Raw genomic sequence first — 72,089 nt, forward strand, 5'->3', positions numbered from 1 at the left:
TTCTTTGAAATGTAGCATCTTCTGTTTAGCATGTGGCCATACAAAAACACAGCTCGAGCCCTACACCCTTGCTGCACTGAAAAAAAGGCCATGTTGGATTTACTTGATTCAATAGTGGACATTGGTTGCACACAAATGTTTTGCTTTGGCAGAAACTTAAACAACTGAGTTAAATCAACACAACTTTTTCATATCCAGTAAACCTGTGCATTTTGTGTTCATAAAACGCGATTGAAACATGTTCAGATGAAGTAAGTTGAGCTCTTGGAATATTTTAATCCTTCACAATTTTGTCATTTTATGTCAACACTATTCAATAACTTTTACCCCAATACTACTTGGTCACTTAAATACTACATGCTGTCTTCATATTACATAATGTTCAACAAAGTCTAAATCCTGGTTACCATAAAAATTGAACAGGTCTTCAACAACTACCATCCTTCTATCTTTATCCTGGTTGCAGGAGGGCTGGGAAATAACCCTGAAGTGATAGGTTACAAGGCAGGGTACACCCTGGACAGCTGACCAGTCTATCACATAGAAACAAACAACCATTTACGCTTACATTCACAGGTAATTTAGAATCACCAGTTAACCCTAACTCTAAGAACTGCATGCATCAAACCAGAATACCCAGAGAGAAACCTGCAAACTAGCCAGAATGTGGATTTGAACACAGGACCTTCTTACTGCGAAGCAACAGCACTAACCACCATGCCAACAATCTAGGAAATGTAGGAAAGCTATGATTTCCTGTATTTGATGCAGAATTGCTTTGTTTTTGTAATAATACACAATAAATAGCAATAGCAATAGCATGCACGTGGTGCGTGTGTAGTTGTCTGCCTCTTATAACTCCAGTGATTTTCCTGCAGTTTGAAATCTTGTGCGATCTTGTGAATTTCATGAGTTCAGCAACTAACCACTCTTACTAGATTGTATCATGTCGTCTCAACAAGAACAAATTAAGTTGTTGAATTTCGCACAGATTCTTCATGATTTAATTACGTTCATAGAAACATGAAATTATTGTGTTCAAATTACAAGTTAGACTTTTTTAATGTAACAACCACCCAATTTACTTTTTTTGGTATACTAAAAAAAGTAGAGGTGGCTGCTCGACTTGACTGAGATGGATGCCTTCCTGAAACCACGATCTAAAGAGTGCAAGTCTGAAACCCGTGCAGTGTCGCAAGATTTAACATTGATATATTATTGACTCACTTCACTTGAACATGATATGAACAATTTAATCTAGCCTCTCTGCATATCATGTAGTTTCTACACTATGTAGTTACACTTAACTTTAAAGCATGAGGCGATTGTGTTAAATACACGCAAGATGCTTACGTAAATCCAAGAGCTGGCCAATCTCTTTTTTTCAGTATGGTGATCTGGTAAATGGAGAAGGGCTGGTGCTTTTGGATAAGGTTTAGAGTTAGGACTAGATCAGGTGACCCAAAACCATCCCTTATTTGTGTTGCTATATCAGCTGCCTGGATTATACGGACTGGACTTATATAGCACTTATCTACTTATCTAGTCCTGCAGCACTCAAAGCACTTTATACAACATGCCTCATTCACCCATTCATACAAGCACTTTTTTCTATGCGTTTCTGTCTTTGTAATCCTGCCCTTGTACGTCACAGCAGACGGCTGCTCCTCTCTGATTCTGTGGGAGGTCTTTTCCTGTTTAAAGTGAGTTCTTCCTTCCCACAGCCACCACGTTTTCTCATAGATGACTGGGGCTTGTAGGACCTTAGCTTACAATTAAAAGGTCTTTGAGACAACTGCTGTGGTGAATTGGTGCTAAATAAATGTATTATATTGTAATGTAATGAACTGAAATCACTTAGACAATAGTAGGCAACCCCTGCAGCCTGGACCTGGATAAGTGGATAAGTTGTCGAAGATGGATGGGTAAACAGTTTAACTTAGTTCTAGTAAAACTGTGGTGAGAGGCCATACACATGAGCACAGCAAAGGCCAGCTGACTTTAAGCACAGGCTGCAGATGTATGCGTGTATCTTGTATCTTGAAACACTGCTAATACACATTTACATAAATATTATATTCCTGTCTTCTTTCTCCTTTTTGCAGCTTTTCTAACTGCAACCCTTTCTCTATCAACCATCTCTCCATCCCCCCGTTCCTTTACTCTCTCTCCTCTCCACCCTCACCTAGCTCTTCACTCGTTCCTCTCTGTTATTTTCCTCACCATTCTCCTATTGATTTATCTCCATCGCTCCTACATTACTTTTCTCTCCTCCTTCTGCCTCTTTTCAGCTCGTTCCTCCATCGTCCATCTCTTCATCCCCGCCCCTGTCCACGGGCTGTTTGTTCACCCATGTTACCTCTCCACACCCATCTCTTTCCAATTTTCCTACATTCCCCCCCTTCCCCCCCCCCCCCCCCCCCCCCCCCACACACTGATGAGCTGAGATGCAGCTCTACTCATCAGATTGCCTGTCTCTCCTCCTTGCTTTCTTTAACACTTGTAGAAATGACCTGACACATCCAATCCCAGGTTATTACACAGATGTGCCAAATCTCTCTCTCTCTCTCAAACACACACACACACACACTTAGTGAAAGAAAAAGCACATTCCCTGCGGCCGCTACACAGACACAAACTCACCCTATTACAGCAGTCCAAATGAAAATGAATTATGCATTCTGTCCTGCCACTTGTAACAAGTATATGATGCATCCCCCATTTCCACACAATTGGGCACACAAAAACACGTGCAAAATGGGAACGGACATGCTCATGTAAACACGCAAACACAAAACGTAGTGAAAACAAAAGCATGAATGCGTTATTGATGGAAATATCAGACAAGCGCAAGCTCGTTCTTCACCAACACGTTGCTTCGCACTGGGCTAATGAAACTCTTCACAGCCCTAATGCTGTGATTTCTACTTAAATGGACGCGCACATCACACAAGACCATCATTGTTTTCAGCCCTCGTGTTTACCGCAGTTTTGAATGATACGCCAACCACAACCAACCCCTCCTCCTGCCTTCCAAGTCCATACCAAGGTCGTCGGCCTCCCTCCCGGCTTTAGCATTCCCCTCGTATCCCCCATAATCCTCACTGTTTAAGCCTGAGGTACAAATACATTCTATTCAACCTGCACCAAGGGGGCTGATAATACCCAGCACAGTGTGTTTGTGTATACGTGTGCATGCTTAAGTGAGAAATGTGTGCCCATATACACCTCTGTGTGTGTATGCACACGGGTGTCTGTACAGGGCTTTGTGTTAAACACCCATAGGTGCTTAGTATTCTCTGCGCCACGCGTCCTTGCATCCCCACTCTTATTTTTTCCGTCTCTGTTCTCCTCTCTCAGATGAGACTCCCAATGGCTGATGGAGAGTGGAAAGAAAGAGGGTTGGGGGGGAAAGGGGGAAGATGGAGGTGGAGGTATGAGCAACAAAATGCAGGTGGATAAAGTTTACACAGCGTGACTGTGGATTCTAAACATACCTTGCTTTCTTTATAACAGACAGTTAAAGCATTGCTAATGCTGAACAGGACATTATCCGCTGAGTGTCGATACACAGTAAACGTGTTAAACAGAGAGATGGAGTGCAAGGTACACCCACCTGCACTCAGTTTATCCACCTTTAATAAGACACAGCTGAATATAACCCCCTTTAATGCTCAGGTCTACCTAATATCACAGTAAATTGAGACAAGTTATATAATCCATACTTGTGTCACACATACACACGCCTTTAGCCTGCGGCGTGCTTAGTAATCACAGGTGATTAGCTATATCCCAACAGAGAGAAAATGGAAGCTTGTAGCACGAACAGCAGTTTACTCCAAACAAAATCTAATTTGGCGTCTTCTCAGGCTGCTGCCGAAATGTGTCCACGCCAGATGGTGAGGCTTGCGTGTCGTGGTGGGATCAGACATGCCTTACAACGTCCTCAAAGCAAAAAGTACAGACAGGAGTTTTAGGAAAACTAGTAAAACAAAATGTTCAGACCAAATTCCTTCATGTAACTTTGTAGACAGCTGTACTTGAAACTATTGCAGCAATTGGTCAAGAAGATTGTGCAACAGATGTGATAACCAGAAGTGGTAGAGACTGAAATAATTAGTGGAGGGAAAAACGGCTAGAGGTCTGGACTCAGTGGAACTCGTTGGGAAACAGTTTGCAATGCATATGTTTCCCGACGAAACATATGCATTGCATTCCTGTGCAGTTCCTTTATAAAGGAATGCTGCAGAAGTTCTGATCACAGGCCAAAAACAAAAAAGCCTTTTGTCTTTTGGAAGTCAAAGCAGTGATCTGTCAACTTGATTTTCACTTTTGAGAACTACACAAAGTTGTAGGGAGGCAAAGTTGACCATTTCCATAATCTAGAGGAGGTATTAGTAGCAGTAAAACTATTAGAAAGAAAATGCTCATTGGGTTTTTCCACAGTAGGGACGCTGGTTGCCCCAAGCTATGTTGTGAATAGCTGCTAGCACTTGAGCCACACTGACACATTTTAAGTGTTTTTCCACTACAATGCAAGATATGGTTGATTAAGTAACAGAGGTGTGCTGTATCTGTTTGTGCTATTGCATTACACAGGTCTAATTTGATTATTCTAATATAGATTTCACCTGGGTGAATAAGCATACACTAAATTCATTACATTTCCTTTAAGGTTCTCATAATAATAACATCCCAAAGAAAGACGTGGCAAGTAAATATCTAAAGCAATGGTTAGCAATGAATCTCTACAGTTGGGCTGATTAAACTGACTCACCATTGTTACTGATTTTACGGATCATTTGCTCATACCAGGTACTTTTTAGCTAACAAAGACATTTACAATCATAATCTGACAACATGTGATAAACATAACGCGCAGTGTGCTTACTTTTAGATTTCTTTTTTTTTAAATTGAACAGCTTGTGGTAACTACAGGTCAGCTATACTCTCAGAAACAGATACTGCAAATGTTCTATCCCTGTAACTAAAATATAAACAAGTTGATCAGCAAAGGCTAATTTTGGATCTCAGGATAACTGCATATCTTTTTCAAGGGTCAAAAATATATATATTTGCATTGTCTGGTCTAAATTTTAAGGAACAATATCAGGAGACAATTTGTTTACTAGCTATATAGATATTATTTAAAATATTCTTCTTATTATTAGTCAATTTTAAGGTTTTATCTTTATTTTCCTTGTTTCTGGTGAGTTGCTCTGGTTTCCTCCCACATGAATGGTGACTTTAGGTGCGGGGACAGATACAACTTTGAGCTGTCAATAACAAAGAAGTACTTTAAAAGTACTTTACAGAAATTATTCCAAAGCAGGCATAATACTAAACCAATACAGAATCAATGCTTGACATCATAACCATCTAACACTGTATTCAATAACTAGCTTAAAAAATGAACATCCTATTAGTTTACTATGAATCTTTTACAAAAATAAATCATAATTTGAATCACAACATGCTTTTGTGTTTATTTGCTGGTATGCCAGTGTAAACATAATGTAAATTAGGTTGGCTTTGCATCAGCTCTAACTTAGCACAGCTCTGATACAGTAGATTAAAGCTGATGTCTGCTAGTACCAAAAGAAGCAAAACTTTAGGCCACAAGTGTCCTTTCCACTTTACGCTGGCCAGTTGAGGTTGTTGGATTCAACACTTATCACAAGCGCTGCACAGGTACATTGGCATAGTTATAGGTTATATTATAGCATTAGCTGATAACTTACACTATGTTCTCTTGTCCAAATATGGATGAGCTAATGCTAGAAAGCTTGCTAACTAAACTTGCTAGCAAATCCAGATATAACTTCTGACTCCAAACAAAACCAACATGGTACCAGTCAAATTGCCAAAACCAATGAGTGGCATCACTATGGCTATGTAAAATATATATGTATGCATTATATGCAAAAATTCTGTTTAATCTCATTGCTGACATAGTGAAAGGAAGCTGGTAGTTTTGACAGACAGAATGACAGGATTGGAACGATATTTAGCAGCATTCAAACACTTGAGCCCTGTGCAAAGATATCACCCAGCACAGAAGATATTGTGACATCAAATTGGCTTAGAGAAGTAATCTTCCTCACTGGGCTGTCAGTCAGTCTTCATTATGAAGCTCAAACAGTGCACATATTCAATTTGACAGTTTTTGTGTGAAATTTTGAGTGTGCCAAATTACATTTCATTAGACGCACAAATTACAGGCATGAGGAAAAAAAGCCCTGTGCCCAGGTTTCTGCAATCATGGAGGATACTTGACCTTAAGAACTGTTTAAGTGGATAGAAATATGAATAAAACATGAGAAATGGCCATCAGATACAAAGAATCAAAAATAATTATATGGTTGCATAGGTGTTTTGCAATTACATCGCTTGCTGAGAAGAAATGAAGTACTGCTAATGCCAAGTGACAGCCGCAATTTCCAAGTGGGAAAACATTCCTATGGTATAATTTTTGCAGACTTAATTTTGAGGGGATTGGAAGAGAGGGCAAAAAGTAATAAAAGAAAATAAAGGCAGTTTCAATAATAGGTGGGAACATCTAGTTACATTTTAAGTCTATGTGCAAATTTAGAATTTAGAAAAAGAGATTTTAGATCTAATTAATCTGTAACTGACAGACGAAAAAGACTCTGGAGATCAGCTAAAACTCGAAAGTCTGTTCTTAAGACACAAATATCTGTGCATTATAACTGCAGTATGCATAAAATACAGTTATAGTTTGTTATAACAAGGTCAACACCAGAGCGGACTTTACACCTTTACTTCACCACACTGCACGAACCGTAAACTGCATCTTGGACTGCTGGATGTAAATCATGTCTTGCAGAGACACTCAATACAAACATAATTCCAAGGCAGACTGCTCACACAGAAAGAATTCTTGTACAAGAACCACAAATATCGGTGGCATTTGTTCATGATAGTTTAAAGAACTCATGTTTTATATTTTGCTTTGTCAGAGCCAGCCGTCGATTACAGTCTGCTCTTTTTGTCTTACAAGTTGGAAATCGTTAAAAGAGTTAAAAGCATTTGAAATGATTGTTTATTTTCAATAACTTTGCTTTGCAAGACCAACAAGTTATTATTTGTTTTCTTTGTTAACATTCACCTGGTACCTTTGAACTGGTGTGAAGCTGTAAATCAAATCCTGGTATTGACTATATACACTATACTGCCAAAAGTATTCACACATATATGAACTTGAGTCACATCCCATTCTTAATTCATAGGGTTTAATATGATCTCAGCCCTTTGGAGCTATAACAGCTTCAACTCTGAGGAGACTCCACAAGGTTTGGAAGTGTGTTTATTGGAATTTTCATTCTTCCAGAAGAGTATCTGTGAGGTCAGACAGTGATGATGGATGAGAAGGCGTAGGTTGTAGTCTTTGCTGTAATTCATCCCAAGGCTGCTTTGTCAAGTTGATGTCAGGACTCTGTGCAGGCCAGTCAAGTTCTTCCACACCAAACTCGCTCGTCCATGTTTTTAGTATGCTGGAGCATTAAGAGTTCTTTTCATTTGAACTAAGACCAACTTCTGAAAAACAACCACACACCATAATCCCTACATCCACCAAACTTTAAACTTGGCACAGTGCATTCAGACAAGTACCGTTCTCCTGGCAACTGCCAAACCCAGACTTGTCTGTCAGATTGCCAGACAGAGAAGCCTGATCTGTCACTTCACAGTGGGTGTGTGTGAAATTTTACGCCACTTTGTGGCAGAGTTGCTGCCACGCCCATTCACTTCAACTTTGTAATAATGCCACTAACAGTAGAAGCTTTGTGGAATATTTAGTAGTGAGGAAATGTAACAACAGTTGCATGGGTGGCATCCTATCGCAGTACCACGCTGGAATTCACTGAGCTCCTGAGAGCGACCAGTTCTTTCACACATGTTTGTAGAAGTAGTCTGCATGACTAGCTGCTTGATTTTATAGATCTGTGGGATGTGATTAGAACACCAGAATTCAATGACTTTGATGGATGAGTGAATACTTTTGGCAATATAGTGTATCCAGCCAATTCCAGGCTGACTGTCGTATTATTTATGGTGGCAAAACTAAAAGAAACATTCTCATGGTGTGAGTACATATGCAGAGTAAAGCTTCACACAGGCCTAGAGACAAGTCAGAATCCATGTTGCAAACAAATGTATATTCACCAAACAGTTGCAAGTGATTGCTGGCAGTCGCTGGGGAATCTATAAACCCCCATTCACACAACATAAGCTATAAACGCACATTTTTTTCAGATAGGTCACTGACTGGGCTCTAGGCCTTGGTCACTGAGGCATAAGTAATTTTAATCTGCTGTGTCATGGTGTCAAAATTAGAATATGATGACAATAAACAAGCTACTTATGAGTCCATATCTATGCAGAGAAATGTTCATACAGTATGTGGTTGAGTTCATCTTGTGCACGTAATCAAAGAAATTTGCTCCTGTTTTAATGTTTACAACATAAAACACATTTGCATTAATTGTGTTACAGTGTTGTGGAAGCCAAATTAATTATTAATGACCCAAGCTACAGATGTGGAAGCACCTTTATACTAATATGCAGTCCTAACAACTGGCTATAAGAACTCTGAAGTCACTCCCCTGTGGATTAGGATAATAAAATCTCCAATCTCTCAACATACAAAGGACAGCTCTCCACACAGCAAGTAAGCTTTGACTAAATTAAAGTTAATGGAAGTTATTTGCCATTGCCTGGTCCCACATATCACCATTTACTAATCCTACTGTAAATGCAAAAATTACATTTACAATATCTGCAGCACATAGCAGACTTTATTTGGGGAACTGAGGGAGCTAATTTCTTGGAGTACAAAAGAGGAGAATGTAATTAATGTCTACTTTGTTAAGATCTGTGCAAAATATGTAACTCGACCTCTTTTAATTGTATTGTCAAATGAAAGCAATTTTGACAGTCCATCCCTACCATCTGGACCTGTTTTAGGTTGCCTGTGGCTCAGGAGTTAGAGCAGGTCATCCACTAATCTGAAAGTTGGTGGTTTAAACTTGGCTGTCCTTGAGTAGAAAAGCGCTATATAATAAAAACTACATTCACCATTTATTTGGGGGCCATCTGCATTGACTGTATGTAAAAGATGGATTTAGGCACTGGCACCTCAACTTTGGCTCTGTTGTTCTTTTGGAGGCAGAAGTAACTGCATTTAGATGAAAGGAGGCTGAGATATCAGCAGAGGTTAGATAGAGGGCATTTCAGAGCTGATTTCATTTTTCAACGCTCCATGTGGTCACTGGCCATCTGCAGTGGTTGTTAGCTAAAGGTTTCCCTGTGGAAGATGCAAACTGGCGAGGGTAATTGATGTCTTATGCTGTCATTCGTCCCCACCACCTGACAATGCAACATTAAAACATTTTTAAAGGATTTCATGTGGTATAAAACTCGCCTGTCTATGAGTGCATACAAACTAATGTTCAATATAGTAAACCGACAGTTCAATGATAACTTGTTGTGCACTTATCAGTTATGTTCTGCAAAAATATGGGGACCGCAGGTCTAGCAGCACCTCTGAGGTAAGGTGGCCAAAGTCAGGAGGAGCATTAAAGGCATTTGCTTATATCTGTTGCAGTAATGGCTTAGGATGAACCGCATAACTGCAGTATTTACCACTATATCAGATCTGAATGTCAGTGTGGTGTGCGTGTCATCATGGTTACAGCCTCTATGGAGCATGTTATGAGCCACGTAAGTGGTTGGACGGAGCTGCGCTCGCAGCTGATTGATGCTGGGCGGACCGGCTCTAATGCTGTCTGGCTTGCAGCATACAGAATGTGACACTGGTTTGGTTTGGAGAATATTGATCTCGAATGGTTCTTGCCGAGCGTAGATATGGGGGCCTGTATTGATGTTCACTATGGCTCTCATTTCAGGCTCATCTCACCCTGCCTCTGTGTTTGTGTGAGGGCGTGTGCGTATGTATGTGTGTGTGTGTGTGGGGCAGCAGCAGTGCCGGAGGCTACTCAAGTGTGAAATCGCGTGACGTTTTCTCCATTGCGCTTCATTTAGCCACACATCGCCCATCTCTCATTCCTGACAAGTTTCTTAACTGCTCCAAAATGTGAGCGCCTCAGGGCGGGGAGGCCGTGTAGCCCCGTCAGTGTACAATGAAGTGTGTGTGTGTGTGTGTGTGTGAGAGAGAAAGTGGGTGTGTGTTTGTGGGGGCTGAAGCGAGAGTCTAATAAAGCTAGCAGCTGCCATGGAAACCAGGGCAGAGGCTAACTCATCCTCTGTGTCTAGGGACCCATCAGGGCCTCGGCCATGGTGCAAACACATGCATGCACACAGAGATACACATATAGACACAGACACACAATCAGGTACCAAAAGCATGGTAAATGACTCTTACTGGGAGGTCTCTCATACACGCTCTCATATAAACAGCAGACGAAGAGCCGTGAAATAAGCTATGGCACCGCAAGAAATGGGAAAGCAAGCTGCCTGTTCAAGAGCCCCTGTGACTCTACTTCGTCTGTCTCACACACACACACACACACACACACACACACACACACACACACACACACACACACACACACACACACACACACACACTGGTACAGAATGACATGAGAGTCAGGATGGCTTAAGATGCTCAATATCCAGCTGTAATCCTCTCCCCTTTCTTATCAAAAGTGTGTGTGTGTGTGTGTGTGTGTGTGTGTGTGTGTGTGTGTGTGTGTGTGTGTGTGTGTGTGTGTGTGTGTGTGTGTGTGTGTGTGTGAAATAGGTAGATACGAATGACAGAAAACTCAGGTTTTGACGACATGACAGCAGCATTCTCCATGTGGCAGGTTTATTGCATTTTTAATCTCTACTTACATAAACCCTCAAACCCTCAACATCCGACACACGGACACGCGCACGCACACACACATATATATACAGACATTAGGCACACACTTCATCATCTCTCCCTTCACTGTCGCTCACACAATGAAAAGGGCAGCGGAAGCCAATCAAAATGATCTCTAATAAGAATATTACCCATCATGCTATTTGTGTGTGTGTGTGTGTGTGTGGGTGGATGGCTTGCCAGGCTTCATCTGACATTTATAAAATGAATTGCAGTTCACATGCTGAGGAAATGGCGCACATCTACGCGTTATGCGATGCAGGTTCTCCCCCGGGCTCGTGCTTGACAAATCTCATATCCTCGCCGTGGACTGAAATCCCAGCACAGAATTAGGCAATTGCAATTGAAAGTGTGATTGAAAGGTGGATGTTGGTGTAGGCGACTCCGAGTGCCACTCTGGGTGTCACTGAGGTGTCACGAGATAAGGAAAGATGACAGCAGTTAAGGCAGGCGACTGACTTGTTTCCTTAGCTGGGCTGCAGATTCTGTTAGGTCAGACGAGTTCAGGCTCAAACGACCCTGGTGGGGAATATCAGCTCGACGTGTCAGGAGAGACGCAGAGAAGATAACTGTAAGACAAATAGTGAGCAGAGAAGATGATTATAAAGAAGAAAAAAAGCTAGCCGTGCTTCTTGTGTCATGTTTCAGTAAACAGGCGATAAACTTATTAAAAGTGCTTTTCAAAGTTTTCTCTGGTCCCCTCCCCAATCAGACCAGGAGTGACATGTTTAGCCACATGTTCTCCTTAAATTGCTGGCTGTCTGAGTGGTGTCCCAGAAACGATGTGGGCTTCATAGATAATTGGCAAACCTTCTGGAGGAAACCTGGTCTTGTTAGGAGAGACGGCATCCATCCCACTTTGGATGGAGCAGCTCTCATTTCTAGAAATATGGACAAATTTATTAAACCCCCCAAAATATGACTATCCAGAGTTGGGACCAGGAAGCAGAGTTGCAGTCTTAAACGCCTCTCTGCAGCTTCTCTCCTCCTGCTACCCCCCCAAAAACCCATCTCCATAGAGACTGTGTCAGCTTCCAAAAAGACAAAAAACAAACTAAAAACCAGCAACAAACAACTTAAACATAAACAATTACAAAGAAAGAACAATACAGTATCCACATCTGAACCAAAGAGTAAAACAGTGAAATGTGGATTATTAAACATTAGGTCTCTCTCCTCCAAGTCTCTGTTAGTACATGACTTAATAATTGATCAACAAATCGATTTACTCTGCCTTACAGAAACCTGGTTGCAGCAGGATGATTATGTTAGTTTAAATGAATCAACACCCCCGAGTCATTCTAACTACCAGAAACCTCGAAGCACAGGCCGAGGGGGCGGTGTGGCAGCAATTTTTCACACCAGCCTATTAATTAATGAAAGACCAAGACAGACTTTTAATTCATTTGAAAGCCTGATGCTTAACATTGTCCACCCCAGCTGTGAAACTCAGAAACCAGTCTTACTTGTTATCATCTATCGTCCACCTGGGCCTTACACAGAGTTTCTGTCTGATTTCTCAGACTTTATATCTAATTTAGTTCTGAGCTCAGATAAAATAATTATTGTGGGTGATTTTAACATCCATGTAGATGCTAAAAATGACAGCCTCAACATGGCATTTAATCTGTTATTAGACTCAATTGGTTTCTCTCAAAATGTAAAAGAACCCACCCACCACTTTAATCACACTCTAGATCTTGTTTTAACATATGGCATCGAACCTGAACATTTAACAGTGTTTCCTGAAAACCCTCTCCTGTCTGATCATTTCCTGATAACATTTACTTTTACAATAATTGATTACACAGCGGTGAAGAGTAGACTTTATCAAAGTAGATGTCTTTCTGAAAGCACTGTAACTAAGTTTAAGAATATAATCCACCCACTGTTATCATCTCCAATGCCCTGTACCAACACAGAGCAAAGCAGCTATCTGAACGCTACCCCAACAGAGGTCGATTATCTTGTTAATAATTTCACCTCCTCACTACGTACGACTCTGGATACTGTAGCTCCTGTGAAAACTAAGGCCTCAAATCAGAAGTACCTGACTCCGTGGTATAATTCTGAAACACGTACCCTAAAGCAGATGACTCGTAATCTGGAGAGGAAATGGCGTGTCACAAATCTAGAGGATCATCATTTAGCCTGGAGAAATAGTTTGCTGCTTTATAAGAAAGCCCTCCGCAAAGCCAGAACATCTTACTATTCATCACTGATTGAAGAAAATAAGAACAACCCCAGGTTTCTCTTCAGCACTGTAGCCAGGCTGACAAAAAGTCAGAGCTCTTTTGAGCCAACCATCCCTTTAACGTTAACTAGTAATGACTTCATGAACTTCTTCACAAATAAAATTTTTATCATTAGAGAAAAAATTACCAATAATCATCCCACAGATGTAATATTATCTACAGTTACTCTTAGTACCATTGATGTTAAGTTAGACTCTTTTTCTCCAATTGATCTTTCTGAGTTAACTTCAATAATTACTTCCTCCAAACCTTCAACGTGTCTTTTAGACCCCATTCCTACAAAACTGCTCAAAGAAGTCCTGCCATTAATTAATTCTTCGATCTTAAATATGATCAACCTATCTCTAATGATCGGCTATGTACCACAGGCCTTCAAGCTGGCTGTAGTTAAACCTTTACTCAAAAAGCCATCTCTAGACCCAGCAGTCTTAGCTAATTATAGGCCAATCTCCAACCTTCCTTTCATATCAAAAATCCTTGAAAGAGTAGTTGTCAAACAGCTAACAGATCATCTGCAGAGGAATGGTTTATTTGAAGAGTTTCAGTCAGGTTTCAGAGCTCAGCACAGCACAGAAACCGCTTTAGTGAAGGTTACAAATGATCTTCTTATGGCCTCTGACAGTGGACTCATCTCTGTGCTTGTCCTGCTAGACCTCAGTGCAGCGTTCGATACTGTTGATCATAATATCCTATTAGAGCGATTAGAACATGCTGTAGGTATTACAGGTACTGTGCTGCAGTGGTTTGTATCATATCTATCTAATAGACTCCAGTTTGTGCATGTAAATGGAGAGTCCTCTTCACACACTGAGGTTAATTATGGAGTTCCACAGGGTTCAGTGCTAGGACCAATTCTGTTTACATTATACATGCTTCCCTTAGGCAGCATCATTAGAAGACATAGCATACATTTTCACTGCTATGCAGATGACACCCAGCTCTATCTGTCCATGAAGCCAGATAACACACACCAATTAGTTAAACTGTAGGAATGTCTTAAAGACATAAAGACCTGGATGGCCGCTAACTTTCTGCTTCTTAATTCAGATAAAACTGAGGTTATTGTACTCGGCCCTGAAAATCTTAGAAATATGGTATCTAATCAGATTCTTACTCTGGATGGCATTACCTTGGCCTCCAGTAACGCGGTGAGGAACCTTGGAGTCATTTTTGACCAGGACATGTCCTTCAACGCACATATTAAACAAATATGTAAGACTGCTTTCTTCCATTTGCGCAACATCTCTAAAATTAGAAATATCCTGTCTCAGAGTGACGCTGAAAAACTAGTTCATGCATTTATTACTTCCAGGCTGGACTACTGTAATTCATTATTATCAGGATGTCCAAAAAACTCACTGAAAAGCCTTCAGCTAATCCAAAATGCTGCAGCAAGAGTCCTGACAGGGACTAGAAAGAGAGAGCATATTTCTCCTGTTTTGGCTTCCCTTCATTGGCTTCCTGTTAAATCCAGAATTGAATTCAAAATCCTGCTCCTCACATACAAGGTCTTAAATAATCAGGCCCCATCTTATCTTAATGACCTTGTAGTACCATATCACCCTATTAGAGCGCTCCGCTCTCGCTCTGCAGGCCTACTTGTTGTTCCTAGAGTATTTAAAAGTAAAATGGGAGGCAGAGCCTTCAGTTTTCAGGCCCCTCTTCTGTGGAACCAGCTTCCAGTTTGGATTCGGGAGACAGACACTATCTCTACTTTTAAGATTAGGCTTAAAACTTTCCTTTTTTCTAAAGCATATAGTTAGGGCTGGACCAGGTGACCCTGAATCCTCCCTTTGTTATGCTGCAATAGATGTAGGCTGCCGGGGGATTCCCATGATGCATTGAGTTTTTCCTTTCCAGTCACCTTTCTCACTCACTATGTATTAATAGACCTCTCTGCATTGAATCATATCTGTTATTAACCTCTGTCTCTCTTCCACAGCATGTCTTTATCCTGTCTTCCTTCTCTCACCCCAACCGGTCGCAGCAGATGGCCCCGCCCCTCCCTGAGCCTGGTTCTGCCGGAGGTTTCTTCCTGTTAAAAGGGAGTTTTTCCTTCCCACTGTCGCCAAAGTGCTTGCTCATAGGGGGTCATATGATTGTTGGGTTTTTCTCTGTATCTATGAAGCGCCTTGAGGCGACTTTTGTTGTGATTTGGCGCTATATAAATAAAATTGAATTGAAAATTGAATTGAAAAGGCCTTCCACTATGATCTGCCAAAAAACTAAAAGCTTCAGAAATGAAAAACTGAGGCATATTTGTGAAGCTCCTACTAACTGCTATAATCTCAGGGGGGGTTGATAAAGCCTACGTAATAAATGACTAACTGAAAATGGCATCCCATAGACTTGAACCCAGCGCGAGAACAAAGTAAGCCACCCACCACGCCTTATTAAGAAAAGAAGAAAGAGAAGCTTCCAGGGCAGCATTTCACAGAGAGTGAGTCCAAGTTTAAAAACACTGGGCACATATTGTTCTTTGATCACAGAATGTGATGCAGTGTTGATCAGCCTCCGTGGAGACAAATATGAGATGATTTTCTACAGCAACGCTTTAGGATATTAAATGAGGCAGGTATTCATACCACACTTTTCTCCCATCCCAACAGTGAGAGCATCAGTGGACGATTCCTATAACAGACAGAGGGTGAAAATAATTACATAATATAATGGCGTAAAACCAGATTCATGCTCCAAAGAGGATGAACTCGATGTCTGTCTCTACTGTCACCCATGCCTCTCTTCACACAGTGCAGGGTTTTAGCTTCACTCTTTAGAGCTGCTAAATTATGGTCTGTATTCTGTTCAGTGGGAACAGAGCACAGTGCACTGCTCCAACAATGGTAGTAGTAATTAGCATTTTCATGTAAAATGGTTGAAGGCATACTGGGAATACTTTTATAATGATTAAATGTTAACACTTTCACACTCTAACACCTGTAACAATAAATGTTAGAAGAGAATGTGCCATTCAGAAGGTTAGCTTGTTGGACACGATTCTATTATGTTTAAAGGCAGTTATTGTAGCTCTCACGCTGAAAAGAAAGATGGATGTATTTTATTCTATTAAAACTTTTCTGATTATTCCTTTAAAAATTGAGAGTTACAGATTTGCACTGGTTACTTTGTTTCTATATATTTCTGCTAATGTACATTTCTGTATAAGTAATTGCATTCAGTTTTATTTGCAGCAAGAGCTGCAAATAAAACTGTACTACTTACTTTACTTCTTATAATTATAGTAAATTATTGTATAGTTTCTACCTTATTGTAAATAATTATTGTAAATATTGAAAAACAAAAGCTGTATTACAGACCTTAGATAGACATGCCTCAGAACAGTTACCTGACTCTACTATGGACTGCATCTAAAAGACTTACAAAGACTCCATATTCTGCTTTAAGTAACTAAGAGCAATTTTAAATGGGTTTAAATGGGTTCTGAAAACAAACAGCTGAATGGGATTAGAAATGGACTTGACACTAATCTTCAGTAAATATCTAATCACCTGTCTGCTGCTCTGCCTTGGTCAGTTTCAGTGGATGTGTTTCAAACTGGCAGAAATATTTAGGCAAAAGTAATCAAGTAAATAAGTCGGGTGAAAGGAATGGATGAGAGGTTCCAATGTTGAGCTTTTCCTTTCCGAGTGCAGATGTACAAATGCAAAGTGCATTTCAACTATTGCAAAGAAATCACTTCAGTCAGTATTTTTGTAACTAGGCTCTTATTGGCTGAGGGGTCGCAAGACAAAGGAAGCTTTGAACCAGTAATTCACAGTACACGCGATTTAAAAACCAGTCCATATACCATTTATATGTCCACATATGCATTTCCCTGTGATTTTTCAGTTAGTCTTGTATTTGATTGGGTGTACGTATGATGGGGTCAGGATTGGGTTTTTTTTATGTTTGGTCTTTGGGTTTCTGTTAATACTGGATACTGTCACTCACCAAGCACATCTCATATTCATTCTAAACACAGCCACTGCTCCCACAAACAAATTAAATCCCTTCCTATATGCCACGGTGCTTTTTCCTCTTGGGTAAAGAGAGTGTGGCACTAGAACTACTGCCATATTTGTTGGTTGGAGTCTGATTATTTACTCTTGCACCTGTTCGGTAATTTCGAGGCTCCAAAACAATCCTGCTTGCGCTGAGTTGCTTGGAGTGGCGCAGCTGTGGTTTTACTTTTGTATTTGTTATGAAATTGCACCTCTTACCACGAACACAAGTGCAAACAGGTTTTTTTGTTGCTGTTTTTTCAGATGGCTCATATAAAGCCTTTTGTGTGCTAGTCCTGAGTTGAGATATTTCAGCTTTAGCTTTTAATGTAAGACTACACCTACGGCTGTGGCTTAACATATTCAAGCTTATCACTCATTAATGGACTAAAAGCTGTGAAAAATATACATATTTCAGTGCAATGTTTTGTCTTCTACTTTTTTCTGTGATAAATGGTAAAAACAAAAAAAGCTAAATACATATATTGTGTATACATTGCACACTTTCTGACAGTTTAATAAGAAAATCGTAGCTCTAGCACAGATGTTGAGGGAGAAAGGGATTTTTGTTTCCTTTAACATTTTTTCCAATGGACAGATTTCAAAACATGGGTCAGCCTGTATGAAGCAGGTGTCCAGTCCATTAAGCCTTCACAAAGGAATCTGGGATCTTTAACTAGTCTTTTCCTGACTCATTAATCCCTGGTGTGATCAACAAAGGAATAGATTCCATGGCAATGGGTCCAGTAATGACTCGCTGATAAAACTGAATGTGATTAATCACCCCACTAACAAAATTAAAACAAGTGAATTATCATCACTTATTATCATTATTAATCAAAGCCATTATTTTAAAGTGGTAGCTTCATTTGCAATTTGTTCAGAACAGTGTTTGTTATTGTAATCACAACATTTATGCTTTGGGTATTACACTCAGTAGAAGCAACTTTATTTGTTGGTTATTAATTTAAAGTGGTAGAGCTTTTATAAACTGGGTCCATTTACTATCCACCCATTCCACTTATCCTTGTCAGGGTCGCAGGGGGCTGGAGTCTATCCCAGCCATCATAGGGCGAGAGGCAGGGTACACCCTGGACAGGCCGCCAGTCTGTTGCAGGGTGAACACATAGACAAACGACCATTGGCGCCCACATTTGCACCTATGTAATGTCTATGGGCAATTTAGAATTACCACTTAACCTAACCCCACTAACTGCATGTCTTTGGACTGTGGGAGGGAGCCGGAGTACCCGGAGAGAACCCACGCAATTATGGGGAGAACATGCAAACAAGCCAGGTGGTGGAATCAAACTCAGGACCTTTGTGCTGTGAGGCAACAGTGCTAATCACCACACCACCGTTTTGTATTCTCGGAAACACAAAACCAAATTTTCCTGTGACTTAACTTTGGTTTTTCCAAGGTCATGTTTTAGAGCATGTGTGATTCAGCACTGCTGCCATTTCTAGATCATCCTGTTCTGGCACCTACACTTGTGCGTCTGCATAGCATGCATCTTCTTGAAATGATGCATGTAGAAACAGTTACTCTTCTACTTCATTTTCATTTGCCAGACGTGGACAAAGAAGAGAGACACAAATCTGTCAAGATGATTTAAGATTGTGTTTCTGTGTTTTCACTGTGCTGCATGCTGGAACCAATCCAGTCTCAGTCGCCATGTGCCAGTCGGTGGGGTTTTGTCAAAGCCTCTGGTCTGGTTCATTTTTGCTTGTTGCCTGCATCCTAACCCACTACATTAAGGCATCAGTGAGATGGATTTGTCAGTACCAACCCTTTACTGCTCAGTACCCAGTAGCGGTTTTTGATACGGGCGACACGAGTGGTTGCCCGGGGCGGCATCGTGGTGGCGGGCGGCATCACGGGCATCGGCAAAAAATAAATAAAAATAAAAAATTGCTCGTACTCATGCTGCCCCGACATCAGCCAGCGCATATTGGGAATGGTACAGGCACCGATCGGTTTTCTATCGCCCATTTGCTGGGAGTAAGGGCGCCCTCCGTTTGCGAGGTGCGCCTGCTGCTTGCGGCACAGGGAGGAGAGGGCGGGGCGGCGGGGGAGTCTCTGGCTGGCTGGAGCAGCATCTAATAACCAACTCGCAAAATAAAACAAAATAAAAACAAAACAACAAACACGAAAACACCAGACATTATGATACAGACTTATAATTTGCACCGATGTTTTTTTGAAATTCTATACGCGAACAGTGAGCGCGAGAGCCCTCGGTGCGCCTGCTCGCTGCTGAAGTCAAAGTAAACTTTATTGTCATCTCCGCTACATACAGTCCAGTATATAGAGAGACGAGACGACGAGGCTCCAGTTACAGCAGTGCAAGTAAACAAACAATAAATATAAGAAGAGTAAGAAAATAACAATTTGAAATTTATAATTTACAGTTTGATGATTTAAAGTCTCACACACAGAGGGAGTGTTCGCCCGGGGCGCCGAACAGGCTAGGACCGCCACTGTCAGTACCAAATAGTTTTCAGTCACTTAACCTAACCAAACAAAAGTAGGTGCAAAACACAAAGATGTCAAGAAGACAGACCACGACAAACCTGTGCCTATCCGGTCTAAGTCTGACGTCATTAGTCATTTCCGGGTCCAAACTCCGCTTCAGGTCCCAAAGTCAAACGAACACTGCGGCATCACTGAGAGTTACAAACTATCTAAACTGTTTCATCTTTAATAAAATCATCAGTGTTGCTGCTTCACCAGGTGTAACAATTAAGTTTAACATCCAGGCATCCATGAAAACAGAATTTATTAAATTTAACAGAGTTAGAAGTTAGCAGGAAGTTAACTCACTAGTTTCCACCTAAACATAATATATCATGTTCTGACTGAGGGATTTCTGAAAAAATTAAAACATTCAGCTCTGCTATCACTTCATAAATAAATGAAGACAGAAAACTAAACAGCAGTGACGTTTGTAGGGTTACTGAAGTTTGGCTAGCTAACACAGCAAGCTTACTTGATAAACAGTAAATTCAAGGTTAGGCATATAGGCTTTTGCTACAGCCCACGTAATACAACTTGCCCTAAACTTCAACTCCCTATAAACCTGTAGACTACATCTTCAGCACTGGGCCGACGTGCTCTTCTGTTAACTAAAGCACGGCTTTTGTCGGCTGACATTGGAGCTGTTGGGCACAAAGTGGTCACTAATGGCAGCTTAATCATTCTTACAACATTTAATAGGCACTTAACAAATGCTTTTAGTGTACATTTAACACCTACATTAATTAATTCCACTCATTTAGTGCTTGCCTGCTAGCTATGTAATGTCATTAAAGTAGAGCCATGCAGTAAATTGACTGTTCACAGCGATGTAACATGAGCTTCAAACATAAATAAGTGAAGAGTTGTACCAACCACAGTTTGGTGGTGTGAAAACAGCATTAGTCCTCTTTCCCTGTGTTCAACAACTGAACACCATTTTTAGCTTATTCTGACCTTTAGTAATGTCACGGTGCAGTTACACAGAAACCCTCAGTCATAATTAAACTTGCTGGTTTGTCCATGTTTCTCTTTGTTCCCGCTGGCTCTGTTTATAATCTGCTTTCTTCTTCGTTTCTTAATCTGGCCTCTGCACACAAACACAGCAGATTTAAAATCAAACAGCCAAGGTATGGATTGTAAAGCTTAGAGTGAAGAGGTTCGACAAAATTATTGCATTAATTATTGCAGTTGTTGCATCAAGTAGTTTTATAATCAGGTGAGATCTGTTACAGGACAGCTCGATTTCTAGGGATTCGGTTTAGACAACTGAACAACAAGTTTGTTTTTTTTACAGACTAAACATTTTAGCATTTTAAAGAGAGAGATTAGACATGATATTATGATGAAATTCTATCATTTCCTGTACTTTCCCAGATTACTTCAGTTCAGTATGGTTTATGGAACAGTAGTGATGTATAATACCAAGTAACATTCAGGCAGGTATTGGCAATACTGATCTGATAGTGATACTTTGTATCAGTATGCACTACAATTTCAACAAATGAGACTTTGTCTTTTTAAAGATGCGAAGAATTCCCGTCATTTAAACACAGACACAAAAACCTAGACATAAGTCACTTTCCAAAATTCAGCACCAGTGCTACACGCAGCCAACAGCTCCACATTTCATTTGTACCTGGATAGATAGTGCCTGCCTGCAGCACCAAAGGACTCCGCGAGCTATGTTTGTCTCGCCCCAGCAGCACCTGTCCCTCTCCTCCTCTTTAGTTTGCCTCATCATAAACTCATCATCATATTCTGTGTTATAATTTACTTTTGTTTCTGTTTGACAAGGTTTGCAGTCTTGCTACATTTGTCACAAACCGCGTCTCGGCTGTTAGTGGAGCTGAAATAGCTCCACACATGACTCCACTCATCAACTGAGTGAGCGAGCACAAGTGACCTGTGACGCATTTACACAGCTGTATTTCGCAGATCACTATGACAGGCGGAAGAAGAAGTAGTTCTTACCAATCATTTAGACAATCCCTGTAATACAGCTACTGTGTTCCTGTTACTCATAAAGTACAAATTTACCACAAAGTACCAAAATGTATATTTTTATGAGAATCGATTCTAAAACAGAAATATCTGGTATCGGAGTAATTGATATTTTGTATTATATCTATATTTAGTATTGATCCGCACTCCACTAGTTTATGGCAGTGGCGTTCTTTCAGGGCATGCAAGGCAAGCAGTGCTTGTCTAGTGAAATCAAAAGCAGACATTAATTAAAGCATACCAAATTAAACAATCTTGTTTCACTACACATAGCATTCTGTCATTAAATTTCTCTCATGGCTGTTTGCATTCATGCATTACTGCCATCTTGTGACCACAGATGGTTATTGTTACTAGAAACAGAATTATTTCTGCATGGTAGGAGTATGGAGTAGGCGTTCTCATGAAAGTGTCCATGGCTGGTTGACGATGGCTGGAATTTCTCAAGCTTAGAGCCAGCAGCTTACAGTTCTTTGTTTGTGCTTGTGCACTGGGGATAAACCTCTGGTCTGATGATTAGCATGCAGGGCCAACTGCTGCTGGCTTTGCATCTACTGATCTGAGCTGTGTTTAGTGACAAAACAGAGCTGGAATTGGCAAGTAGATGGAAACTCTATTATCATGATAAAAGATGAGCTTTCTCTTACTAACCACTTTGGTCAACATATCCAACATGTAAGAAAATTTGAATCAATCATTCAGAACATTATAATGAAAACTATGATGATGGCGAGGGGAACTAATGCTCTGTTTGGCTTAATAAAACCACCAGGTGAATAGGTGCAGGTTCCCCCAGCATTTCATTACTTTATGTAGAATTTCAGATTAACTTGTCACTTGGTTTATCAAATTTACAAAGTTCAGCTGGTTTGCTAATACACCACCTTCGCTTTTCATTCAGTTTTTTCCCCACTATAGATATCGACAGCTATGTCACACAGTGCTCAAGCGATGAGCACAATGCGATGCATTACTGTGCACTGAACAGAATATGAATTATTTAAAAGAAGCTCAATGCTCAGCAATAGTAATGCTAGTAATACTGTAGGAATACAGTAACACAGTAAACCATATAACACCAATGTGGAACGTTTTTCTGCAGGAGAAGTACTTTCATTTCATTATCTTACATAATGTTTGCCAGTAATACAGTTCTGAAGTATGTATAGAAGTATGTATATGTAGAGTATGGCATGTGTAGTCAAGTATTTTTATACTATTCTGTTGTTTGTTTTGCTAAAGCATTGCTTACAGTTCTATAGAGTGCAGAGACATGAAGGGGGTTACATCCGCTAATTTTCTGTACATGCTACTGGTTTATGGTATGTAAGTATTTACTTTCAACTTAAGTGGTTAAATGCTGCAATTCGGGCATGTTAAAGCAATGGATAACATATACCACATGGATGCAGCAAGCTTTGGCAGCTGTGATGTTTTTTTGTTTTTTAATTAAATTATGTTATTATGTAGTTTGATTAGCGAGCTGAAGTCATAAAATACATGTAAGCTAAATAGTGCTAACTAACAGACTCATAAAATTATAGAGTTCCACTGTGTAATTTGTATCACAAATCGAGCCATGTTCTTGGTGAGACAGTTTTTATTAGCATGCTTCAAATTGCACCAAACTTGGTGGAGAGGTGAAGTTTAGTGATGATAATGAGCAAATAACTAATTATCATAAGTAGTTGTTTTAGCAGATCATAAACAAGTACTGGTGATGGTTTGATTAAGATTGCGTGCTAATGCTATAAAGTTGGATGTCTATTAGAGGAACGGCAGTTTTTGCACTTTTGCTTTTTTAGTCACCTCTCGCTCTTGTGTGGAAATTATTGGTTTGGAACATTTAGGCAATTTATAAATTTAGCATCACAATACATGTAGCATGTGCAACATTTCCCCAAAATTGTTTTGTCACTGCTTCCCAAAGTGCAAGAATCCAGTATGACAAGATAATGTACTCCACGTTGAATTGTGTCATTTCAGCCTCACAAAACTACCCTGTTAGATATATGAGAAAAACTGATGCGAGCTGTCAAACACAGAGACGCTTAACATCCTGTAAGGGGAAATTCTTGGTGGAAACAGAGAGTTCTGGTCACACTTTTTGCTTCATCTCAACTTGAAAAGTTTTGGCTGACGGCAGTTTGAAACCCGAAATAGACGTGGAGCTCTTAGCTGAAACAGATGCACATGTTGTTTCGGCTACTTCTCGACAAGAAAAAGTGCTTGTAGTTGTACGTACATAGACACACACACACTGAGAAGAGCATTTACTGGAAACAATAGATGTGGAGGGGACACCTGCTTGCCTGATATGCACCCCCCCATCCCCCCCCATCCTCCCTCCCATCCATTAGGATTCAGTTCAGGGCTCGGCTCTGTCTCCGTGAGTAGGTTAGCCATGTGTGTCATGGTGAAATCCAGTGAATGATAATGAACTAACTGTGTGTGTGTGTGTGTGTGTGTGTGTGTGTGTGTGTGTGTGTGTGTGTGTGTGTGTGTGTGTGTGTGTGTGTGTGTGTGTGTGTGTGTGTGTGTGTGTGTGTGGAGAGGAGGAGGAGAGGAGGTGGCATGCTTGCTGAATCACTCCCTCTATCCATCCCTCTATCCACCTATCTATCTAGCCATCCAGCTATTCCTCCTCCTCCACCACCTCCTCCTCCTCGTTGGCGGTGTGTTGGCTAGAAGGACGGCCCCCATGCTCTGACACACACACATGCAGACGCACACCTCCGCGATGTGTCACTACCCATTCCACCTGCCTCTTCTCGTCATTCTCCGCTCACTGTTCCATCTACCTACACTTGCTCTTTTCCACCCTCTAAACCTCAGTTTGTCTTTATTAATATTATTTTTTTTAGTTCTCTCTTAGTCTTGCTCTCCACCCCCCCCCCCCCCCCCACCCCCCCCACTGTTCTCAACTCCCCCCCACGCTGTGTGTCACCACTGCCGGGAAGGAAGAAAAATGCTCCGGCACACGAGAGCGAAAGGAGAAAACGGTGAAAAGAGTCAAAGGGAGAAGACGGTGAAGACTGGAGTGTGCTCGGAGCACAGCGATGCCTCCATCTGCTATGAGCCACACTCTTCTTTGATGGAATATCCCGGACAGCGGAGGGCAGAAGGAGGGAGAAGAAAAAGAAGGAGAAGAAGAAGAATAACAGGACTGAGAAGACGGGACGGCCAGCGCTCGCCTCAGGAGGGTACGGCAACACGAAATGAAAAGAACAAAAAAAACAACCCATGTATGACATGCTTTTGCCAATCATTTCTCTAACAACTTCAGCTCTTCTGTCCCTTTTGGCGTTTTTCATTTTGGGTTTTGATCTCTCTCGCTCTCTCGCTCTCTCTCTTTATTCCCTTCTCTCTGCTGAGTTGTGTCCACAGGCTCTGTTTGGGACTTTGGCTAATTGTGAAACTATTCTCCGGACTCAGGCAAAGACGAGACTTTCTATACCCCTCATTTCTTTTTCATTCTAATTAATCCCCCCTGTGCAGACCCTCAAAGAGCCCATCTCTCTCTCTTGCACTCTCCATAACTCCAGCTCTGCCTCTCTCTACCTCACTCACTGTTTTTTTTCCCCTCACTCTCTCCATCTGTCTGCCTTTGAGAAGCAAATAATTGGATGTGGAGATTGGCTTCTCTGTGGCTGAGCCAGAGGATTGAGGCTGCACGGCACTTCACACACAGACACACACACATGAAAACACGATTACTCACACACACATACACCTGCAGCTCAGGCTGTGTGTGTGTGTGTGTGTGTGTGTGTGTGTGTGTGTGTGTGAGAGAGACAGAGAGAGTTTGAATATGAGCTGCAAAGATCTCCCTCGTTTTTTAAAAAGAGTAGTCTTCATCGTTTCTTTCTTCTTCTTTTTTTTAAAGAATTTGCCAACTTCTGAATGTGCTCTCAAAGCCAAGTATAGACTAAGTAATGTGCCTAAATGACTCTGTGCTTTTTCTTTTTTGAGGGGGGAGAGAGATCCTCTGCTGAGGTTTTTTTGGGATAAGGAAAACATATATATATATATATATATATATATATATATATATATACATATATACATATATACATATACACACACGTAAATATATTTCTCCTCTTCAAGTTATGGATGTGAGCTAATTTCTTTGGGGAAAAAGTATTTATTGTAATAGTATTTTATCAAAAGTATTTTTTTACAGTGCAGAAACTAAAAGAGAGAAAGAGAGAGAGTGAGCTCGAGCGGCTGAGAGACCTTTGAAGAGTTAGTGGCAGAGGTATTTCCCTGCAGAGAGGGAGAGAGAAACAGAGATGAAGAAGATGAAGAGGAGGCTTCTGAGACAACAAGACATGAGAGGTGTTGTGATGCTGGCGAAGTTACAGGCTAGCTGGCTGAGTGGAGGACACACACGCACACACACACACACGTGCGCATGCACACACACACACATCAACACTTAGAAGAGATGTGAAGCTCTTTTCAGCACACTCTCTGCTCTGAGGCAGGGCGCCAAGTCCCCAGGGATGGATAGGAGACCTCTCAGCCGTTACACTCACACACACACACACACACACACAGAGTTAGTTACCTTAACACATTTTACACACTCGCAAAGCCTCAGATGGAACGAGAGGGACTTTGCTTCGGGACAACCTTTTTCACATTTCTTCTTCTTTTTTTAATTGTGTTGTATTTCATTATTCACTCTCTCTCTCACTCTCTCTCCTCTTTACCTTCCCGCCCAACCACACATCTCCCGCCTCCCTTTTCTCCTCCTCCTCCTGCTGCTGCTCAGCTCCATCCAAGCTCATTGTCCTCTCAAACGCGCACACACCTCGCCACTGAGAGTGTTGCGTACACGTGCGTGCATGAGGACGGGGGTGTGTGTGCGGCCGGTCTTTCTACGCAGCAGCGCAGCCCGGCACCAGCTTTCACTCTGAGGTGAGTGTTTGTGCGCCGTCTCCGTATCTCACAAACTCACCTTTTTTCTTTTAAAACACAGTTTTTGTGTGTATTGAAGTTTGTAAAGTGTGTGTATGTCATATTATTTGAACTATTGGTGTTTGTGTGTGTGAGTGAGTGTTTGCGTTAACAGGGGTCAGAGGTTCTGCCGGTGACATTTGGATGGCAGCAGGGTTGGATATGGAGCTGAGATTGTGTCCCAGGCTGCTGGTGTGACTGTGAGTGTTATGAGCGTGTGTGTGTACGTGTATCCGTGCGTGTGCGTTGCCAGAGGGTGAGCTCGGCTCAGTCTGTACGTGCTCTGCTTATGAATTACTGACCACGGCTTGAGTTCTGCTCCCTGCTAGATCACAAGGAGCCTGCAGATAGCCTCTCCTCTGTGCTTTTTTCTTTCTCTTTTCTTTTTTCACACTTTCACATCGCTCCATCTCTTCCTCTGTGTCTCTCTCTTTTCTCAGTCCGTCTCATTTGAGTCGGGCGTCTTAATTGGCATACCTGCTCGTGGCAACCGCACCGCCAAAGCTGTGCGCTCAATGCATATTCTCACACAACCAGTTTATATGTTGAAATAATCTCCTCTGTCACTCCCTCTGTCACACACACACACACACACACACATTCCACGGCAGATTTAAATATTTCCCGGCGGGGTTGGAGGGTGAACAGAAATAGATCTAATTCTAAATCAGGACTAGAGCTCGGCTCAGGCAGCCACACCACCCCCCCCTCCCTCTCTCCCTCTGCTACAGCCAGCAGCTACAACACTTGCACTCCAAAAGAAGAAGAAGAAAAAAAGAAAGTTCAAAGATTTGCTGTGAGTTTTACCAGTGAAATATACTGCGACAGCGTGAGAAGAGCAACTCTTCCCTCGCCAAACCCCGCGCTGTTCATCCACATCAGCCTCAGTGCTGAACACGGGGAGACAAAAAGAGCTTTTTAGTTTCAAAGATGCTGATAATCAGACTTCCTTTATTTTTATTTTTCAGTTTTATTTTGAAGCAATAACATTAATAAAAAGCAGATTTAAAAAAACGGTTCATTTGCTTCACAGAAACTTGACTTTAAAAAGATTTTGGACAGTTTTAAGCTGTATGGATTTTCCCGTTCCGCCTCTTGGCTGCTACAGTAGCTGGCTGCGGGCGGATTAAAACTGGAGTTAAGATACAGATCTGGAGTTGATGAGTTTCTAGCTGCCTGTCTGTCCGCCTACCTGTCTGTCTGTGATGCCGTGTCTGTGTGAGTCGGGCCTGATTCCAGAGCGGTGATAGGATAGGTCACGGCCTGCTGGCTGCCTCCAGCGGCGCAGGAGAGAGAGAGAAGGAGGAAAAGACAGAGATATGGAAAAGAGGAGGACGGCAGGGGGAGCAGGTTGAAGGAGAGGGTGTGTGTGTTCATGTGTCAGGTTGTGTGTTTGTGATGACGGTGTGTGAGATAAGGCAGAATGGGGGGGGATAAGATGTGCTGAAGGCTGGATAAGCTGCACCTGGTTTGAGAGAGAAAATAAAAGATAAGAACACACAAAGAGAGATGTGGGGAAAAGGGGAGGTGGCAGGTCGCAGGAGTGTGTGTGTGTGTGTGTGTGTGTGTGTGTCTGTGTGTGTGTGTGTTAAGCTTCCGATATCTACCTACTGTCTCCTACTTCTCCTCGCCCGCAGTCTCCCTCGCTAACCGCCCTCTTCCTCTTCACTCTCTCCTCTTTCTCTTTTTTGACAATGAGCCGACAGCAAAGAACAAAAGAAGACATAATACATGCAAGCCCTCCTCTCTCTGCAGTCAGGAAGGAGAGGAGGAGGAGGAGGAGACAGGAAAGAGGAGAGAGGTATGAGTAAGGCGCAACATGCAAGGCAATTGTCGTAATCAAATTATATAAAATAAAAAAGGAATAAATAAAAATAAGCTGTGTGGTTGCTCCAGAAATGTCAAACTTATGAAAGGAAGGTGAATCAGTGGGTGAGTTCCTGGATGTGAAATGGTATTAAAAAAAAAAAAAGAGTTTTATTCATGATCACAGACCAAAGTTTTCAAAATGTGCAGACAAACAAGCCTTCTGCTGTTGTTGTCTTACTGACTTTCTGCACTAATAAGACAAGGTGACATTGAAAACAAAAACCCTCAGGTGACTCTGTGCTTCATCTCTTACCAACAACTGTTGAGCCGTCCTGTTTCCAGACTCTCTCTGTTGTCTTTAATCTGGACGCAGCGACCTGGAACTGCACTCGTAACGTATGTTTGGACCATAATTAGTTGGAACCAAGAGCAACGACCGATCACTTCAGAATTTAAAGTGTGCTGTTTAAAGTAATATCTCTTCTACTTAATTTAAAAACAAAAACAAACAGTAGAGATGTTGGCAAACTGCTGCTTTAACCAGTAGCAGCTACATCTAAGTAGAAGTCATTTTAAGTTCATATAGTGAGATATTAGATTAAAGGTTAGTTCTTTACTTAATGAACTTTTAAGTAAAGTTAAGTAAACCTGAGCCTGGTTCTTCCTGTTAAAAGGGAGTTTTTCCTTCCCACTGTCACCAAAGTGCTTGGTCACAGGGGCTCATATGATTCTTAGGTTTTTCTCTGTATGTATTATTGTAGGGTCTACCTTACAATATAAAGCACCTTGAGGCGACTGTTGTTGTGATTTGGAGCTGTATAAATAAAATTGAATTAAATTGAATTAAAAATAAACAACACGGCCACATATGCTAATTTGTCGCATCTTTCAATAGGAGCTTAGGTGGTTTCAGTCGACCAGAATGATTACTTTTATTTTGTTCTTGATTCTCTTTGGGATATAAATTCTTTGGACTGTTCACTGTGATGTCGTTCTGGGTCTGAAACCCAGAACGACAGCGAGTTACCCGCTCCCTCCGCTGCTTCATCTTCAGTTGTATAAACTCCAACATTATCACTCATACAGTGAGTGCTGCAGTGTATTTCCCTGGTTAACAAACTGGTACAAATGTGAGGCTAATGCTCCAGTTTGAGCTGTTTTTAGCTAAAACAGTTGTAGCTGTAGTGGTTTCATATTTGTATTTTGTACGCTGAAAAGTTTGCTCAGCAGAGGGTTGTCCTGTGCTTCCCATTTGGCTATTATTGTCTGAAAGCAGGCTAGCGGCAAAGAATTCAGACACTGGAAAGAACAGACTGGACAAAAACTGTTGAAGTAGTCAGAGGAACCCCAAAGGTTAGCCAGATTGTTTGAGCCAACTTTTTCTTAGCAAATATGTTCACACACAACACTATTAATGTTACCAGCCATGCAGTTCATTCACATAAACAGTCTTTTTTTTTTCAGCTCATTTGGTTTGAATGATGTTGACACAAAGGTGCAGTGGTTAGCACAAAACTTCCTTGTTCGAGACTGGAGGTGGAGTTTGCACGTTCTCCGGGTTCCTCCCACAGTCCATAGACATGCGTCTCAGGTTAACAGGTTGATATGGTCTCTCTCTAAGTGATAGACAGGTGACCTGTTTGGATGTTCACCCCATTATTACACAGATGCTTGTTAAAAATCTAACCTGCAGGAGTCCTGCTGCAGATATAAAGAGGAATGACTTAACCTTCTGAACTCTTTCATGGCATGCATTTTTAATTTCTCTTTGCTATTTGGGCTGATTGGGACCTGATGAATGTAAAAACAAAGTGTTACCAGACATTTTTTTTTAACCTGATTTTTGTTTCTGAGAAAAATGAGATCCACATATGAGGACATTCATTTTAAATGTTGATAGATCAGTGGCACTATAATGTCCTCTTAAGTAGATATCAGGCCCTTGTAGAGCAAAAATAGTATTTTGATCTAGATAACCCAAAATGTGATGTCCACATATGTGGACGCCAGGTCCTAGGAGGTTAAGAAAGCAAAAGTAGTTACGCTTACATACAGATTTAACTGGCTAATTTGTGGATTGTATAGCATCAACAGGATTGCACTGGTTTTCCCTTTGCCTTACTTACACCAGATAATTAATGGTTGCTGATTATTACACAAAATAGGACTCCACACACACACATGCAGTGATCACACCCGGCCAGCGATTTCAGCTGCGGTAATTAAAGAAGCGTTAGCAGTGAGTGAATAAAACATGCATCAATCCCTCTTCCCTTCATTCGAACCCCCTCCTCCATCTTTTTTTCACTGTCTGTTCCTTTCTGTTTCCCCCACCCTGATGTAATTCTCCGGCATCTTCCTTTCCTCCAGTTCATCTGCCCCCCCACCCACTATTATTGCGCTGCTTTCCTCATCTCCTTCCTTGTTCCTGCTCTTGCTCTTTTCTGCCCTCATTTCCTCCTTTATCATAGTCTCCCTCCTCTTACTCTTCGCCTCCTCCCATCAGACTCCAGCCTCTCCTCTCTAGCATTCCCCAGAGATGAACCAATGTGTGCAAGCTGTTGCAGCAGGAGCAGTACAGGTGTAGATAAAGCTATCGTGGTGGGGATGTGCTTGGAAACATGTCGTTTTTTGCACGCGCATACACACACACACACCTTGTAGGCACTGCAGGTGCTGCATCAAGATAAATGAGCCGTCATTAGCCAATCAGGTCAGCCGGTGGGAGGGCGATGGAATACCGAGAAACGAGATCAGCTAGTGGAGGTCAAGCCTCTGACAGGAGGGATGTGTGTATTTATGTGTGTGTGTGCGCTGCATGGTGAAAGTGAGAAGGAGGATTCCCTGATTAGATGTGAGCAAAGTTTTCTTCTCCTCCTGCTTTTTACTGCTCAAACTTCCCCTTCCTTCCTCTGTTACTGTCTCCCCCAACCCTCCCTCTCCCCACCAGCACTGCTCTGGGAAAGTTGAGCGTTGCTGAAGATTGTTGCACTGCAATTTGACGGCCTAATTGGTATCTGTGGCCGGTTGTTTATCTCTTCATGGTGACTCGGTGCAGTGAAGGAGACAGCGATTGAGGAGGAATTTAAAAGCGTTTCAAAAGTCTTGTTTGCACCTCTGAATTTCTGCTGGAGGGAGAAGCTGATGTCATATTGTGTCTTCAAGCTCCAGGGGAAAGCCTAACTAGTTAGAGAGAAAGTCAGACTCACATATATTTTCATTAGAGCACCGTGATCTATGAGCGTGCATGTGCATGTATATGTTTGCCCTCCTAACATTTACTCTGGGGCTAATACAAATGGATTTATGCATAACGTGCTCATTCTCACAGCTAATGTGCTGCTGGGATGGAGGAAGGTAAATGATAAACCCCATGGAAAAAACCCTCTAATCTCACTTATTCTCTCCCTCTCTCTATGAGTGTGTGTGTGTGTGTGTGTGTGTGTGTGTGTGTGTGTGTGTGTGTGTGTGTGTGTGTGTGTGTGTGTGTGTGTGTGTGTGTGTGTGTGTGTGTGTGTGTGTGTACGTACATGTATAAAGGGCTTTCAGGATGGCCGCTAGCTTTCTTTGATCACTAATCCTTTCTCTGGCCTGACTTTCTGTCCCTCGTTCTTTTTTTCCTCTGCCCATCTCTCCGCTCTCCTCTCATCTCCTCTCCCGCGCTCGCCTTGCCATGTCTGCATTGTGAGCAGCTTACAGGCGGCTATCTAGGACAGGGTGCCCTCTCTCTGTCTGTTTCTGACTCAGGGTAGTTCTCCTTTTTCCCTTCACCGCTGCTTTACTATTCTCTGATTTCTCAAGCATTAAAGATGCACTCCTTTCTTTTCTTCTTAAAGCACAATACATTCTGTTTATTTAGAGTTTCTGGTCCACGGCATCATTCCTCCTGTGCTTGCTGGGTATGGTGCAATGCTTTTCCTAGCACACCTCTGAGCATAAAGTGCAGCGCAGAGCAGGTGTTTCAATGGAAAATCAAGTGCACCAAAAATGTGTGTGAGTGTTAATATGAAGCACATTTTGCTAGCTTAGTGTGAGTATTTTTATCTGTTTGGCTTATCCTACAAAGATCAGTGGAAATAAGGATCAAAATTATTTTAACCAATACAAACTGATGGAATAATATAAAAGTACAAGAAGATGAAGAAGAAAAATACAGGAAATGTTCAAATAATAACAGAAACACAGTGCACTGCAGGGTTAACAGCTACACAATTAGCCCTTAGAAGTATTATGAAATGAGAAAATTAGTGTTTTGCAGTTGTTGCCTGGGCTCTGGGAACTTTAGTAATATTATCACTATTGAAAGGTTAAAACGAGACATCCAAATACAGGCAAACAGGTTTGGTGCGTTCAAGATTAGCTTGCTACGTGCTACAAATATGAGCAAACACATTCGATGTCTGAGATCAATAGAAAGACTGCAAAAACGCCACTGTTGAGTATGGAGTAAAAATTGCATTTTCTCAGGTCAGGCCACACATCTTAATAATTTTTTGAACAAAACTACATATTTTAGTTACTCTGTTGTAAGCTAACGTCATAAGCTAATTTGCTAAGACCTTAAGTTTAGCATTTTTTGCTCTATAGAAAACTAAAGACAGGACTGGATTTTGTCCTGTTTCCTTTCAGGTCATTGCTCTAAGAAGAGATACCTTTTTGGATAAATGGTGAATTAAGGTTTTAACCAATATATATGAACTGTGAGTACTGAAAGGACAGTTTTAACACAGTTTTGGCCTGGCAAAATAAAAGCGCCCTCTTTCATTTCTCTCCATTCATTTTCCTTATCCTGAGATCACTGTGACCTTTCTGTCCTCTTTTTTTCTTGCGTTCTCTCTCACTCGCTGTCTTTCTCCTTGCTCTCAGTTTCAGGTAATCTGTCCAACCAGCTGAGGCGAGAAATCTCTTGACTGCAGCGCACACAAGCAGTCTCTCTCTGTCCCTGTTGCTCTCTCTGCCTCTTGCTCTCTCTCTCACAGTTCACAGCTCATCTAAAGCTCCTGCCAATGCTCACGGCATTATTATTCACCATGTTCATAACTTTACCGAGGAGCCCTGTGGTCGGCCAGACAGTTGTAGTGCTACCGAGACCTCGTAATCTCACTGCTCTCTGCGCGGGCCTTGTTAAGCCTTATTCTCCACTGGGAACCTGGAGGTTATAATTATCCTACCTTGAGCGGTCCGGGAGCATCTCGATTGCTCTCTGTAGTTCTGGTGTCGCTCCAAGAAAAAGGCAACAGAGACTTCTACAGAAGGCAAGTGATAGCACAGAAGCACCAGCACTGGGGACGCTAAGCTCTAAATTGTGCTGTTGGTGAGTGCTGTTTCGACACCATCTCTTACAAGAACAACAGGACACGTCCGACCACACTTAGCTTTGACAGTAGGCGTATTTTCTATTAATGTTTTGTTGCTCCATGGGTCATGCTAAATATGTACTCTCCACTTTCTGGGAATCGAGGAGTTGAACAAAGCAGCGTGAAAATTGTATAAATATACCGAAAAAACGTCTTCTTTCTTTTGTTTGATTTTCTTAAGCTCAGTTGTTCTCTTGGTCTCTCCAGTTGTTTTGGGGAGCTAACACGCTATCGCCTGAATAACAGTGTTTATTAGAACCACAAATTCATGTGTTGTAGTTCTGCAGATGGGATAACTCCCACGCACGGACACATGGAGACTTTCTCTGTTTACCATCAGCAGGTCCCACTCCTGGGAGAAACAAATTCCCTTCTTGAACACCAAAACAATGAGCACAGGAACAACACCAGTTTCCCCGGGTACGTCGCGTCTAGATAAGACCCTAATGTCGGTCAGCCTCTACCTCTAGCCACCTCTTCCATTTGAGAAGCCTGCTTTCTAGAATCATGGCAAACTGACAGACTGAAATCACTTGCAATTATCCTCAAAATAATCTGGCATTACATTTTACCTTTTTAGTTTCAATAAAAATCACCGTATCCTTTTTTAGATAGGATAGTTGAGTCAGATGTCCCCAAATAGCTGTTAGCTATTTCCTTTTCATCACACTTTAAAACAAATGTTTAAAATGACTCAGGTATAAAACATTTTTTGGGCTAACCACCATGATGTACTGTTTGCAAAGTATTTTTGAAACTTGTCATTTCCCCAGACCTCTACAATGGTGGTGCAGTGCAAAGTTGACGTAGCGCGAAGGTAGCCGCAATAATGGAAAAGACGGCAGGTTGAAGTAAGCGATCCTTTACGTGCCAGAATATATAACCTGGTTAGTATGAAACGTTGGCGTGTTTTACTGTTTTTGGATCGTTTTTGATCTCTTGATTCAAACATAGACTTAAGGCACTTCCAATGTAGAAGTTCCTGCTTTCTTTCTTGTGTCCAACAAGATGGTTGAAAAGGAACTAAACCTGTTGTGTCGAAAACAGATCTTGAGCTGCCTTGCTCCATGACCTCAGTAAACACTTTCCTGAGTTTATTGTCTTGGTTGGTAGTTTCAAGTCTTACCAGGTTACCAAATGCATTATGGCAGCAATTCCCAAAGTCAAGAGTGCTGTGGCCCACTTAAAAGTCCCACGGGGCCCATCCGAGCTTCACTGTAATCAAAATACAAGAGAAAGTGATGTGTTTCCTTGAAGATTTTATTTTTAAAAACATTAATCGCTAATGCTACATAGTCATATTGCAAAGTGTCAAGGCCAGTCTGTGACCCACCTGCCACTGGGACACAAACTTCAATACAAAAGCAAAAAATTATTAGCTTTTATTCACTTTTTAATGAATAAATACATTTATATAAATTAGCGCTATTAGCATTAATCTCGTTAAAATGACGTTAACACCATAATCGCATTAACGCAGCAAATCTTGATTTATCGCGGCTCGCCCCGTGTGTGGGGCTGGACGTCACTAATGCATTAACGAGCTAACCGCGCTAATGCGTTGATGCGGTACAGCCCCACGTACGGGGCGATCCGCGATAACTCGCTAACAGAGATTTGCCACGTTAATGCGATTATGGTGTTAACATCATTTTAACGAGATTAACGCTAACAGCACTAATATAAATATGTAAGTGAATTTCTGTTGTTACTGCGGCCCACGTGCAGTAGCTTCAAGGGCCACCAAGGGGCCCCGGCCCACACTCTGGGAATCGCTGCATCATGGTTCTCATTTTTTAAATCGTAGTCCCCTGTTTGTCAAAATGGACGATGAAGCAAGACACACTTTAGGCCTCATAGCTAGAAAAGTTACTACTGTATGAACATACAGTGTGTCAGTGAGTCCACCCTCGAACTGTCGGCATAGTTTGCAGAGGTTATTCCGTGTGACTTGTAAAAACAGATATTTTATGATTCTCAATTCAGAAGTGTAAACTTATCCTGTAGAAATGATGGATAGGTGGAGGAGCAGGTGAAGCAGTAGGATGGGTTTTGGTGTGTATCAGGAGGCAAAGATGTGTGTGTGGAGGGATTGAGGGTGAAACACAAAGCAGTGGCCTGTGGAGAAGAAAGAGAGCTCCTCTGTGTTTAGAAGTCAATAGGCTCTTTGTTCACTGATCCTGGGACACAGTTAGCCATGAGACACACTGACACTTCATACACACCATAATGTACCTGCGGACACACACATGCAATTTAAATACCTAAGCCCGAAAAGGCATTCCTCCATTTTCAAAGTAGCTGCTTTCCAGGTTTTAATCTGTCTACATACATATGCCACCCTTTATCGCTCAGCCCTCAGCTTTGGTGTCTTTATGTTGAAACTACAGAGAAAACCATTACCTTGACTTTTTCTTTCACTTATCTGGGAGGGGGGATGCGGGGAGGGGTCAGTGGGTTTTTCTTCTTTTTTTTAACGAAAACTGGACAGAGGACATTTTGTGTGAGAACAAGAGAAAGAGGGTTGGGAAACAGAGAAGGGGGCAGGGCTGCAGGTACAGGTAAAAGCTTTGTGCAGGTACCAGAACCGAATACGTGAATTCAGATGGAAAAGAGAGCAGGAGGCGCTCTGTATGTTGGAGTCAGTCACACAAAATGGCAGGAATTGGTTCTTCTGTGGCTTCACGGTGACCTGGAAAAGTGCATAATTGTAAGTATACATAAAAAATCTTCAGGTATTTCTCTAATTTTGTGTTATCTGTTGAGCTGTAAAAGAGGAACTCGTGACTTTCAGGAGCTATATTGTGTTTCTTCCTAGTTGTGCAACCGCGACTCATTTCGGGCAAATATTCAGAAACAAGAAGATGTTTCCTTTTAAATGAAGTCTCGCGCATTCAGTTTGGCATTGCATTTTTTCTGTTATAGCTATTTGGTTTTTATGAAAAGGGGATAAGGACATTGATCTAATTACACTTAACCTTAGATGGGTTGCCTGTGACCCGGTGAACCCCAAGAGGTTAATAATGTGTAAAACTTTCGATGAAACGAGTGCTGTGGAATTCAGGGTTTTTTTGGCCATTGCCGAGTAGAGCTTCTGGTTCTTGCACCAGTGAGAGCAGGTAAGGCGCTTGATGGGAAATGTTCTGGATGGGAGGTTTCTCGGTGGCTACTTATTTTCCATGAGAAGAAGTCAGCCACGTGTCAGCACGAATCACGCTCACACACAAGGTTCCTGCTTTGTATGTATGTGTGTATGTGTCCGAAGGCAGGCCCGATATAAATAATGGATAAAGGTCTAATAAGTTTTCTGTGTTATGTCTCTGGGCTGTTGACCATTGGGATCAGCATTACGATTCCGTCACTCAAACTGTGGCACAACACTCGGCTTATCTGTGTTTTACGCACACAAATGCACACACACGTCCACGCCAACACTCCCACACGTCTGCGTACGCGCTCGCAAACACTGATCGCCTTATCTCATTGTCCAAACAAGAAGATAACAAATAAACCACATTGTCTGTTTCCACAGAGGATCTCGATAAGACACAAATCAGCTTACGCACACAGACAAACGGACATACGCGTAAATATCTACAAACAGCGCACACAAGGAAGCGGTGCGAGTTTTCACAGGGAATGACGGTGGTAAAAAAAACGGATTAAAACAAGGATGGATGACTTTGACATTAATCCCACCTGTTTCAAACTCTTTCTGAGTGACCCTTTTGCTCCATTTTCAAGCCCTGATACCTTTATCTCTCATTTCTTCTTATCTTTCCGGCACGTCTTTGCAGCCCTCTGACTTTCCTATTCCCATGCCTGTTGATACAGCAGGCTGCTGAAAAAAGAGGGGATTCCCCTTCAGTCTGAAAAGTAGCTCTTTGTTCACCAAACAAGGTACCACATACTTTAGATGTGATTGAGGTTATTAGCTGAATGAGTATATACTATTCTGCTGATCGCAGTAGTAAATATCAGAGAAATAATCTGACACTGATCTTTTCCAAGCACTTTTTTTTTTGGCACATTAGCTACTTTTTCACATATACAAGACTACAGCTAACAGCAAGTTAGCATGGCTTAGCATAAAAAAACGTACATCACAAAAACTGATACCTCTGAAACTCTGAAGGGTTCCAAAGATTTAACGCAATCCTTTTTTGTCCTTTTATGTCAAGGCAGGTGTAAATAATTATTCTATTATGTATTCAGGTATCCTCATTCATTCGTATTCAGTGAGGCCCATCTCACAAGTACCTTCTTCTGCATCCCCTGACTGAACTGCAGCCAAGGCCTGGCTCAATAGATCGGCTTCAGCTGTATTTCTGCCATACAGCAGGTACCATAAAAACTGTGGGAACAGGCACTAGTTGGAAACAGCGCCATAAAAAATGGTTGCACACACTAAACGTCATGTATAGAGAAATTATGCAGTTGAGTTGGATAATCTGAAAGAATTCATAAAAAAATAACAGTCAACTTACCAAAGCTGCTCAAAGACAGACCGAGCTGTGAGCAGAACTGAAGGTGAGAGAGAGTTTCAGCTATAAAGGCTGTGCTCGTGACGCTTGTGCCACAGCTCGTGATGCTGGCGGTAGAGCAGGTCACATACCAGTTAGATCAGCGGCCCCCAACCTTTTTTGCGCCACAAGCCGATTTAATGTCAGACAATATTTTCGCTGTGTAACACGTTGTGTAACTTTATTAGCAGCGTCCGCCTGAAATGCGGCAACAACATTGAGAGTAACATCCTCCTCTCTGCCCCTTAATGCTCTCTGGTCACTATGGTAACGCGTAAATATTTCTTTCAAAATAAGACGCACAACTACAACACGGGAAAAGACCCAGGGAAACCGAGTTAACGATAAAAACCCTGAAAACCATAAATTTCACACCTGAGTCTCAAGTCTCGCGGCCTGGTACCAAACGACTCACGGACCAGTACCGGTCGCCCGGGGGTTGGGGACCGCTGAGTTAGATCAATTATCAGATGGTGGGACATCTGGTGGTTCGACCCCTGGCTGCTCCAATCTGCATGCCAATGTGTCCTTGAGCAAGATGATACTGAACCCCAAGTTGCTCTCACATCCAAGTGTTAATGTTACACAGAAAGCAGTTAGGCATAGAAAAAGGTTCTTGTATGAATGAATGAATGAGGTGGTTTGTTTGAAGTGCTGTAAGTGCTCAAGTAGAGTAGAAAAGCACTATATAAGAAGCAGTCTATTTACCATATAGGACGACTATTAAATCTGAATTTAAAACATTCGCCTGAATGTAGGGCTGCCACGATTAGTCGACTAGTCACGATTACGTCGACTATCGAAATCGTCGATGACTGATTTAATAGTCGACGCGTCGTTTGAAGCTTTGTAAGATCACAAAAAACGCAGGGATAAGTAGTAGGATTTAAGAGTGTAATAACGGACTGAAACAGAAGATGGCAGCACTGCACGTACAAGGATGCCAGCTGCCGTTAAACCCTGAAGAAGAAGAAGCTGTGTCCCAGAATTCATAGCGCAGCCCAGCTCAGTTTCCAACAATGGCGGCAGCTAGTAAGTTTTAATATTACTCTTATTATTCTTTCTGGGTCACAAAATAAACGTTTAGCATATTGTCAGGCTTGAATGTAGCTGTGTAAACCTCAAATATCTGCTCAGTTTATCAAGACACGACATATTTTCAAAAGCGCTCCGACGTTTTCGGAGACGTCTGTTACCCACTAGCTCGATAGCTAGCTGGGGGCTAGGCTCACTAGAGCCGTGAGAACACCGGACTCCCGGCAAATCGTTTTCAAACCCACCGCCGTCTTTCGCTACTCAGGTTAAACATGATATATAAGTCACTTAGATAACTTAAAAATGTTATTGTTTGGCTTTTTTTAGTATTTTATTTGTTCCTGAGTAAATCGGTTAGGCTGAGATTAAAGTTATAGTTTTTACACAGCTGAGTAAACGTCAAGTAGACAACTGATTATCAGAAGTGTGAGATGCTCGAGAATATACTCCGGTGTCCTGTTATATTTTAGATAGCAAGGAGTTTATTAAACTTCACCGAAACAATCTGCAAATTTCATTAAAATTTAATAAACTATCATCTTGTCTTTATTTTTAGTTAGCACCTTAAACACTTACAGCTGTAAGCTAATGATAGTTATATAAGAGCAGATGCTGCTGGTGCAATAAGCTGTACGTTTTACGTCCAATGGATGCACGATCTGATTAGTCGACTATTAAAATAATCGTTTGTGGCAGCCCTACCTGAATGAGATTGTGAGAAACAAAGAATAATAAAATTTTTGAAGATTAATAAATAAATTGCATTTTGTGGAAGACAACCATTTCAGCGCCTGGGACACCTCATGACATCCAAAAATACTAATATATGAAACCTTCTTACTAACCTTCTCATCATCTGCTGTAAGCCAGACCCTGACTTGTTCTCCCAGCATCTGGTATTGTTCCTGGTCAGCCTTTACAAGCAACACTAAATATCTCTGTTAACTTCAAAAGTTACTTCTAGTTAGAGCTGACTAAGCCAACGAACTATTTAGTTGTAGGGATACTTGGGCATATTACTGCCTTGTAATCAATAATTTACGAGTGAAACTTTTAGCAGAGCGTTAAATAATTCAAATTCATCGCCGATCTACTTTTTTCACTAACAAAAGCTTACGCTCTAACCCTTGTTTGTTTCCCACGACGGCTGGTTCATGCACAGTGCCATGCTGTACTTTATGTGCATATTTGTGGACGCACGTGGGCTATTTTTTTATGCTACCCTCCCTCTCCCTTGCTCTCTGTTAACGTTGACTCATCCATTTTCAGCCAGTTAATAATTCAGAGGGTCTGCAGGCTGTATTTTCATCTATCTCATCTCTACACTTGCCTGTGAAAGAACCTCTAGAAATTACGCATCGCCAAACAAGACGGTGACTCCGATGGCTGGCAGCGTGGCTGGAGATAGAGAGAGACGGCGAGCCGGATGAGTGGGAGAAGAAGAAGAAGCAAAAGGAAAACAGGGGAGAGTGAGTGGAGAAGGCCAGGAGTGGGGGATTGGAGGATACATGGGAGACAAGAAGGATACGCAGTGGAGATGGGTGTCTCAGCACTGCTGTAAATCCTCTGCAGGGCCTTGTAAGCTGTCAGACAAGCTGAGGGTGTTAAAGGCATGTAGTGAGAGAGCTGCACACACAGACACACACACACTGCGCGTGCATCATTGTGTGGAAAGAAAAGTTTACTCTTGCTACCAGCGTGATGGCTCGCTGCTGTGTTTTATGGCTTTCTATTCCTATGTGATTTTCTCTGGCATGTCACATAGGGTCTAAAGCCATTGGGTACAGAGTGGGAGATCTGCAGACAAGGATTAGATGGATATATGGGATGGCAGTAAAGGGATAAAAGAAGAGCTCATGGAGGTTTAATAGTATATAGTACACACAAATGCATGCGCGCACACACACACACACACTGCATATGGCCCGAGGCGTTTTTGTCTCTGCTCTCAGGCAGCCCAGAGCCCAGCTCAGCTAATTGCCCCCATATGAGACAGGTTGAATCAATCCTTAAACCACACACACACTCAAGCACACGCGTGAATGCAGACACTTCATGTTCCATCTGTGCTTGTGTTTTTGTCACCCACTCACTCCCTCTTGCACAGCGCACACACACACACACACGCACTCCCCAGCCAGGCCTGCTGGTGCTGCTGACTCAGGTTGGTATTTAATGAAGCTCTTAGTTTCACCTCGCGTCTCCTAATCTCAGAGCTCATTTGTGATTGGCTGCTCGAACACTGGCGAAAAATGTTAACGCTTGGAGTTTAGTGAGCCTTAAGACATGCGTGTGTATGTGTGTGTGTGCGTCTGTCTGTCCATCTGTTTGCGTGAGAGGGAGCCAGAGATGGAGACAGAGTTGCGCAGGGAGAGAGTAACTGAAGCGCAGACATGGAGAAATGTTGAAAAATATGAGAAGTGTAGCAGTAAAATGAGTTTTTCTCCTTGCTGAGTGACAGCGCTCAATAGACTGTGTGTGTGTGTGTGTGTGTGTGTGTGTGTGTGTGTGTGTGTGTGTGTGTGTGTGTGTGTGTGTGTGTGTGTGTGTGTGTGTGTGTGTGTAATGACCTACTGACTGAACCCCTGTAACTTTATCTACATGGAGTTTTTTCTTGCTTAATGGGCTGAACATGGTTTTCCGTTGGCGGTGTGTTGGCAGATCGTAGGGAGCTTTGGACCGTCTACCTGCAGGGAGCGTCTGTTACCAGATGGAGGCAATGTCCTAAGTATGTGTTAAACTGGTCTCTGGGCTACTGTTGCATGTGCTGCTGTTGGTCGCTCAGCCAGCCGTGGAGAAGAGCAAAGTCCTAACATTCAAAAAACTGAATGTCTGTCAAAAACCGCTGTCTGTGCTTTTCAAACTCTGGTTTTGATCTCATTCCTGATGAATTCCATGCACGAGAGCATGTTTGTGTAGACTGAAAATCTCTCTCTGTAGGCAAATACCTATGCAAATATACAGCAGCAGCATAAAACAAGTATAAGGCACTGCAAATATGTGGAGACAACCACATGCAGATATCTACACAGTCACACACGCTGCCTATTGTGATTTACTGAAATAACATCACTTGCACATCTGTACACCTTTACCATATAAGTGACGATAAATCTCAAAAGATTAAGAAGTTAATCAGTGTTTTTGCAGGTAAGATCATTTAGTTTTGGTCACACAGGAACTTCCATCAGTCGATTGGCTGTATCTCTTTCGTTTTGTAGAGTGAGTGTTCGCAGACTACAGCCAGTGCCGACCCCTAACCTCAACCCCTACCACTTGACAAGAAAAAAAGGCTCTTGTATGCTTAAAAAAAGAGGGTGATTTTTGTTAGTCTCTCGTCTTTCATCCATAATATCAGAGTCATGGCTGGTACACTGGACAAATTTACGACATTTATTTTTTTTGAACCAAGCTCGATTTTTGTTTGGATCCAAATAAACAGATCTGACCAGTCAGACCACTCGTAGCTTAAAATAAACCAGTCGTGAATATAAAATGATATGGAAATGGTTAAATATCTTTTAGATCAAATATTACCTTAGACACACAGCTGCTCCGGGTCAGTCAGCTCTCTGATATTATTTCGCTGCCTCCTCAGATGGGGTCCCAACTCTGCCAACAAGAGTTCAACCTGCCCCACTGATATCCTGAAATATGTATGAAAGTGCTCGTGATACAGCTTCATCTCCTGGATCAATCCATGAAACTCTCTCTGTTGCTGCTCCCTTGTCTCAAGAATGGGATGGGTTAGGAATCTGTTTCTTCCTCATCTTATTTGGAAACATTGGGACCATCTCATCATCTCTTGATGCCGTCTTAAATTTTTTTCTACGCTGCGTTTTTTGTTGTTGTTGTTGTTTTTTAAAGACAGATTTTCCACACACAAACATTGATAAATACTACAGGTTTTAAATGTAACCTCAACAAAAATGTGACTACAAAAAATTAACACAAACATAAAGGATCATTTTGATATTCTACGGTCAACTCAAGGTGCTTTATATTGTAAGGTAAAGAACCTACAATAATACAAAGAAAACCCCAACAATAAGAAGACCCTCTATGAACAAGCACCTTGGCGACAGTGGGAAGGAAAAACTCCCATATAACAGGAAGTAACCAGGCATAGGGAGGGACGCCCATCTGCCACAACCAGTTGGGGTTGAGGGGAGGAAAACCGAGTCAGAACATACATATACGTTCCATAATAACTAATGATAAATACAGAGTAGTGTATAAAGACATAAATGGCACATTACAAACACTGAAAGTGTTAAAGTGTACATTATCTTGTGAAACCCTCATTTGAACGTTCGGGCCTAAAGCTTACACCAGCTGACACTCGCTAAGAGGCGGCGTGCACCCTCAACAAATCAGCAGTCCATCCGCAAAGATGTGTGTCAGTTTGTATCAGGTGGTTTTGAAACAGATTCACCAACATCAGTGTTTATGAACCAACGCACCTGCTTATTGGGACATAGACTTGCTGTGTTTTAAAATACTCTAGGGTTGGGCACCTTGCCCTCACAGTAGCCTAGCTATTGCTGATTGATTTTTGGCAGCCTTAATGAAAAAAGATGAAGTTCTAGACTACCACCAGAAAAAAACACACCAAATGTAGTCAGCAAGAGCTGCCAAATAGATCAATAAACACATACATACAAAAAAATAACCCAATTTGAAAAAATAACCCAAGTTTCTATGCATAAAAGATACCTAGAAGAATGAAATGACAATAATTATCCCCGTGTTTATTACTGGCTTCGACGAAGGTGTAAAAAAATATAATATGATCAAAACTGTAAATTTTGGTTGAAATAACTAACCTGAACAGTGAGTCAGTGAAAACAACTTTAATGAACATGGTTCAGAAATTGTCAAGTACAGCTGCAGCAAATTTGATGCACCAGCCATAGTTACTGAGTAAGTGATGGCCTTTGGTGAATATGCAGTGCTTGACAGGAGTTTTGATCAGCTGTTCCTGGTCCCAGTTCAAGGACAGGGAGAACATCAACAACAATCTTCTACTTTTCTATTCCAGTGTGAATGCACACAGTATGAAAACAGTATTTCTGTGGGAGTTAAACAGTAAATACAGGCCAATGTAACACATGTTCTCCATGTGAGCGGGACCTTTCAAATGCCCATTCTTTGCCCTGATCTAAGTTATCATCAGTTATGAACCTGACACTAACCCTAATCCTTACTGTTTGCCATCATGTCATTTTTAAAAAAAAATGTTCTTCCAAGTGTTTGCTTGTCAGACTCATGACACTGACCAGCATCATCTTCCCAATGGTTTCTTTATTAATGGCAACACACCGTCTCCTCAAAACAGGAGACCAGACTGAGATCGCCTTCCTTTTCCTTCAGTTGTATGAGGGTAATGAGTTGCCAGGGTTTTTTTTAAACTTACTGATATAGTGGATGCCAACTGAATGTTGCGTTCTCTCCACTGAAAGCCTGTCCAAGGTTCACACTTGTTTTACATTCACTCATTAGCTCAGTCCTGACTCCAGTGTCTTAGAGAGAAGCAGAAAAGCACTCTTTCTATATCCCCTCATTGCCAAGACTTCAGAGAACAATTAAAAGAACACAAACATGTGTAGGGTTAGTGTCAGACATCACTGGTGACGCCCTGGACCACACACGGCCTGATTTAGAAGTGGAAAAATACTTTTGGGACTAGCATCTTATTCTGCTCAGTAATGTGGTAGCTGTAGCGACTTCTATTTAAAATTAACTGTACGTTAATGTTGGTAAGTATTTTCACTGTAGAGATTTCATGTATTGAAATAGAAAGATTGTCAGTGATGAACCTGTATGCCATCATATCAATATTTTATAGGAGCACCTAATTTTATACATTTAAAAAAATGTTCTTCCAAAAGTTAACAGGCAGAGAACAAAGAACTGTAAAACTCATGTTTTTTAATTGGAGATAAAGTATCTGAATTTCGGGAATGGGACCATGCCTCCAAACACGCTCCTTCCGGTTCCCATCTATATATGTTCCCCAGTTCAGAATCAGAATCAGAATACTTTATTAATCCCGAAGGAAATTAGGCTTCTACAAGCTGTTCCTTCTCATTTACGTGTCCCACCCTCCCTCCACCTTTCAGTTCTTTAACTTCTTCACTTCTATTTAGTACATTGGGATCTGCCGGGTCTGGGAGCCACCGCCAGCCCCCTTCGAGGCCTTCCCCAAACCGCAGCTCAATTCACGTCCAAGCCATTCACCTTTATCTACTAAAATGCTGTCAAACCTAAAATGAGGATGTGGGCCCAGCGAGTGAAAATGCTTTTTGATTAGGGTCAGGTTCAAAGATAGAGTTGGGATTGTTTCCGATGATAACTTTGACCTCTGAGGGTTAAGAGCTTACAGGTCTGTGCAGAGCCTTTAGATTCATGTTGATTACAGTGAAATTTAATTTAGTTGGGGAAGCTCTCCCCATTTGTGTTCCAAGCATAAAAAGGATGCTAATCACTGAAGCATTTATTGTTTTAGATGGTACCTCTGCTTAAAGAGTCCACTGCACATAAAGAAATGGCCACTAGCTTAATCTTTGCTAAGTTCCATCCAGAAAACTGGCTTTGCCTGAAACGTGCATGAAAGGGAAGCTTCTTCTTCTATTGCAGATATCCATGTTTGTTCCAAGCAAAAGTCCTTATCATGAGCACTAGATGAAAGAGGACTGTTTTAATGCTTTACCTATTCTTCTCTCTCTCCCCCTCTTCCCTCTGTGTCCATTCACAGGTTCACGTAGATGCGGTGCATCAGATAGGACATGCCCTTCACCTGCGCCTGCTTCTGTGGCCTTAATGGCTTCTGCCGCAGACGGAGGAAGAAGAAAAGTGATCAAGTGGAGGATGAGGAGTGTGAAGAGGTAGAGCAATGGAGGGATCAGGAGACACAGGTGTGACAGCATTGCTGTCAGCCCAGCTGTCTTCGCCTTTTCTGTGGGATTTATCCCTAATGGACCGAAATGTGTGGCCTGGGTTATCACTGCTCAGGACAGCCTCCACTGTCTGGTATGCTGCCTGGCGACATTATAACAGAGATGGTAAAGGGGGTTCAACGAGCACAGGCTTTTATTTAAAGTTAAAAAAAGAAAAGAAAGAAAAGGTGGTTTCGAATCAGGTACTGTATTTTTCCCAGAGTATCGGTGACTAACACTTCTTCTTTTGTACTTTTTAACCTGGCTAAACTCAACAAGCACAAGGCTGTCTTGAGCCACGCTCTTCAAGTTGAAAATAAAAGCCTGCGAACTCCTCGCTCATGCCCATTACACATCCCTGCAGCACTCTCATTTCTCCTTTGGCAGCTGACTGAGAACTTTGCTTTTGCTGATGTGATTCCAAAAAAAGAGAAAAAAATCGTATCTGTTTGATTAATTTCTTGCCATAGCTGGCGTTCCTCACAAGGTGCGAAGAGGCGATGGACTCTAGAAATCCATTATTTTTCTGAGTCGCACTCCTCACCGCTCCTCCGCGGGGGCTGAATTAGAGCCAAAGCTCGACTGAGCTCTGCACCTCCTCACCTACCTGCTTATGTCAGATCAACTTAGTGAAAACTTCAGCTGAGTGAGAAAGTGTGCAGTAATTTCCAGAGTCACCCATGGAGGGCCGGAGCCCATCTCGGCTTTTCACGCTGCGCTGGGCTCCATCTAAAGCCAAGCAGCTGTCCAATCAGCAGCTTAGCTGGAGTGTGAAGATAGGAGTCAGGGGTCAGAGTGAGCAGCGGAGTTTGGGAGAAGTCCTTCCGCTTACGGCGTAGCATCTCTGTCTCATTAACAGGCAGACGAGTAATTACAAACACACGCACACATGGATGCAGACCCATCAATTAATGTCCCCCATTGGGAGAGGAGTGTCTGTCCATAAATGCCGTTGCGGTGCTCTTCCAGCTGTCACCTGTTTGAGTGTAGGACTCTGCGAGTGTTGTGTGTGTGTCTGTGCTTCTTCTTGGCTGCAACAATAGCTTTTCAAAGCTGAAACAAGTGGTTAAGATATCTGTTCAGCCACTACAGTACAGCCTTTCCAGAATGCACATGGAGACACAAAGACAAAAGACACACACACACACAGGTCTCATTAGCATGTGTGATTATGCATGGCACGTCCAGTCAGGCAGTGGAGATGTAATTAACCTTTTCCAGCAGGAAACAGATGCCTGGATGTCACACACAAACACACATGCTATGGCACACATACACACACACTGACACACACAAACGTCTGCTGTCAGGGAAACAAAGCCAACGTCATGGTGTCACGGAAACAAAGCCCCAAAAGCGCCGCCTGGCACTCTGTGATAATCCCCTCACGCATATTTACATTCAGGGCTTAGAATACGCCTCAGTGCCGCCGTCTCCACCCCCTGCTGCACGCTGTTTCGCCCCCCTCCCCAACTTCTTCGCTGCCATCCTCTCTCCCCTCTCCGATCTACCTTCGGGCCTTCCACCTCATTCGCCCGAAGTCCTCCTGCTATCTCTCCCTCTGCTCCATCTTTCACTCGTCGTGTCCCGAAACTCTCTCCTTGCTCGGATTCATCTGTTTATTATCGGTGGATAGTACATGGCCTTGCATGGCAGCTCCCATAGATTAGCCCCCACCCGTCTCTCTTTCTCTGTCTGCGAATATCAGGGATTCCTTCAGGCGGGCAAAAAGCTGCTTTACGACAGATTAATGAACGGCCCTGATTGTGTCTGTTGGTGTGTGTCTACGCCTGCATGGAATAGATTGTCTGTTTACTCATTCTCCTGCTACAAGCGGCGAAATGAGACAAAGCTAAAGCCATTTCACAGTGTAGAGCACCTATTATGATTCACTGTGTTACGACGCAGCCCTAATGAGAAAGAGAGAGAATGAGAGGAGGGACGATAGGGGAGGAAGAGAGAGAAAGACGGTAATGAGAGCACGAGCTGGATGCGTGTGTGTGTGGAGGGGGGGCTAATGCTAGACAGAGCAGTCATGCTAATTGGCTACAGTGGATAACTTTCTGAGGTGGGGCATGAGAGTGTGTGAGTGTGGGGGGGAGGCAGCGAAAAGAACAGCCTGATCTGTCGGCGTTGCACTCGTTTAACTCCCTCCATTTCACCTCTTTAATGAGAGGAATATTCGCTCCAGTAATGGAGAAAGACTTTAAATTGGTAACGATTTGTTGCTCACACACACACACGCATGCACAGAGGTGGTACGATGTGGTGGTGGGGCAAGTGAGGATGGGGTGGGGGTAGGGCTGGAGGGTGAATTGGCACTGGCAACGGTGTGTGTGTGTGTGTGCGAGCATGTTCTCCCTCAAGCACCACAACCCCTTTATGGATCATGGCAATTTTCGGGGATTGTAACTCAAGGACAAACAGCTAAAAATAGAGGGGTGGTGCATGACTCCTGCGAGAGCGGCGAGGGGGAGGGCGGGTTGTGGGAGGTGGTGAGCGCGCGGGGACGGCGAAAACGAGTCCTGTCGCATTAGATTTGGGTCAGAAACGAGGGAAGAGCCGGCGAAGCGGAGAGTGTTACAGACGGCTGGAAGATTCATCACTTGCTGCTCCCTGTACGTCTCACGCGTCTCCTTCAACACCTTGCTGCCCCTCCTCTCTGCTCCAACACATCATGCACACACCTGCAGGAGATGGAGAGGGGAGGGCGCCGGGAACAAGGACGCCGAGAGAAAGGGTGAGAAATTGGTGAGAAAAGACGGTAAACCACCGGAAAGACAAAGATGTAATATCAGGGCAGAAAAGGCAAATTTGAAATGTGGCAAAAAAAAGAGAGTGAACTTCAGTTAGGTTAGATATAATATTAATATATGTCATCCGATTCAAAGGCCCTTTGCTGCATAATGAGGTCATACATAAATTCAAATGGTGGATGATACTAGTAGGGAATGAACTCTAATGAAAGGGACTTACTTCTGAATTGCATCAGAAGCTCTGTTCCCGCAGCTTAAAGGAGAAGCTTCACACAGTAGGCTTATTTGCTCCTGTGTCAAAATGGCTAATCTTCTGTCTGCACGTTTAATTGTTAGAAAAAGAAAAGGGCAGACTGAAGTCTTTACACGAAAGTGTCATTTCCCAAATGTCGGACTTCTGCTTTATTCTGAAGGGGAGGGAGTTAATCTCTACCTAACCCCATGTAACCCAACGATAGTTCCCTGTGAATTTAAAATGAGACTTCTGAACCACATTATTTAAGTTCCATTTGAAAACACGAATCACCAAAAATCGATCGCCCTAAAGATATTTTCATTGTTGGGCATTTGGATACAACCCAAGATTTGTCTTAGTTGGTTTGCGACTACTTACAAATCATGAGTAGGTGCAGTGTCACGTATATACTGTATATATATATATTGCAGATATAGTCCAAACATATGTGTCCGCATTTCCAGCAGCTTAAGGAAATGACATGATGTTGCAGATGTTACAGGGGTTTGTGGTGGGGTTAGCTGTACAGCATGATTATTATAGCAGGGTTAGCAAACTCAACCACAGACTTTATATAAAAGATGGATATCACCAATTTGACTCTGTATTTGAAACCTCAGATTAAATTATTCATAGAGACCAAAACATTCTTTTCACTATCCCAGGCTGTAAATGTGCTAATTTCATGGCAAAAATTGGCCATGAAAATATGTCTGTAGTTACTGACTTACCCTCAAGTGGCCAATATAGGAACTGCAATTTCTGCACCACAGGTTGACCGTTGTAGTAGAAGTTCTTATTCTGGTTCAGACAAGTCATGATCAACACGAGCTGATGGATCAAATCTATTTGCAAGTGATGTATAAATCAAAGAAGACCTTTGTAGACCCCAGACAAATGACAGTATTGCTGGCACTAACATAAAGTTGTGTGGTATTCAGGGAAAACCAGTGAAGCTAGCTCGCATGGTTGCACCACAGTTGCAAGCTGTTCAGTCAGATGGGTGTTCTAGTAGCCTGGTATTGTAGATGAATGCATTATACCTGCAATATGCCACAATTTGATTCTGGCCACCAGCCTATGTGTCACTGTCAAATAAAAGGCAAAATTCCAAAAGAATAATCTCAATAAAAAATTACGCAGTAAGCGTGCACATACACTTAGGTGGCAGACCCGATCTCTCTGTGCAAACATCCCCACATGCAGATAGACACACACATCACACACGCACATATACCCTACCATTCATCACACTGTTGTCCCACCATTGCTTCTGCTTCTCTCACCCACATCTGTTGTGTTGTTCCTAATGAAGAGAAAAGTGATGGTCCCACTAAGGCTAATTAGGAGAAATGAGATGCGCAGTGATGATAGACTGGTGATAGTCAAGAGGGAAGTGCTAACGCCGGCCGATTAGAGCTCCCACCGGCTCTGGAGTATCAGAGGAGTGGAGCGGGAAAAATGGGGGATAAAAACAAGCAGTGGAAGGAGAAGGAGGGAGAGATATATAGCGTAATTGAGACTGTAATGGGTTTTGTCAGGAGCACCTGTCAGGGTCAAGTTAAAATGGCTTCGGTGAGAGAGGAAGAGAGGGATGAGAGGATGGGAGAGCGGAGAAGGGGCCAATTGGAGTCAGGATCCTGGTGAGGAGAGGCCCTCGTCCATGCCAACCTCACCTGATTGCCAATTTGTGCCAGTCTTCAGGCATCAAACACAATATGAGCCACAGTGAGACACACAAACACCTCTGATTGGAGAGTGGTAACCAGCTAAAAGCACCCATGCACACTCAATCACACAGACGGGCGCAAACTCACACTGACAGCCCACCTACACCTGTTGATTGGGCACATCTAGCCCCTTAACAAGGTGTCCACGGTGCAGACCCAGGCGTGTGATTGAAAGATAAAACTGTCGCCATTAAATATCTAATTCTCCCCCACGTCTCCATGAAAATAAGGCGCGGTGCTGATTAGATTGCAGCCTGCTGTGCCAACCTCAGGTCTGCGCCTTGGTCATTACCAGCCCCCCCAACTCCACCAGGCCCAACCAGTCCTTGAGTTGCCAACCACACATGTGCTCCTCGTGATAGAAGAGCAATTCTGACACCCTCGAGAGCTGAGGTCGATGCCTGAGGAGTTATGAAATTAAGTTGAGTAAAAATGTATTTATAAATCACTACTAAAGCTGAACCTGGCAATTTAGCATGCTGCCAGACCCAAATGGCTGCACTGCATAACTGAAAATGTAAGACTTTACAGAAAAATTCTGTTAGGGTGGCGTCAGTGACTGCCTGACTCATGGGCCAGGGTAGTGGAGGTGCTGTAGAGGACGAGATCCATCATCCTGGGGATAAAGTCCTCGCTGCTGCTGTTTATGGATTTGCTTTTTCAATTTTTTTTTCAACATTTTTTGTACTAGCAAACATTTTGACGCTGCATGCCACATTTGAAGTGAAAGGTGGAGACTATGCCTGGTGCCTCAGTCAGATATATCGCCTCTCAGTGACATCATACAGAGCCAAGAGCAGAAAAACCTGTCTCAAACCTAGTGCTCAGAGAAGTGTGAATCTTGACCTTTGGCTGTCTGCATTTAAAACGTCTAAGAACAGAAAATAAGTGAAACGTAGTCTTCTTTAAGAGTCTGAGGTGACAACCTGTTTGTTATTAGATAGAATGTAACCTTCCACCAGGTTCCTGAAACTCCTGAGTGGCTTATTAATAGATGTGCTGCGCTGTTTTTAAAATGTAGTATTTGCAAATATACTTGTTTTTTCAAATCCTCAAATTAGAAATTCATTCATTTCCCAGCAGTGTTATAGTTTGTTCACAGTTGCTGAAAAATTTCCATAAATATTCAGTGATGGTTTGGAGAAAATGTTGTGTTGGGTAAATTAACACCACAAAGAATCGTCCAAAAATCACAACAAAGAATTTTTTTTTTAAATCATGAAAACAGAAATATGGCTTTCACCACACAGAGATGTTAACATTTGTGAATACTATTTACAGATAATAGATGTGAATTTGAGCTTAGGAAGAAGTGGAGGAAGCCATGCAAGATAGCGGACCCTGCGTCGCGGGATATAAACCGCTAGGAAGAAGAAGATGTGAATTTGAGCTAAAGGGTAATTGACAAAAGGCAGAGTAAAGAAAAGAAGCAGAAAATGATAAGGCCTACAATTCCCATCATGCAACTCAAGAGAAATAGCAGATAAAAGTCCCTAAAGAGCCCCAGTAAATATAGCTGAGTTCATACATTGAGAGATGTGATAAGTAATTACGAAAAAGAAAATATGTATAATTAAAGAAATGCGGGGTGGGTAAAATGCGAGGGCTTTGACTCCTGACATTAGAGTTTCTGGCTACGGCCCTGGTGCTCATCTACACAAACTCCATAATTGTCCTTTTGTGCTGCATGATTTGCCTTAAACATAAACCAACAGCCCGATTTTTTTGTACTAACTTTTTTAGTTTGTTGATTGTAAGCTGGAGTAAAATCCTCAAGGTCCGCTTGCTATATTTTGCAAGTACAAATACAGCATCAAAGCGTCAGGAAAATGAACTCTTTGGACTCTTCTCCCTTGTGTATCTCCTCAGCCTTCACCGCTAACTGGAGAAATGAAAAAATATCTTCAAGCAGAGGCTTTCGGTGTATTTACTCTTCCTCACAAATTAGCAAGATACTCCGCCACTTCAGTTGCCTTATTTTTCGACCGGGTGGGGGTGGCGGGAGGCTCCGTTTATTGGAACATTTGCTGCTAACGCTGGAGATGTGAGATTATTTTGTATACTTCACTGCACCAGGAGCTTCACTGGGGAGCTCACTTTGCAGAATATAACCTGGTTCACTGGCACAATTTAGGCTTCGGAGCAGTTTAGCTTAATGGTCTTTAAGTGTCAGAATTTAGTAAGGGTAATGAGAAATTTTCTTTAAAGAGCAGCCTCAGCAGCAGCCCTGCCAACAAAATATCAAATTGATGTCTATTTGAGATGCTGGAAACACCCCAGGGCCTTCAGTTTTAGTGGGCTGAAGGTTAAAGGAGATGCACAGCGAGATGGTCGCTTTTTCCCACCATCACTTTTAACGGACTCTTCCATAAGTCTCCACAACTGATTCAGTCGCTTCAGGCTGTCTGCTCTCTTACACGTGCCATTTTCCACACATCCCCTGTTTTATACTTTTGTGTTATTGAGCTGTGTTTTCAAGCGTACAGAGGAAAACTTTTCTAATTGGCAGGCGGAGGAGGTGGGGGGGCTGTAAATAAGGTCAGGCATCCCACATATCTGATGCCAAATCACCATCATCAATGGGAGATAAATCAATCCCTCACTGCTTTTTCCTCTTCATCCCGCCCCGCCTCCCATTCTCTCTCAAACTCCCTCTCTCCTTCGCGCACATAAGCACTCCCACCGAGGCCGATCGATACCGGAGCGGGTATTGAGCAGTGGCTGTGGTCCAAATGAGAGTTTGATTTCTCGTGGGGGGTGTTAGCCCCTGTAACCATGGTGTTGAGTCCCCATCGGGGACCTCTTCGCCAAACGCTCGTTGATGAAGTGCGTGTGAGAGCAGCGAGCGTGCGCTTTAAACACCTTTTGATTTAGCTGCGCTCGAGAACAATACTTTTCATTAGCGGCTGATAGCATTCATTAAGAGCAATTCAGCATGGCCGCTAATGAGCTGATCTGCTCTTGAACACTTCATCCTCCTTGAAAAACAATCAAGCGCGGGAGAAACTTGCCCTGACTGGAAAACCAGAGTTCATCACAGCTCCAAATCAGTGACGAATAGCCGGTTGATTCTTTGCTTGGGAAGCTCTAGCTTTGAGCTCCTGACTGCAAATCCACCCGTTGGAGCCTATTCATTTACTAATCTGGCGATACAGTTTGTCTAAACTGACACAAAGCCTGTGCCTTCAGTCCAGTACGCGGCCAGAGCAATCGCAGAATCCGTCCGTCAGCCGCTTCTTTGCCCGCGGGAGCCTCAGTTGTCTTTGACAGGAATTCGTTTGTAGCACCTTACAAATTCTTTCACCCCCGTCAGATTTCTCTGCCCTCTGTCTCCTAACAACACGTGGAGCAGCCTGTTTGTCTGAGGGTGAGCAATGCTATCTGCTTCTTTCTTATATTATTCATATCCCAGTGCCTTTGCAGCGGAAAAACAAGCAAGGCAGAGAGAGGAGAGAAAAGATGGGGAAGGGACCTTTGACAGAGCAGCTCTGATGAAGAGCGCGACATAGTGAGATACATAAACATGAGGTCAGAGAGTGCTGCGGCGAGAGACGGAGGAGGGAGGAAAAAAGCCGAGAGAACGAACGAGTACAAGGGAAAAGCAGCTGAGAGGCAGCGCACAGCTTCAGAAAGGTTGTCCGTCATTGACGGAAATCCACCAATCAATGCTTTGGCACAACACACACATTAACCTGTGATGAAGGGTGTGTGTGTGTGTGTGATGGAGGAGAGAGTGTGCTACTGGTTTGAAATGCAGAACACGTCAAGAGTCCTAGGGAGCTCCTTTTGCAGCAAAGCCTCATTAAAGAGACACTTGCCTTAAAGCAAGGATATACTGCCAGACCACACACACACACACACACACGCAGGCAGACTCACTCAGGCTAACAGAAAGGGACACACACGCAGGAGCAGCTCCGGACAAAATCGAACCCGAGTGCAGAGATAAATGTAGACGGGTAAATGCGGCGCTCTAATCCCTTTCCCCATTTCCTCTCCTTGTTCTCCATTTGAATAAAGTTTCATTTAACACCCCCCACCCCCCACCCAACAATCTCACACTAATATTATATTCATGTATATTTGATTGTGTCAACTCTGTGGAGAATGGCTACGCTGTATCTTGTGTGCCTTTTTAAAAATGCATCGATGAATAAATAATGTCTGTATTCGCTGATTGAAAAAGCCATATTGCCAGGAAGCCATGATGAAATGATAATGTAATATCTGTCCCTGTGCCGAATAAAGTCAAGCCATCCCTGCACCCCCTCTTTTTTTCTTAATTCTCTCAGTAAATGAAACCTGACGCTCTGCAACTGCACCTTACACTGCCTGATGACATTCTGCTGTATGGTTTGCACTGCTGCACTAAGTGTGTTTTAATAAAGACGAAGCTTCTTTCTGTACGTCTGAATGCTGTGTGCTTGTTTCCAGATATTAATAAAGAGAAGCCTGCCATTTGCAGTCCACCCCACCCCCACCCCTCTGAGCGTCTCCCCCTGCTAATTGACAGTGATAGCAGAGACTCGTCTCCTGGGCTGATGTTGGGAGCCTAATAAAGATGCATTACCCACCTCCCATCTTCACATCCTCCCCCACCTCCTCCTCCTCCTGCTATCCCCACGCAAGCTGATTAAACTGATAAACTGTGCCAAAAAAGAGCCAGAGATGGGGATGTAAATAATGAAACAGCAGCGAGTAAAAGGAAGAGTCAGTAGGGGAGGTGAGAGCAGAGACGAGCCAGAGAGAGCAACCCCATTAGGAGCAGCTCCATGTCTAATGAATAAAATGCAAAGTTTGATATTGCCTGCTTAATTTCACAAATTCTTAATTGGTATGACATTTTAAGTTAAAGGCTCTGGCCTCTCAGCGACCTCTGAGGTGTCAGACTGTAAATAAACCACACACACGCACAAACTCTCTCACGTAAACTCGACAGGCAGCCGCTGCTGCTTGTGGCTTTGATATTCTCTCATTAGCATAGCAACAGCAAGATGACCATCCGCAAGGGATACAGTAACCCAGGCAACCAGAGCTGGCCGGTCCAACTATGGGAACCAGAGGCACGAACAGAGCTCTCCTCCCAGTCCTCACAGTAATGCTTCAGTACTCACGGCTCTGAGCAAACGAATTTGCGCCCCAAGGGTGTAGCAATGGTTTGCAGTTTTTACCATAAGTGAGAAATACATTAACGTGTACTCGTAGTCATTTTTTGTTTCCTGAATCACATGGGTGACTTTGGTGAATTTTGAATAACGTTAAGTGTCTGCGGCCTCTTCTCAAGGAAACAGAAAGTTATAAATTTGCATGTGATTAAAGAGGAAAAGGTGAAAAAACACAGCGCTGTGTAGATGCTCTTCACTTTTTTTTCAGTAATGAAACTCAGTAGCGCTTTTAATGCCAGCCAAAATCAACTCCGACATCAACTGCCAGCCATCCAAAGTTTGCACATAACCCTTTGTCCTTAAAAGCCACAAAAATGTCTTATGCTAATGCAACCTTATCACCATATTGCACAATTCTGCAAAACCCTGAATTTCCATCAGCCTCCTTTCTCACGACCCGTGCCAATCTTTTTTTGAGTTCCTGTTTTCTCTTAAGCTTGCTGAGCCCCAAGTGACTAAGAGCACATGAAGACTGCGATTATGGTTAATAAAACACAATTTTTAATTGTAGCATGGAGTGAATGATACTTCTTCAGCACCCCGACACCTACAGTGTCTACCAAGGTACATGCTGGCATGAACTGTATGTAAAAGACAGAGCGCTGTGACATCACCTGTTAGACTGTGGTGTCCCAGAGGGTGGCAGATCTGACTGAGAAAGTGAGGGACACCGCATGCTCACAAGGTAAGTAATAAAGATTTTAACCATCACATGCAGCCAGGGCATCTTCAGTCACTCCTGACATTAATTCTCCAAGTCTCTGCAACACTACAGGATAAACCTTCTTCTTGAAGATATATATTTTCTTGTTTTGATGATGGCAGTTGTATAGAGCACCGTCAAACACATCATTCCAAAAACCTTCCATGTGTTTAACTTGGATGAGAGCACATGGTGGCTTGTAAGAAACGGTTCTTCTGAAAGATACCAGTGACATCAGGCTAGAAATAACGCTTTCCTGTTTTAAAGGCTAAAACCCTTGTTAGAAGCTAAAACAATAAAATCACATTGAAACACATTAAAAACAATCATTCAGAACAACTTAATGGATGGTGTCCAGGCTTAATGGTTTGGGATGATGATTTTTTGCAAGTCAACCCAAAAGATATCCTGGTATCTTAAAAAAACAACAACCCAAAAACCAAAACCCAATTCAACCCACAAATTTTGAGAATTTTAGTAGAGAGAAACCAAAGAGCAAAATGCTAACTCGTTTGTAATTTCAGGTCCAGTTCCTGCCACACTCTGTTGCTGCTTTATCAGGATTTGCTTATTGTATCTGTCTTTCTTACTGTTAGAAATGTTGCATTTAAATTACTTGACACATAAAAAAAAACGTTACTCCCTTTAGGTTAGCTCCTCTTCTCAGACACTAGCTAAATGCTAAAGTATCACAACCACAACTTAGGGACAAAAATGCCATTCCGCTTCACTCCAGCCCCTGTGTATAGGACAGGTGTGCTTTAAAAATATAAGGATTAGAACATACATATATATTCATGTTAAAATATAGTAAAAAGTTGTCAGAAAAATAAATACTCAAATGAAGTATTGACACCTGAAAAATCTCCTTAAAGCACAGTAATAATGTATTTTTATTAAGCAGTTTTGTGGTAGTTTTGCGGTGTTTTTTGGCGACTAGGCTCGGCTAGCATTGTTTATGCTAGGCTAAGCTAAACTGGTTTCTTTCTGGCAGTAGCACCGAACATGAACACACTGACAGAAAATAGAAAGGCAGTCTGGTTTTACTCCTTGCACAAATATGAATGAGCCAACTATTCATTCAAAGTCCTCAGCAGTGCACGATTTTTTTTTTTAAAGTGGCTTTTTTTTTAAAAATGTCTCTATTTGAGATGAGCTACTTCTCTCTAACAAACATTTGACTCATGTGCTATTTTTACTCTGTTCTCAGAAGACATTTCAGCCAAACAGCTCTTCACATTGAGTGAGACATTGTAACAAGCTCTCCACCCCTGTTCGTACCTTTCCCACCTCAATTGTAGACCGTGCTGCCAGGTGGAACTGTGTCAATCTCTCACTATCATTTGGCATGAAAACCTTGCAGAGTTTTTTTTCAAATGCATATGGTGGAACCTGCACAGACGGATACCTCATGCTGGCAATTTCATTCCACCTGTCAGTGTCTATCCCTTATGCCTGACATGTACAGGCGCACAGTCACGCACACACATATGGGAGAACAGCGGAGGTGGTAGTGCTGTAGTTAATTAGAATGTAACGTATCAAACTGCATTTTCTCAGTACCTCTGTGTGTGTGGGGGGGTTAATTGTGTGGGCAGAGTGACTAGCTGCATAGCTGTTTGTGTTAATTCAACACAGAAACACAGGCTATGTATGGGAGTATCTAATAATAGAGACATGGACAGATTGGAAAATCCTCTGCCCAGGAAGAAGAAAAGTGCTTTAACTACATCTCAGAGTAAGCAAAGAGGCAGCGGGAGGAGAGCAGGAGGAGGAGGAGGGAAAAGTTGAGAAAAACGAAGACGAGGGAGAAAAAGGGTTTGTTTTCCACTCTCTGTTCGTTCTTTGTGATCAAGAAAAAGCAATGCTGTTCAGTTTCTGGATGCCGCTGTGGTGGTATACAAGACTTTTCAGCACCACATTTGCCTCCTTGCTCTTTGTGTGCAGACCCTTCGCAGGCCTCCCAAAGACACAACTCTTTAATGAGCATATTGATCAGTGTTTCTCACACCTTCATTTTCCCCACAGAGAAAGGAAGGAGGAGAAAAGGATACAAGGGGAGGGGGGAGGAGAAAGCGATGAAGAGACGAAAGCTTTAGAAAAGCTTTAGACTCACAAAGTGGGTTTTTTTTCTAAAGACCGCAGGGGAGTCAGCTTTGTGCCTGTAAAATTCAATTTACCTTTTCACAGATGGGCTGTACTGCAGCTGGTATTGAGGTGCACAACTCGTAAACTGCTCTGAATGTGTGTGTGTGTGTGTATGCTCCTCGTATTGCATGTGCATTAGTGAATATCCATGTGTGTGTGTGTGTGTGTGCACATGTGCAGGTGTTTGTGTGTTCATGTGTGTGAGCAAAGCAGCAGTGTAAGCCACCCTGGTGTGAACCTGGGCTTTCTCTCGGAGCGCCGTCTCGCTCCGGTCGCTTCTCTGCATCACATTACTTCTCCACCTCCACCCACCCAGCAGCACAGAGAGAACGGGAGGGAAAGAAAAACATTACAAACAAAAACAAGACGAAAAAAAACATCAAAGACAGCCTGTGAGAGCAACTTAAATTGCTGGGATATGAGTTCTTTGTTGACTCGAGGGAGAACAGTCAATACTGTGCAGTTTGGGGGAGGTGGCTCTGTTGTTAACATCCATCCCTGTGTCTCCTGGGTGTGGGGCTGCACTTTAACAAACACTATGTAAGTGATAATAATATGCTATGTCAGCGGAACATCCGGTTCCACTTTGTATGCGACCCAAGTTCTTTCAAGTGACGCTCTGCAGTGACATTTCCTCACAAAATCAATTCCTCTCAGCCAGCCAGACAGCTTGCTTGGCCGCAGAAAACATCTGAAGATTACATGCTTGTTTGCACTGGTAACTCTGCTAGTAAAACTAGTGACAAGATAGGACAAGGAACACTTGTAGATAATGTTTTATTAGATATTGAGTGCATATGCTCTGTAGCGCTGATGTTACAGAGCATATGCACAACCCTAAAATGCTACAGAGCTGGTTAACTGACAATGTTGGAAAAGCCATAGAAAGTAATTTTTCACATTATCTACACAGAAAAAAACAAACATGCATGTTCAACTGCAGTGCTTATTTTTATTGTGTTTATGTGATGTTTGTATTTTGTGCCACATCTTTGTACACAGCAAATTCAAAAGTGTTAAATGTTTTGGTGTTAGTAGTCTTAGAGTTAATTTTACTCTAAGCAGAGTCACATTCTTTTAATGTAACTCTGAGGTGTAAAATGATAGTAGTTAAAATCGAGTGTTAAAAATGAGTGTTTCTATGTCAAATCTGGAGGTGTTACAATGGAAACATTAACTCTTGACCTCTTAACTCTGAACTCCTACAGGGGCTATGACACTAATAGAGTAAATTCACAGACTCCGCCCCCAGCACCATAGGCTCCAATCAAAGCTGAAGTGAAGCCGTTTCAGAACATTTTGCTCTACATATTTGAGTTGTTTGCCATGGTTGGTAAGTCATTTTTTCAAAGATTGTTTCAATTATTATTATGAGCTTTTACTTCTGTGGCTCTTTGGAGTTGAGACAAAGCTGTGTGAAAGGCATTAGCCATGTTGCTCGGTGATAGCATAATATTCTGTTTTAGCTAGCTGAAAGGTATTGTTTGCAGGCAAATATCACAATCTTGAAAAAAGCTTGCATGTGAATTTTCAGTCACATTTTTGGTCAAATACACCTAAAACAATGTCTAGAATGTGAAATGTTGGTATAATGGTGCTACTTGAAGCCTGAAAAGGATCTCCCATAAAAACAAAAACAAAAAAACCGAGCAAACAGCAGTAGCAGACGTCCTACGTGGGTTACTGACCTGGTAGCCTGGCTGCCCCTGGGTGGGTCCGGGATGGGCGTGAGGTTCTGGGGTGCTCCGTCTCTGGGCTGGGACCCGGACCGGGCCTCGGGGGCTTGGGTCCTGGTTGGTGTGTTGCCGGGGTTGTGGCCCAGCCCTGGAACAGGGTGCCGCCGGTGCATCGAGCCACCTGGGGGGCTCTTCAACTGGTGGGGAAGATTGTCACATCTTGCAGGAGCTTTCCTCTCCTCAGGAGCTCCCTCTGCAGGAGGGGGAGATACAGGAGAGGTGGAGGAAGATCTCAGCATGGGTGTTTATTGTCTTATGTAGTCTGGAAGATGAGTGGATGGTGGGGTGGGTGCAGTTTTCTCTGTGGTGGGGTTGGGTGGACTGTCCCGGGCTCTGTGGGGCCGGGAGGCGCTGCTGCACTGGGCCCCGGTCTGGATGGGCCTGGGCCCCCTTTCCCTGGCGGGTCGCGGAGTATGGGGGTGCCTACTGGGGTCAGCGGGGGAGCTGGCCCCAGGGAGGGGTCACTTGCCCCTCCCTTCCTTCCCTCCCCATCTCCAGCTGCCTCCCTCTTCCCGCTCCACCACAACCACCCACACATGCAGGACCTTGGAGTAGGGGTATGTCACCAGGGTGCAGAGGAGGCTACCCCCCCCCCCGTCCCCTTCTGGCTGCCTCTGCCTCAATTTTATCCCACAACTTAGACATTCACATTACTCACACTCTCATTACACATACATATAGGATCTTGGGGGTGGGCACGATACACGGAATCCAAAGTACCATCAGGGTGTACACCTCACCCCTGGCGTCGTTGCCCACCTCTCAATTTTAAATACACGTAGACATTGAGGGCCAGCAGGAGGGACCATGCGCTTACCTGCTGCTCTCTGGCAGGTAGCTCCATGCCCTCCTGGGTTTTAAATGCACCTTAGAACACACATGCATCAACACTACAATGAGCGGGTGGAGGGAGGTTTGGAGTCTTCTCTCACCCCCATTCTCTGCGACCTGCTGGAGCGGGGGGGCTAGGACTAGGAGGAGGAGTTGGCCGTCCGACTGCGGTCTGGAGTGTGGGGCCTTCCTGCTGCTGCGGAGTCGGGGCGGTCTGCCTCCCCCCACCGCAGGGAAAAGGGTAACACCACCTGGGTCTGGGTGCAGTTCCCCCCTCCAGGGGCAAGGGTACCTAGACCCGGTTCGTAGAGTACGCTTGGGGAGTGTGATCATGTGTACAGCGTCTCTTTATGTCTGTCTCCACGTTGGTTGAGTGTGGAGTAAGTGCATATGAGAGCATGAGGGTGGGAATGGATGTTTGTATATGTGTGTGCCTGTATTTCTGTGTTTATATGTCAGGTTGGGTGTCAGGCACCACCTCTCTGGGGACATCTCAGGCCCTCCAAGGTTTGGAGTCCTATCTCCCCCTACCACCACTTCCCCTGCCAGTGGCGGACTCCCTCAGACATCGGTGCGTTGGTGGTTCTTTGTGTCCGGGGATGGGCGTCGAGGTACACACCGGCTCACTCCTTGGCAGCCGCTTATCGGGGCCTGGAGCCTGGGGCTCGCTCGGGCCACTTCGGAGGTGGGGTGCCCTCGGCCTCTCGGCCTGGGGCTCGGTCACTCAGGCACGGCTGGCTGCTGGCGGAGCTCACGGGCGCGTCACTGCAACTCCCCCTGGCTTCTGCTCCGCGGCTGCTGAGTGAGCCCTCATCTGGGACTCTCCTCAGCTCTTTCTGGGACAGTGGCGCGGCTGCCCCTCTGTTGGTCTTCCTTGGTCTCTTGTGTTCTGGGGGCCTCTGGATGTCTGGAGTTTTGATCTCCTCCATACCTGCTTCATGCCCTGGAGGACGGGGCTGTGGCCCCCCCACACCCTCTAGCAGATCATTACATGAAGGAACCTTTTAAAAACAAGCGCGTCCATGCTCACAGGTGTACACACGGGTGATCACACCCACAAACTACACCCTTTTTGGCTCGTACCTCAAAGCACACTGTGTTCTGTTGATCTTATGTGCCGCACAATAATGTTTAATATTTAGTATTTACTGTCATATTCCCATATATCATTGTGATGTTGTTTATTCTATTACTCTTGTTCTCTTCTGCTTGTTTTCTTTTTTCTTTCTCAGCAGGTGATCCAGGTGATCGATATATGCATTTTTTTTCTGCCCATTCTGTTGGTTTTTGTCTTTTGCCCTTCTCCCCCGTCCCTCTTCTCAGCTGTTTCTCTTTCCCTCTTTCTTTCTCCCCTTCTTTCCCCCAGTCAAGTCTGTCCCGTATTCAGTAAGTGAAAATAAAATAAACAATAAAAGGTGAATCAAATGGACCATTACGGCAAGGCTGGGATGGTCAATTTGGTAAAGTAAATCCGTTGGGCATCTTTCTTTGCCTTTAGACAACAATTCTGATGGCAAAAGAGCCAAACGGGACAGGCAAAAAAAAAAAAAAAAAAAAAGTAGCAGACGTCCTGACTGGATTCTACGTTAGCATAGATCCCTCCAGAGTTTTGTGCACACGGTTTAGGTAAAAATGAAAAAGGTTGAGGTTTTACATTTACATTTCAGTATTACCTGTTGTCTGTGTCCTTGTCTTTTGGGAAAATACTTTACACAAGTAATGGCTCAAAGAGGATTTTTTTTTTCTGTGCTGCAATTGTTTACTGGATTATTTGTGCCATTAATTAGTGTCAACTAATTTTTTTTCAATCTCCACACAGGATATGCTTGTGAGGTTTGAATGTGGGGGAGAGAAGAAGTGCGTTGAAGTTCCACAAAGGGATGAATGAAGGACATGCATATTGTATTGAAGAAATAAGTGATGAGAATGCTGTTATTTGCATTTACCATGTCAGACCTTTTGATAAACAAAATTCTAATGAAAGTGAGAACATGTATACTGTTACTACGGTGGCCCCTAGAGACAAAGCACGTACAAACTCCAAAACACATGCAAATTCCAAAACACATGCAAACTCCAAAACACATGCAAATTCCAAAACTCGTACAAATTCCAAAACACTTGCAAACTAAAAAACACTTGCAAATTCCAAAACACTTGCAAACTCCAAAACACTTGCAAAACCCAAAACACTTGCAAACTAAAAAACACATGCAAATTCCAAAACAGGTACAAATTCCAAAACACTTGCAAACTCCAAAACACATGCAAATTCCAAAACAGGTACAAATTCCAAAACACGTACAAATTCCAAAACACGTACAAATTCCAAAACACTTGCAAAATCTAAAACGCTTGCAAACTAAAAAACACATGCAAATTCCAAAACACGTACAAATTCCAAAACACGTACAAATTCCAAAACACTTGCAAAATCCAAAACACTTGCAAACTAAAAAACACATGCAAATTCCAAAACACGTACAAATTCCAAAACACTTGCAAACTCAAAAACACATGCAAATTCCAAAACACAACAGAAGTGCTCCAGGACGCTAGGGGCAGTGTTGAGCTCGATTTGCAAAATAAACGGCAAGTTTGTCTGTATGGGACGGTCTAGTCTCCGTCGCGCTTCCCAGGTTGCCTAGCAACCATGATACTAACCGCTGAAAACGTGTCATACAACTTGGTTTGACAGAAATGAGGGAGAACATATTTTGTTCATTTGTTTGTTTGTTTCTACAAGAGCTTTGTGTGATTTGATAAGTATCTGAGGCTGAGACCACAGGACAGTAAAACATGATTTTTGGGCTTCATTTCTGTACTGAACAGTTATTTCAAGATTAATTAGTAAATAAGAATTAGCTGATGTTGTTCATGAGACTAAAGTCATATCACTTTGGTAATGTAAATATAATATGGCCAATATTATAGTTATTATATTAATCATTATTAGCTATTACAGCAGTGAACATGAACTCTGTGTCAAATACTGAGCTTCAGTACAGATTCAAGTTGCAGTTATTTATATGTCTTATCACCTTAAATCTTCACTCAAAGACAAGTATCTTTGACAGTGCATATATAGGTGTATCATATATAAGAGACAAATGTTGTTCCTTCATGTTGGCATTACTAAATTTGGCTCATTGCTTACATATATTTATAAAAAGAAAATGTACAAGCTGTGATAACTGTTTCTGATAAAATGAAGAGTAGACCGATATATGAAATATTCCTTTATTGGGTGAGAAAATCAGACCATGTCATAACTGCTTTAAGTCATACAGAATAGATATCAGAGCCTTAAACAGGCTGACTTCTGCTAAATGGGTCAAACTGGGCAGAAAGTCTACAAACACATAACATCCTTATAGAATAGGATGTAACACTATAGATCAACTTACCTCAGAATATATAAAGCATATAAGCAATTACAGCAATATGATGCAACAAACACAGCAGTACTACTAATCCAAAATACTCAAAGCTTCATAGAACTGAAACAAACATTTATTTTTAGTTCCATTCTGCTGCTGATACATACTTTAGGTTTCTGAATATTAAACTTGTTGCTGCCTTTCATAGTGTGTAACTTGAAGGCCCTGAGTACTTTCTCCCACACTGAAAACACTGGGATGATCAAATTATTTGAACATTACCTAATAAGACTGATTCAGGACAGACAATTAGTTATGTTAAACTTTTCTAGCAGTCCTTCACAAACAGGGAACAGTCTGTCTATTCTCTCCATCTGTCAGCTGCTGCTGGCTCTTCCTCCTCCTCTTCCTCACACACTGCTGAGTTTGTCCTGGTGGATCATCAGGGGTGCAAAGCCTCACAGATGATGTGCAGCAGTGGGTCCCTCAGTCTGTCCTCACTCTGGACACTTGCAGTTGTCACACATGGAAATCAAATGTGTGATAAGCTGCAGGATTCAAACACAAGTGTGACTTATAAATACATGTTCATACTTTTATTCCACAATCAGAGAGAAAGAAACAGAGAGCGAGTGCAGGACAGACAGACAGGTGAAAGTCTCAGGTGTACACACTGCTACAAAACAGCACAAAAGAAGGAGGATTTAGTGTTTGTGTTATTACGAAACAAGAGGAGTTCCCAGATGGTACAGTGGACACATGTGTGACTCCTGTGATTAAAGCATCTTTCTTTCAGCTTAACGAGTGAACCGTCAGCTCGTTCAAACACACGTTAAAGTCCGTTTGGCTCGACACCACTGAACAGAGGCAGCAATATAACATAGCTAACATTAACAGTGCAGTGAATCCTGCTTGTGCCGTGATATTCAGGACTGCAAACCGAGCAGCATCACTGACTTTCAGCTTGTTGTGTTTGTGGATATATGACTGACTTTAATTATCCACAAAATTATCACAATCTCTGTAAGATTAAGGTCGACTATATATATATATTTTTTAAAGTAAAGGCTTTAAAACCAAGTTAATTCTGAGAGTACAGACATGACTAATGTCACATAACTTTCCCGACATGTGGCCAACAATAATGGTTTAATGTTCTTCATTAAAAAAAATATTTGCGCATAAATAAGTGACATAATATTCAGTACTTACTTCTGAAAGTTTACTTTTCCTACGCTCCACTTCCACCGTTTTTTTTCGGCAAAATTATCCACACCACCACCGCACTATGAAGTCTGGGATATGTTGGGCCATGAAGGCTACACCGACCCATCCTTAAAATTCAGGGAAATTATGGACGCATTTGAGGGCCGCATTTCGAGCAGCCTTTGAATTGGGAAAGCCTTCTCTTGTCGCTGTGACGTAATCGGCCTTAAAATTCGGCCTCTAAGGCTGCAAACCCCAAATCCGGTCATTGGTACTTCCTGGCTTGTGTAGTTACTAGGTAACAAAAGCTCAACACTGCCCCTAGCGTCCTGGAGCACTTCCATTGTGTTTTGGAATTTGCATGTGTTTTTTAGTTTGCAAGTGTTTTGGAGTTTGTACGTGTTTTGGAGTTTGCATGTGTTTTTTAGTTTGCAAGTGTTTTGGATTTTGCAAGTGTTTTGGAGTTTGTACGTGTTTTGGAATTTGCATGTGTTTTGGAATTTGTACGTGTTTTGGAGTTTGCATGTGTTTTTTAGTTTGCAAGTGTTTTGGTTTTTGCAAGTGTTTTGGAGTTTGTACGTGTTTTGGAGTTTGCATGTGTTTTGGAGTTTGCAAGTGTTTTGGATTTTGCATGTGTTTTGGAGTTTGTACGTGTTTTGGAGTTTGCATGTGTTTTGGAGTTTGCAAGTGTTTTGGATTTTGCATGTGTTTTGGAGTTTGCAAGTGTTTTGGATTTTGCATGTGTTTTGGAGTTTGTACGTGTTTTGGAGTTTGCATGTGTTTTTTAGTTTGCAAGTGTTTTGGAGTTTGCATGTGTTTTGGAATTTGCATGTGTTTTGGAGTTTAAAAGTGTTTTGGAGTTTGTACGTGCTTTGTCTCTAGGGGCCACCGTAGGTGTGGACCCATATAGACACTTTAATAGTGTTGAAATCAAATCTGACAGTGTTAATTTGGACATGCTGGATTTGCTGTGTACCGGCCAAAAACAGCCCTCTTTCTTCCAGTGTGGAATGTGTCTCCTTACCCACACCGGCAGCATGCAGGTCCACTGTTCTGAGTTTGCAAGGTCCACAGCTTTCCACAGGAATTGCATGTTGGCTTTTAGAGATGATGACGACGATGGCCATATGACATACATACTTTAGCAATAACCATAATGTTGTTGCACTGGCCCACACAGCAATTATTACTGCCCTCTATTTAAGCCTGAACTTGCAGGGTAACTCCATTATTCTGTGTTATTTTGCTGTGTTCAGAAAAACAACCAGATAACGCACAATGAAGAAGTTATCCACTGTCTCCACCACCTTCCAGAGATTCTGGGAGGCACGCAAAACAGCATATGCCTAATGTGTGTGGATGAATAAGGTTTTCTTTACATGTCATGTGCAACTATCTCATCACGAGATTTAGATTTGGTTCTTTGTGAGTCATGTGAGTCACCAGACTCAATCAGCACCACTAATAGAAAAAAAACAAGTAGAAATAAGACTCAATGATGCTGGTGATTACTAAAATTACTACAACAACTCTTTTCAATTAGCTTGTGAATGTTTGTTATATTGTCCAGGGGACAGGTATCATTCTGCACATCCACCTTTGATCTATGTGCTCTACTTTATTTCATTCTTCAATCAACTTCATCATTTTACAGTTGAGTGTGAAGCTGCAGATGACGAGAATAAGAACCTCCAAATACGAGGCCCGAGTTCTTGGGCGCAAAAGGCTGCTATGCCCACTCCGGGTTGGGAATGGGTTGTTGGCTCAAGTGGAGGAGTTCAAGAATCTTGGGCTCTTGTGAGGAAAAACGAAGGGAGGTGTTGGCTACAGTGAGGAATATAAAGGGTTCCTACCCTCACCACAAGCTGTGGGTAGTGACCAAAAAAATTACACTGCAGATAGGGCTGGGCCATATTATACCGTTCACGGTAATACCGGTATAATGTTAGGCAACGATAGGAAAATGAAATATCGCGATAGAATGGGAGTAAAACGCGCATGCGCAGTGCCTTTGTTTTCATACGCACATGGCCGATTGTTGGTTTGTAAAAATGGTGCAACTTCCGTGATGTGGAACTGGTTTGGTGTTTGTCCGTCAGATACACAACAAAGCACATTTTTTTGCAGAACATGCAAGCGGCCGTTGTTATTGTCGTATTTGTCGGACTAAGATGCTCTTAAATCTGGGAGTAATCTGGGTCCCAAACTCCGTATATTTGACTTCAGGTCAAACAACACTGCAGCATCACTGAGAGTTGAAAACTGTCTAAATTCTTTGATCTTTAATAAAACGATCAGCATTGCTGCTTTACCAGGTGTAACTATAAAGTTTAACTTCCAGGCATCCATGAAAACAAAAGTTATTACATTTAACGGAGTTAGAAGTTAGCAGGAAGCTAGCGGAAGTTAGCTCGCTAGTTTCGCTAGTTACCTAAGCATGATATAGCATGTTCTGACTGAGAGATTTCTGAAAAAATTCAAACGTACAGCTCTGCTATCACTTCCAACATAAATGAAGACAGGAAACTAAACAGCAGTGACGTTTGTAGGGTTACTGAAGTTGGGCTAGCTGGTATATAATGATGTGCTACGTGATCGCTAGCGACACAGCTATGTTAGCATAACATAAACAGTGAAGCTGGAGGACGAACACTAACACTTTTCCACTTATAAAAGTTAACGTGAAGGTTCCTCATGGTTAGAGACAAATGCAATCGCATGGCAGGATGCTGTAAACGGACCAAACTTCAGTCAGGAGAACAACTGAGATAATCCATCCACAATACGAGGTTAGTCATTAATACACTGCAACAACATGGGAATAGCTCAGCTGCCAGAGAATTCAACATTAATGAATCAATGGTACAGAAGTGGAGGAAGCAAGAAGAATGAGTTTAATAGAGTTTGATTTATCTGACTGCTTTGTTTCGCTTAATGTGCCTTATAATCCCGTGTACCTTATGGTCCGAAAAATGCGTACTGCACACTGCAGTTTAATGTTGCAAAGCACCTCTTTTTAACTTCAGTGGATATTATACATGGTTATGCTCAGGATATGTCAGCCCATTTCTACTGGAAATGCCTTTGGGTTAAACTTTCAGCAAGGAATTTGCATTTGCACTGTTACATTTTTATAAAGCTTTAATGTACATAAAAACCAGCTTCTTGTTTACGTGAAAATAAATGGAAGGTTGTCTTTTTGCGCTAGTAATGTTGTGGAGTTGTATTTTGTCTCGCATCAATTATATCGTCAGTTATATCGTTATCGCAAATTTTCAAATATATATCGTGATAAATATTTTTGGCCATATCGCCCTGCTCTAACTGCAGATACAAGTGGCAGAAATTAGCTTCCCCAGAAAAGGAGTTGGGGTTCACCCTTAGAGATAGGGTAAAGAACTCTACTCTATCAGAGTAGAGCTGCTGTTCTTCCACATCAGAAGAAGCCTGTTGAAGTTACTCAGGCATTTGTCCTAGATGCTTCTTGGACATGTCCCAGGTGAGGTGTTTCAGGCATGTTCAACTGGATTACTTGGGGATGTCCTGGTGTCCAGAAGGAGCTACAAGAGGAAAACAGAGTCCTGGGCATCTCTCCTTACACTGCTGCCCCTTAAACCCAGAGTGGACAAACAGCAGAAAATGGATGGATGGATGGATGGATGGGTGGGTGGGTGGGTGTCCACTACTGTAACAGAATGTATGTGACAGAAAAAAATAAGGAAAAGCATGAAAAAAGTAACAAAATAACTGCTTGCATTGTATAAGTATTTGCGTTACTTGTTACAACAATAAAGTAACATTATTCTAATGAGTTTCTTTGTAGAGATTTAGCCAAAACAACATGACTGTAGTTTCTTTGTTTCTGAATGAAAACTGAAAACTTTTCAATAATTTCTTCTTCTTTTTTTTGTCCAGTTTACTCAAAGAAAAAAAAATGGAGAAAACTGAATAAGTAAATTAAACTAAACAGGAAAAGTGCAGGAAAGAAGCAAGAAGAGAGAGTGGAGTAGAAGAAATGTGAGGACGTAGGTGTGAAGAAGATGAAGCAGCGATGAGAGAGAGAGAGAGAGCTTGTATGTGACTGTGATGGCTCTGTCAGGTTCTGTTAGCGTGATTGAACCTTCAGTGTAGCTCCTGGTTTATGTTTGTGTGTTCATGTGAGTCCATATCTGTGTGTTTACGTGCACCTGCCACACTCCACACTTCATACAGAGTTTTTAATGAGGAGGAAAATTCTCTCCTCGGCAACCCGAAGTCTCTGCAAAGTCAGGGATGAAAAGTGAGAGAGAAACGGTTGTCTTCATAGAACAATTACAGTGACACTCCCCCTCTTTCTCCAGTAGTAAAGACACTGTGCAGCTCTGCACCAGCCACAGCAAATGCTTTGACATTTCAGAAGCCCGAAAATGGAGCAACAAAAAAAGTAGCTTTCTTTGTCAACAGAGCAAACGTCAGAGTTGAAAGGGAGATACAAGAGCGGTGGGGAATTTATTCCCTCTTTGTCTGTCAGTCTGCGTCTCTGTCTGTAAGTCTACATGTCTGTCGCACACATATTATCTCTATTTGTATGCTTTGCTGTTGTATGCATGCAGTAACTCCCCATATTTATATTTATTGCCTAAGGTTTAACCATATTAAATAATTCACACATATTCAGGTAAACACATTTGAATAATGCATCTATGACAATCATTTTTATTGTATGTGAAGGTAAAGGCTTAACGTTATGTTTATGTATTTCAGTTTGGGTTGTTTTTTTTGTTTTTTTACATCAGTGATGTACATATTATGCCCAACACCATGAGCCATGAACACAGCAGCAGAAGACACTCGTGGTGTCAGCAAAGAACAGGAAACTGAGGCTACAGCTCACACAGGCTCAATAAAGTGGAAAAAAGTGGCCTGTTCTGATTAGTGTTGATTTCTGCAGTAACACTTTATAATACGGCCCATGACTAAGTGCATGAATTGCAATGCGTTATATTTAAAATTATAATGTAATTATCTTTACAGATAAATACTTAAGTTAAATTTAATATATTTAATATTATATAAAGATGTTAAAAGTCAAGTTTAAGCTACTTGATAATAAGGCCCTGAAAAGTACAGAACTTTTAGGATGTAAAATATGGAAATATTCTTTGTTTTCCTGTAAAAATTACTGTAATATTACTCAATACTTAACTGTACTTACAGTTTAATTATTCCTTTGTTTCCTGTAAAAACCTTGTTACCCTGTAATTCTGGTGTACCTACCTTTAAGTACTTGTAAGTATATTTACATTATAATTTCAAATAAAAAACATTGAAATTCCATTTAATTAGAGGGTATTATGCCCTTAGTCATGGGTCATATTATAAAGTGTTACCCATTATTCAGATGGTACGGTCAGAATTTGCTGTAAACAACATGAAACAGAGCATTCTCATTCCTAACACGTAACATGGCAACAATTTGCCATGTCCCGAGGCATCTCATAGTAACGCGAAAGATAACCTTCCGTGTCCCTATGATACGCTTCGGATTGTGAAGGGAATCCAATAGAATAACGCTCCATGACACATACATATAGGGCCTTGAGGGTGGGCACGTTAACGGCGTCCAGTGGACGGTGTGTGTATTCAACCCCACCTCTGGCGCCGGTGCCCACCTCTCAATTTTAAATCCATGTAGACACTGAGGGTTCTCGGGAGGGGCCGTGCTAACACCTGCTGCTCTCTGGCAGCAGCACCATGCTCTCCCGTGTTTTAAATGCACCTTAGAACAACACGCAGCAACACTACACATGAGCAAGAGGAGGGAGGTTTGGGGTCTTCACACACCCCTGTTCTCTGCTGGCCATTGGGGCGGGGGGGCTGGAAGGAGGTGTTGGCTGTCCAATTGGGAT

At 42.4% G+C, this 72,089-nt stretch overlaps 1 long non-coding RNA gene across 1 annotated transcript; it reads left to right on the forward strand.

Moving 5' to 3' along the window:
- The first annotated feature begins 24,604 nt into the window (after positions 1-24,604).
- Positions 24,605-55,418, forward strand: LOC308402812. Its single transcript, XR_013972811.1, has 3 exons — positions 24,605-24,887; positions 26,465-26,610; positions 46,131-55,418. It is a non-coding gene; the product is annotated as an uncharacterized lncRNA (long non-coding RNA).
- Positions 55,419-72,089: the final 16,671 nt, after the last annotated feature.

Source organism: Rhamphochromis sp. 'chilingali' (assembly GCF_963969265.1).
Source record: "Rhamphochromis sp. 'chilingali' genome assembly, chromosome: 9".
NCBI lineage: Eukaryota > Metazoa > Chordata > Actinopteri > Cichliformes > Cichlidae > Rhamphochromis > Rhamphochromis sp. 'chilingali'.